General features: G+C 42.9%; 4 protein-coding genes across 4 annotated transcripts in view; 1 reads left to right on the forward strand and 3 right to left on the reverse strand.

The window, feature by feature from the left end:
* Positions 1-4,295: 4,295 nt before the first annotated feature.
* RTCB (RNA 2',3'-cyclic phosphate and 5'-OH ligase) lies at positions 4,296-16,823 on the reverse strand. Its single transcript, XM_010585363.1, has 12 exons — positions 16,634-16,823; positions 16,447-16,525; positions 15,718-15,785; positions 12,789-12,888; positions 11,357-11,513; positions 10,589-10,745; positions 9,804-9,963; positions 8,604-8,779; positions 7,820-8,008; positions 7,228-7,338; positions 6,421-6,540; positions 4,296-5,346 (listed from the first exon to the last, which is right to left on the reverse strand). The coding sequence occupies exons 1-12, from the start codon at positions 16,724-16,726 to the stop codon at positions 5,239-5,241; spliced, it is 1,518 nt and encodes a 505-aa protein (XP_010583665.1). The 5' UTR covers positions 16,727-16,823; the 3' UTR covers positions 4,296-5,238.
* A 1,786-nt stretch (positions 16,824-18,609) lies between these two features.
* BPIFC (BPI fold containing family C) lies at positions 18,610-33,471 on the reverse strand. Its single transcript, XM_010585365.1, has 15 exons — positions 33,366-33,471; positions 32,867-32,978; positions 32,618-32,746; positions 31,029-31,184; positions 30,165-30,228; positions 29,292-29,352; positions 28,293-28,384; positions 26,207-26,380; positions 25,444-25,497; positions 23,962-24,132; positions 23,345-23,412; positions 21,966-22,008; positions 21,068-21,131; positions 20,247-20,323; positions 18,610-18,651 (listed from the first exon to the last, which is right to left on the reverse strand). Exons 1-15 carry the CDS (start codon positions 33,469-33,471, stop codon positions 18,610-18,612), a joined length of 1,413 nt encoding a protein of 470 aa, XP_010583667.1.
* An 11,795-nt stretch (positions 33,472-45,266) lies between these two features.
* On the reverse strand, positions 45,267-60,516 carry LOC104842835 (BPI fold-containing family C protein-like). The gene is made up of 12 exons (XM_010585456.1): positions 60,507-60,516; positions 60,312-60,437; positions 57,875-57,986; positions 55,621-55,749; positions 52,586-52,741; positions 51,798-51,861; positions 51,336-51,378; positions 49,980-50,071; positions 48,216-48,317; positions 47,163-47,232; positions 46,151-46,216; positions 45,267-45,412 (listed from the first exon to the last, which is right to left on the reverse strand). The coding sequence occupies exons 1-12, from the start codon at positions 60,514-60,516 to the stop codon at positions 45,267-45,269; spliced, it is 1,116 nt and encodes a 371-aa protein (XP_010583758.1).
* Positions 60,517-68,132: 7,616 nt separating this feature from the next.
* FBXO7 (F-box protein 7) overlaps positions 68,133-68,459 on the forward strand; it is an 11,973-nt gene continuing 11,646 nt past the window's right edge. The window contains exon 1 of the mRNA XM_010585366.1: positions 68,133-68,433. Within this exon, the coding sequence (XP_010583668.1) occupies positions 68,312-68,433 (122 nt within the window). The 5' untranslated portion in view covers positions 68,133-68,311. The remainder of the gene's footprint in view (positions 68,434-68,459) is intronic.

Here is a 68,459-nt window from a genome sequence, read left to right on the forward strand (position 1 = left end):
CCAACATAGAAGAGCTAAGGCCAAGCTGTATGCAATCCCTCGTACACGGCAGGCCAGGCAGGGTTCAGAGATCCAGATCCTCCTCCATTATTGCAAGTACTGTATTTGCTTGTTTTGTATTTGCTTGCTTTGCATCTCCCTCCTTTCCCCCTTAAATTTTATCATAAAACCCTAATATTTTGTCCTCAAGTGTGTATATTCACAACCACCGGCTGGCTGCTGTTCTCCCTGGGTGGCTCTTCCCTATGAGGGTGCTCAGGTTTGATAATCTCCTACTGCTTAATTGACTCAGGTAATAATGCTCAAATGCATCAGGGTTTGGACCTTATCGCACACCTCCCCACCGCTGCATCTTCCCCTGGGGGACCTGCACCCCTCCTTCCCCTTGAGTGCCCCCTCCCCATCTATTTCTTCTTCCCCTTCTAACTCACGGCAGGGGAACAGGTTCCCTGGGTTCGCACTTCACAGGGAAGAGCAGAAAGCCCGACCTGCCTGGCTTCCCATCCCATGCTGGCTCGCTGCGGCTGAGAACGGAGAGCAGAAGACCCTGGGCTCCCACCTCACCTCCCCCGTGTGAGGCACAACTTGCACAGGGGGAGAAAAGGGGTCCGTGCCTGAGTTTCTTCAGGCATCAAGGGAGGAGAGAAAGGAGGAAAACATTTTTCTCCCTTCCAACTGCCTGCTGGCAAAGCTGAGCCCAAGCAGAAAGCAGGGTGCTGGCTGTCGCTCAGCTGGGGTGGGGGAATAGCAATATCCAGGCTGCCCCTGGCACCTCTTTTTAGGAACAGGCTCCATCACAAGGCTGACTTCAACACCTCCATCTCTAAGGAAGAGCAGCCCAGCCCCTGCATATCTTTTGCTAAACTAGTAAATGTTAGATTAAGTGCTGGCAGATGACTCCATTTCCCTTTCCTGGTCGTAATCTCTGCAATTAAGACTAGTGATTATTTTGGTTTCTGAACTTTATATACAACGTGACCCAAAGCAGTCTGCTGAGCTCTGGGAACAGGGGCACAAGTAAAATGGGGATGTGCTCAGCACCACGAAAGCCAGCAGCAGCGGCTGAGGCTGGGGATTGCTTGGTCGGTGCCCGAGGAGGCCGAGTTGTACCTGCCTGGGGAGATCGGAGGCTTTTCTGTGCCCCCTGCTCTCCCACCTCACGCACTGCTCGGCAGTCCCCCCGCTGCAGGGAATGACCTCCACCCTCCTGTTACATATTGCAATTAAAAACCAAAACCCCCAAAACCCCACCAGAAACTGCATAATTATTGGTGTTTCGTGGGTGCCAGGAGGTTACCACCTTCCTCTCCCTCCCACGGTGCAGGGGACAAGGCACCTGCTTCGGGGAGCTCCAATGCTCCTTGTTTTTCCGCCGTACGCCTCCCACCGCCACCTCTCCAGGCAGAAAACCAGAGGCACTGGTGATCAAAATCCCTCGCGCTAGGACAGGGCTCAAGAGAGCAAAGCGAATGCCAGGTACAGGCAGGACCCACTGCTTAATTGAAGCCTTCCTTCTGCAAGCAGGGGAGCGTGTTGGCACATGCTGCTGGAGGGATATTGCTTTGTCTGATCGCTTTGAAGACTGGGGGGGCGGAGGGAGAAGAGAAGAGGCCAGTTAAGTGTGTTTATGTTTGAGAGGAACAAAGGAGAGCGGAGGAGAGAGCGCCAGAGATGTGTCAGAGATCACTTGTTCCTCCTGGGCCAGAACACCAGCCTGGGACCACCAGCGGAGGAGGAAGCGGTGGGTGCGGAGCCGTGTTTAAAGCAGGGAGAGGAAAGTTAGAGCAGAGGGAAAAAAAAAAAACTCCCAAGAGACTTAGGATGGTGATAAACGTGACACAGGCTAGACGGTGGGCTCCCAACCAGTGGGGTGTGCGATACAGCGCCAATATACCACAGCAGATAGCACTGCAAACACGTACCTTGCTGAGTCCTGGTTTCCCTCGGGGGAGGCTGAGTTTGGGAGCCCTGGAGTACACAAAGTTTAACCAAGTCACAGAGGACGCCATCAGCTGCACCCCAGCTCTCCCATCCATTATGGCAAATGAAACATGCGTCCCCGTTTGCAGCGCTGCTGGAAGGAACTGCCTTCCCGGGGGCTGAGCGCTGCCCCTTCTGCCTCGCACCCCACCCCAGCAAACGGCACCCCCGGCTGCATTTAGAGGACTTTCTGAAAGAGTCACCCACCAGCAACAAAGACCTGAAGTGCTTTTCTGTTTGCTATTTAATGCTACGCTAACAGAGATGGGAACAGCACCTGCAGAAGCCCCCGAGCGCACCGCAAACAGCCAGCTCCTGGCGAGAGAGGAAGCGCTCACCCGTGCTCGCCGTCACTGCACAGCACCAGTCCCAGCAGCAAGCCCTGCGAGCACAGAGAGAAGGAAGGTGCCATCGAAGCCACCACCAGAGACGATACCTTCCACCTCCCAGAGGCAGTAGCTCTGTTTTGGCAGGTCCAGTCTGTAAGTTAAACCATCTTGTTCTCAAGCAGAGTCTAAGATAAATGCAGTGAGCTATCTGCTCTCACTAAAAAGCAGCCTGCATCCACGGACTGGTTTTATTGCACTGGCTGAAGGCAGACTTAGTGCAGACACCCTGTGCAAGCTCCAAGGCCAGCAAACCTGCTGCAGGTCACCAGACAACTGAATCAACTACACTTCAGCAGGGAATAGACGAGTGCCTGAGGTCGGACAGAGGTGTGCAACAGCTCCAGGGGTGTGGTGTAGATGTGGACCTCCTACTTGCAGTTTCCCACCAAAAAAAGAAGAAAAAAAGACCCTAACAATCATTCACCAAAGCTTTTTCAGTCTTTTGGGGAAGGGAGGGAAGCACATCATACGTTAACAGGTATTTCCGAGTTCTCAGTAACCTTCTGTGGAAAGAGATGGTTCAATAACCACATTGGCTCTTTGGTGTTGCCAAAATGCTTCTGCAGATCCACCTGTATTTCACCACATGAATTTTAATACTGTGTGCCTTCCCTACCTACCAATTTTTTAAATTTATTTTTTAAAATGCAGATTAAAAAAAAGCTAGTGGACAGCCCTATTTGGAGAAAAAAGACAGACGTGAATTAGGAAAACATCCAGGTTTAAACAAAGAACTGGGAGACACCTTACATGTTTACTCTTACTTTTTTAGGTGGTTAGGAAACAAGCACTCTCCTCCATGCAGCACAACATATAACCAAAACTAGTACTGGCTTTGCAACAGGAAACCAAAATTGACAGCACTTCTTGCATTCTTGAATGCTAATGCATAAACGCTGATGATCAGGAGACTTAAGGCATACATATGAGAGCACCTCCATGGTACACATGATTTCTGCTTGTTGTAAAAACCTGAAATTTGTCTCTTAATGGCAATGGCAGGTGAAAGTTGAAAGGAGAACTGTGTTTGAGAAATGCTTCTTTGTTTTTAAATATGAACTTTCTAAGGGTTCCCTTGCATTCCACATCAGAGACTGAAATATTCATAGACGGAAACTTCTGCACAGAACATGCACTTCTGCAGAAGATTTGAGACCAACAATTTGTCTTTCAGTCACTGGAGGCTAATTCACCTTTCTAAGTGAAATTATTTTTTTTTAAATTCAGCAACTGTCTCAGACCTCAGAAATGGCAATCTGGAACAATTCCACCGGAAAAAGCAGGGGAAAACAAGAAACTGTCTGTAAAGTCAGACCCACAAGGACTCATAGCAGTGACTATTACTGCATGTGCCGCTTCTGAACCTGCAGCAAATACAGTATTTGAACTTAAGAAACCAATAAGCACAAAGTGATTAAGTCAGTAAAATGCCATTATGCCTCCTGAGATAACAGGTTTCAGCTAAGATCCTAAACTTAAAGGGATGTTTCATCAAAAGGCACTCGAGTCCATCAATCACTATCTGCTCCTTTTACATGAGTCCCTGGCAGGGCTCCACTCTTGCTTTGAGGTTTTATTTTCCTCCAGCTGCCCCCTTGTGTCTGCATACAAGCAAGCTCCATTCCCTACTCAGGGAGGCAGACCCAGCAGGCCCTGAGAAAGACAAATCGTGGCTATCACACTCTTGTCATAACCAAGTTAAGGAAAGAGCACTGCACTGCCCTTCTCTTGTCTCCTGCAAGAAATTCTGCCATCTGCACATTTCTTTGCAAGATCCATCAGCTGAAGTCACAAAGTGTGATGGGTTTCAAGCTCACCTATGTACTTAAAAGTGGACAACAGACATTTTAGCCACAGAATAAATATGACACAGACACATTGCAGTGCCCATCTTCCCATTTTATTTGTAATCCCCAAAATGATCTAGTGGGGATGGTCAGCTTCCTCTCCAGTCTTGGTTAATGAATGTAGAAGAAACATCAGAAGTCACATCATACTGGGGCTGGCCCTGCAATTGGACTCACTTCAATCAGAGCTGCAGGACACAGTGAGCAATATTATCCAATCCAACTTCTACATGCTTAGGACTTTGCAAAATGTTGGATTAGCACATCTATAAGTTGTTAAGTCACAACTTTTACTGGGCAAACAAATCCCCTCAAAGCAACATACTCAGTCCTACTAGCATTTCCAGAAGACTGTGGAACACCTACTTGTACTGAGCCAAGTACACCAGGTGCTGTGTTAAATGAGAGAGTGCGGGGAAGAGGGGAGGACTGTGCCTCAAGCCTAGCTACTCCCTCTCAACCTAAGCAAGAGACCACTCCCAACTCCAGATTTCTTACCCAATTGCCACAAAACATGCAACAATACAGACTACGCATAAAGGTATCTGCAAACAGAGCAACCTCTCCCTGCCCAGAAGCACTATACCCTATCAGAGTATTTCTATATGCAGAAAGAGTTCCAGGCACTCAGGTGTGGAGCCAGCAGGCCTGGTTCATACGCCATCTTCGCTGATGGAGGTGGTCTTGCAGCACAGCAATTAGTGACAACTCAGGCAAGTCTGAAGTCCTGCCTGTGGAATCATCAGGCAAATAAGGGAGGGACTGCATATAAAACCCAAGACTTACTTATTTCTTTGCCCTTTCCTCACAAGAAAAGAACACCATAGAACAGGGACAGGGGGGGCATTAATTATGCCTAGGAGTGGTTAAAAGTAGGGGTATGCTCAACTGTTGTGTTTCCAGAACAAGGATGTGATATCTGAGCATCCTACAGAGTCCAAGAGGTGTGGGAAGATGATGGTTCTAGTCAGTTTTGTTTAAGGCCTGGAGATGTCGGTGCGTTTCTGCTGCCTCATCAGTTCCTAGCCTTTTATAACAGCAATAGGTCTCAGTTTAATGGCTTTCTTGCTGATGCCAGCTGCATGGCAGGTGTTAACCACATCTGTCACATTCTTATAAGACTCTGGTGCCTGGAGTGGGGAGAGAGAAGAAAAAAAGACAAAACTATAAACAACCTGAAGTCACAGGAAGTTAGATATAGGCTTTTGATACCCCCTTTTCTCTTTGTGAAAATAGAATCATATGAATTGAGGGTGTAGAAGTGGGTGAACATATTGAGAATCTGGCCACCTTACAAATCTAAGAAATGTATAAGACACTTAGCTTTCCAAATAAGCTTTCACCACACTTCAGATAAAATACTAGCTATTTTGGTTCAGTTTTCCCTATATTCTCAAATAACCCAGTCCATGTGAGAATGTCAAGCTTCATTACCTGGCAGGAAGTCACTGTAACTTCCTCCTTACAGATAGCCTTTAAGATTTATCTTTACTGCCCCTTAGTGACAGGAATCAGGGTTGAACTCTAGAGCTTCCCCCTCCAGCATTCTGACAAGGAAGCTGCTCTTAAATAGAGATGTTAATGCGATCAACATGTTTGTACAACACCAACATCCATAACAGCATAGCTCCAAATGATCAACACGCTTCTATGAGTGAGGTTGGGAACAGAAAAGATATTCTATCATGTTAATGCAGAGGAACTGGAAGTCCTAATATTCGAATTTTTCTAGCCAATCAGAGTTCTCTTCTTCTTGAGCAAATAGAGGAATTCAGCTTAAAAGGGGCAAAGCTGTCATACACTGCTAATAATCTACATGACAGCTGCAGTGTAAAGTAAGTTTAAAGCTGGGAGAACATCATTCAAGAAGAGAATCCATAAATTGTAACAACTTTTGTGATGCTCACACAAAGACTTCTCAAGGTTAATAGAAATTATCCCTATCGCTAGGCAGAAGAGGAAAAAAAACCACACCCCTCAAAACCTGTCAAAACAGGCATCTCCCCTTTCAGCAGGATTTTAGGGACAGGGAAGACTTCACATTATTTTCCAAAAAACTGGATAGCTCTATCAGGAATCACGCAAGCTGTATATTTAGAGTACTAGTGATCACTTAGCACTGCAAAGAATCAATTCAGGGAGGGTCATTCAGCCAAGAAGCAAGACTCCCTTTTCCCTCTCAGATAACAAAGTATTAAACTCACTTCTTCCATGACCAGTTTGGGAGAAGCAACACGGATGGCAATGCCCATGTCAGCCAGCTTGTCCAATACATCCTGGAAGTCCAAGTTACGTCGAGATTTGGCTCGAGACAGTGCACGACCCTAGACAGCAGTTTTGTTAGTTCTATTTTTTGTAGCGGTTTGGAAAAACAGAACTCTTTCTTATTAATGAAAAATATTATTACATTATAAGTAAACACCGAATGGCTGTGAGCACAGACCACAACAAGCCACAAAATGGGTAATGAATTTAGACTTAGGTGATGGGCTCCTGCAAAATTCCACATCTTGTACAACGGTTAGGCAAGTTCCATGTGTGCAATAACACGCTAGTCTGCAAGCGTCTTTTTACGCAAACCACTGTCAGACAGTGTTCAGGATGCTGGAAGCTATTTATCTTCCTCAATCATCCTGTCTCACACCGTAAATAACAGGGGAGGAAATACCTTCTAACTACTGAGGAGTTTTATATGGACTGCCTCAGCACAGTTAATCCTTCTTGTTAACTCAGAGATACCAGAATTTGGTAAAAGGAGCTCATTCTCCACATCTTCATCCTAACATTTGCCCTGTATAAAGCAGCACCCTCTAAATTTTCTGCAGCAGTAGTCAAAACTACTCAGCAAGGGGCAAAGAGGACTTTTAGCCTGCAGTCCTTCTGGGCTGGGATTACTGTGGCAAGGCTACTCTCTACTTGTATGACCAACAAATGAATCACACCTTGAACAACCCTGTTCTCTGGATGAAAGTCCCATTCCAATCCCTTCTTGAAATAACTTTTTGACTTACAGCTCCATGGCAAGTAGTTCCAAAGGTCTCGGTCATGCCTTGCTCTGTGCCAGTAAGAACATAGCTACAGGTGCCCATAGTCCCGCCGATCAAAACAGGCTGTCCAGTCAGCTGTGGGTGCAAAGTATTAATTCACAAGAAAAAGCCTAAAAACCTCACTCTTAATAAAAGTCTGAGAGGAACCTTATCTCCAGAAAAGGAAGGCAGGTTCACATTCCCTCAGAGCATCCCTGCTTGCCTTGGGTGCCTGGTATCAAGGATTCTGGAGAACTAACTGCACTGAAAGATGCAGAGCAGCAGATCAAGACACTTGTGTCCAACAGAGAGATAAGGCATATCACTGAAGCCTGCCCTAGGTATGAAGCGCTTCTTTCCCTTCATGATCTTCCAACCATTGCGGGTGTGGAGCAGAAGAGGGAGCTCAGTGTCCCAAAGATCTAACACACAGACAAGCAGAACAACCCCACTAGGGTTCTAGCGCTGTTAGCTCAAAAAGGGAGCTCACAGCATTTGGATCTCTGTTAAGGACCCTAAAACTGTCTCACTAATCCAGAATTCTCTTCTGATTTCCTTCTCCCACAACTAAACTTACTTGATAATCGACAGCAATAAGAGGATGGTGAGGAGGGAAGGCCCTGGTTGATCCTTTTCTGTGCACCAGCAGAGTCCGCTCCTTTCCATCCACTACATGTTGCTCCACTTTGGCAATGTTGTGAGACACATCATAGATAACATGCATATCGAGGTCATCCGGGGTTGTGTTGAAGACTTTGGCAAAGGCCTAAAAAGAAAGCAAACCAGGACTTGAAATACAAGAAGAAAATTGCTGTGTACATGTGGAAGATTTACAGTCTTTTTAGGAATCAAAAGCAACAAATCTGCTTGAAAGTATTTCTCACTGATAAGTCAATGACCACTTGGCAAGGCAGGTAAGAAACTTCAGTCAAATTCAGCCACAACAGAATTGAATATAACAGTGCTAAGCGTGACAGAACTGGACTGTCTAGATTGTTTATCTGCCCACTGGCAGTTTTAATACTGGAATTCAACCAGATATCAGCTAGACAAATTCTTGCAACTCTGAAAAGATGGCTTCAGCAGCGTAAAAACAATTTTCTTGTATCCTCTTCCAGTTTGAGGCACTTTCAAAAATATTGCCTAAGTGGCTTCTGCAAATACAATCCAGTGATGCTGACAGGTTTTGGATGGATTGCCATGACTGCAGCTTTGTGTAAGTCTCTCCAGAAAACACAGTTAAAAAAAGCACAAAAAAGAAAATTACTTTAAATACTGCAGCTACTGCGTTTTCCACATGTCTGGGATAAAGCTGGAGATTTGTACCACAACATTTGCATCAGAGACAACTCTGCCCCTACCTGTCTTGTTAGAAAAGTCATAGAAGAGCGGTTGACCCATGCATAGTTTCCAGCAGCTGCCATTCCCTTCAAGTAATCCTGTCCCTCTGTGGAGGCAATCCTGGCACACGCCAGCTGGCGATCATTCACTATGATTTTGTCCCGCTTCATAGCTTTTTCCATAGCCACCAACGCATCTGGGAAATAAACACAGTAAGACTAAGTGACTTCTTAATTTTGTTTCAATGTGTGAGATTAACATGGCTGTCTATAATTTATATTCTAAAACTGAACACATCTGCCCAATGGTCAAAACTATGGCTTCTCAAATGCAAAAGCAAATCTGTGGCAGAACATCATCAATTGTTTGTGAACAGCATTCCCCAAGACTGTATTTAGAAAGAAAAGTTAAGAGGCTCAGGTGTACCAGAAAGAATTCTCCACTTTGAAAAAAGCGGTTCAATCTAGTGATAAATTCTAATAATGCGAGCACTTCATTTGGGTTCAAAACAATAAACGCATATGTAACACTTTTTTGTGATCCAAGAATTTAGTCTTTCTTTTTCTGCTGCAGAAATGCCTGCCTCTGTTACACCAGAGATTATGGACTCACTGTCCTAAGCAAATACGTATCAAGACAGCCCCTCAACCAGACACAGGATTCAGTGAAAATCTCCATACTCTCTTGATCATAGAACAATTTAGTTTGGAAGGGACTTCTGGAAGTTGTGTAGTCCTATCACTTGCTCAAAGCAGCTCCAGCTAGATCAGGTTGCTCAGGGTCTTATTCAGTCAAGTTTTCAGTATCTCCAAGGATGCTGGTTCTACAAGCTCTCTAAGCAACCTGTTCCAGCATTTGACCACTTTAATGGTTAAAAAAATAAATAAAAAATCTAGTAGCTAATTGGAATTTCCCATGTTCCAGCATGAGTTTGCCATCTCTTATCCTATCATCGCATGGACACAAAATAGCAAGATCAATACTCTGCATGACCAAAGACAATTAACACATTGGTTTTAAACTTATAATTGCTAAAAGGCTTGAAAACACATGCAAGATCAAGCAGACAAAATTCAAGGCAAGCCCTGTCAAGGCAACTCAGAATAGACTCAACAATTACACTGTAAGAAATGCTATTTGGTGCTGCAATATACTGTCGATGACAAGACCATACTGAGGAGTTTGCTTCACTCCAGGTACCTACAACAGTCAGGTCGTACCTGTGGCAACCTGGTGGCCCAGACCTCTGCTGCCACTGTGGATCATCACGCACACCTGCCCTTTGTGGTCGATGCCCATCTTCCTGGCAGCATATTCGTTGTAAATGTCATCCACAACCTGGATCTCGGCGTAATGATTTCCTGCTCCCAGGGTCCCCAGCTGCCAATCACAACACGCTGATCAGACAGTGCTAGTAAAGCAGCCTCTGGGAGCACAGGGGAGAGCTATGGGAATATGGGCAATAGGGCAAAATGCTACAGCAAGGTTTTGGTTTTAGAAAAGTTTTTCCACGAAAAAAAGAATCCCCATATAAACTGAAAGGAAGTAGAACATAGTAGCATCATCATTGTCCCCTTTGTTCAGATTTGTAACCGTTTTTACTGTTGGAACAAGACTGTGATTAAACAAAAGGACTAGGATCTACAGACTGTGCTGCTATTAACTTACTGAGCAAACAAGGAGAAAAGTTGCAGGATAACCTGCCTGTCTCTTAAAAACAAAACTACATCTGGATGGGAAAATGCCACCAGACATGATTTCCAGTACCAGGTGTTAACTGAGGAAAAACTGATGGCCCCGGGGACCTTGGGTAGGCCCAGTATTGTTTCGCTCCGCTACAGGTCTGTCAAGAATTATTCAGAAACAGCCCCACCATCTCACCTTTCTCCCTGCCCAGAAATGCTAGGCAGAGTTTCAAGAAAAGACACAAAATTAGAGAACGACTTGCTAACCTTTATATTTGAACCCTGGGAGCACTCACAGCCCTCCTGAAACATAACGTTACCTGAGGCAGGCCCCTCTTCTTTGCTCTTGAGGAAACCTTGTTGGGGTCAGCCTGAAGCATTCTTCCATATTCCTCACAGTGCTCCTTGTCCTCTGCCCAGGCATAGCCTTCCCGGAGAGACCAGTCCACACCCATCTCTAGTGCCTCTTCCAAATCCCTGCAATTATCAAACACCTACATAAGGTTGTTATCCTTGGATATGCTCAAAACTCCACTGGATATGGCCCTCACCAACCTGATGTAACTTTGGTGTTGGACCTACCTTCAGAGTTAGCCCTCCTTTGTGCAAGGAGTTGGATGAGATGACTTCAAGAGATCCCATCCAACCTGAATTATTCTATGGTTCAGCCCCCAACTCCCCTAACAAGAATTCCAACTTCTTAATACTTCCTGAAAATCAAGCACTACAAATATATTAACTTTAGATAGGTCATTACTTTTTCCTCTTTGTTGTGTGTGGAATATCCTATTTTCTCTCACATCCCTTTAAAAAAAATACCTTTACATTCATGGAGGTTTTCTGTCAGAAGAAATGAGAACCTTTCAAGAACTTTCAGTTATTTCAGCATTTTAAATGGGGGAAGAAACAGCTGACTTTGTGTACTGATGATTATGCCAGACCTCCTGGTGAAGCACATATGCAGAAAGAATGGAAAGAGGTTTAGAATTACTTTTTCTTTCTTAAGTTCTCCCACTGATGAATCTTTCATCAAAATAAACAGGAGAGATGTCCCCTCTAGTGATGTGTGCACAAAGTCATTCTCTTACTTGGCATTCATGGGGATGACACCTTTGGAGCCAACACCAACTGGAATGTGGTCAAACATAGCCTGGGCGAGCTGCTCCTTCACAGGCTGCACATCACTTTCATCCAAATTTGTACGTAGTAAGCGGACACCACAGTTGATGTCAAATCCGACACCACCTACAAGTGTAGAAAAAGCCATGGAGTTACTAAAGAAAGCGTGTTGATGGTGAGCACTTGCTGAATATTCATCTTAAATCAGTGTCCCTGCTGACAGGGACTACATACTGACTCCTGTGATCTTACACCTTCTTTCTGACACAATACTGGGGAAAAAGCAGAACTGCATTAAGCTTCATTTTAATAGATTTACATGAACCCTCAGATTTCAAGACAGCCAAAAATGTAGTCTTGCAGAGAAAAACCTGAAAACTCTAAAAAATAAAAACCCCAAACAGTTTTTCAGTCTCAAGCACACGCTCTACAGACACAGATGTACGATTGCCTACAGAGGTCTCTGTTTACAAAGTTGCTCCAGCAAGCAGACAAAGAGAAGGAGACACAACTATAAAATATACTGTCCACAGAAAGTAGAGAGGATGTTCCTGTTCTTCTGCCTACAGTCAGAAGAAAAGTGACAGATCTTAGCATGGCTCCCTGATGTAAGATGTTCTCGAAAGGAAGTCCCTGAAAGCAAGTCATTTTTGAAACTTCACGGGAATAAATAATAACTAGTTATAATAAGTGATAAATACTTACAAGGAACATTAAACTTCAGTTCTTAGTGTTTTGCTTAACTCTTACTATTCAATAAGAATAAATACTGCAAGGCAAAGCCAAATGTGAAAGATCAATCATGCCATCTTTACTATGAAGGTTCTGGTATTAACTAGTGTCAGAGGGGGGATACCAGACTAAGAGATCTTGGGTTCGAGTCAATCAGGAACACCGGAACTGCCTCAAGCAAACCTGAAACATGAACATCATGTTTCATGATAACCACAAAAGCATCTCCAGACCATCAGTAATTAAAGACTCAGGTGCTTTTTAATAAAGACAGACATATTTTAAGGTCACATTTTTAATAAAGTGTAGAAATATTCTCAAAAGATGTTCTCAAACATTGTTCAAAGAAAAGCGTCAGTTCTTTACCAACCTGGCAAAACCCAAGTTCAAAGTCTAGTGCTCTCCCTTCAAAACTAGGAGGTATCACAAGCCCAAGCCAAAAACACAAGGGCAGTTGTCTCTGGACTGTTTAGATGTTTTCAGTGTAACCACCTGCTCCATAAAGAATAACAGTTCTGAGTGCATGAATTAAGCACCTTTTAACTCCCTATAATTCAAGTATTTTTTGCTTTGGTTCTGCATATAAAGTACTGTAATGACCTGCCATTTCAAAATGTATTTTGAAATCCCAGATACTTCTTGGTGCAGGTTCAGTCAGTGTATCCTTACCTGGTGAAACCACTGCTTCAGGATCATTCATATCAAAGGCGGCCATGTTGCCAATGGCAAACCCATAGCCAGAATGGACATCTGGAAGGCCTATTGATCTCTGAAAGAGAATGAAGGAAATTTTAAAGCTTTATGAAACTCCATGCTGCACAGAGTCACCTTGGTTATGCTTTGCCTTGTGGCAGTGGTTGTCACATTTGCAAACAAATATACCAAAAAGAGACTGGATGGATGTTCAGATGAAGATGAAGTAAACACATCAATTCAGGTAAGTATCTAAACTCCTGCAGTTATGGCAGAGAGAGTCAAAGAAAGCAGAGAGCAGATCTCACCCTGAAGCAAACACCTAGTGGCTAGTCAGCTGAGAAGCCCCCTTGGCTCCATCGACCAGATCTCAAGAAAACTTAAGAGAAGCTGAAACATGTAACTGTAGGGATTGTGATCTCAAACTGAATTCTAACCTAGCTTTTTCTTGGACTCAAGAGTCCTTGCATTCAAAACGTAGGTAGGCAATAGCTTATGAGTAGCATAAAGCAGAAACACAAGAGTGAAGATCAGTTTGTCTTTACCAAGTTCCATCTAGGGACATCTGCAATATTTAAATACTGTAAATGTAACAAGGGAAGAGTTCAGTGCTATGGAGTAGAATCACAAAACAGTCAGCAATTTCTCTTCTTAGCTGTGTCATTGAACACTGACCAAATACTGCACCCTGTAGGCAGGAAAAAGTCATCCTTTTAGGATGATATCCAGATAAGATAGTGTACTGGGTTTGTGTGGCAAGGTTTTGGTAGCGGGGAGGGTGGGGGTTACAGGGGTGGCTTCTGTAAGAAGTTGCTAGAAGCTTCCCCTATGTCCGATAGAGCCAATGCCGGCTGGCTGCAAGACAGCCCCGCTGATGGCCAAGGGCGAGCCTATCAGTGATGGTGGTAGCGCCTCTGGGAGAACAGATTTAAGAAGGGAAAAAAAAGTTGCGGCAGGCACAGAAACTGCAGCCGGAGAGAGGAGTGAGAACATGTAAGAGAAACAACCCTGTGGACACCAAGGTCAGTGAAGAAGGAGGGGGAGGAGGTGCTCCAGGCGCCGGAGCAGAGACTTCCTTGCAGCCCGTGGGGAAGACCATGGTGAGGCAGGCTGTCCCCCTGCCGCCCAGGGAGGTCCATGCCAGAGCAAGTATCCCCCTGCAGCCCGTGGAGGACCCCATGCCAGAGTAGGGGGATTCCTGAAGGAGGCTGTGACCACGTGAGAAGCCCGCGCTGGAGCAGGGGAAGAGTGTGAGGAGTCCTACCCCTGAAAAGGATGAAGCGGCAGAGACAACGTGTGATGAACTGATCGTAACCCCCATTCCCTGTCCCCCTGCGCCGCTGGGGGGGTTAGGTAGAGAATTTGGGAGTGAAGCTATGCCTGGGAAGAAGGGAGGGGTGGGGGGGAAGGTGTTTTAAGATTTGATTTTATTTCTCATTACCCTACTCTGGTTGATTGGCAATATATTAAGTTACTTTCCCCTAAGTCGAGTCTGTTTTACCCGTGATGGTAATTGGTTGAGTGATCTCTCCCTGTCCTTATCTTGACACATAAGCCCTTTGTTATATTTTCTCACCCCTGTCCTGCTGGGGGAGGGGGTGGGGGTGGAGTGTGGGGGGGGAATAGAGCAGCTTTGGTGGGCACCTGGTGTCCAGCCAGGGTCAACCTATCACAGTCTTTTTGGTGCCGAAACCCAGGAACACGAGGAATTCCAGACAAGGATAGTAATTGAGAGAGTTAACGGGAAACATGGACTGAATACAGCTAGAGATAGGAGCTGTCTCATTTTAATTTATGAAAGAATTCTTTTTATTGAACCTTTTCATATTACTACTAATTAAAGAAAGAGCATGCTTCTACAGAGCTCCACAAGTCCAAAGTGTGTCCAGGCAAGTTTAGATTAGGACACCACAAACAGCACTCCACATCTATTTAAGCAAACAAACAAACGCCTCAAACACCCAGAAAACTATGAGAAATTGGAACTTTTCAATGTGTGTTGAACTGTTACCATACATTAAAAAAGACCAGTACTTTTCAGTGGGATTATGTGCTTCTTCTGCCTCCCCTTGCCATCACCACGAACTCTCTTGGTTTGGAAATAAAAAGTGAAGATTTGAATAGCCAGGTGATCGTAACATGTCCCCTACGAACTACCTGCCAAAATTCCCATTTTAACAGGCTGTTACTATTCTACCTTACTCCCTTTTTGGTTGACCACTAAGGCATTTTAACAGCATGATGGGCTGCCTTTTCTTACAGCCAGCAATTCAGAACTTTTGCCAAGTCACCAAGAGAAACAATTAAAAAAAGAAAATTCTGTTATTTGTTACTTACTAACATATGCAATATTGAACATGAAAAAGATAATTTTCACATCGTACTTAGCACTTCTTGAAAAGTGACCCAGCCTACTATTTTCCTCCTGCATCATCATATCTCATGCTTTGCTTCCAAAAATGCATGGGGCGAGGGAAAGGAGTGTTGAGTGCATGGGAAAGCTCACTACCAACATTAGGGCAGCAGCAATAATACAGACAACAATATCGCCTCTCCTCACTTCTCCATGCATTCCAGGTCAGCAGAGACAACTCAAAAACAACTGACAATATGAGCAGTGGGGGAAAGGTGGCTCAGGCAAATTGAAACAGGATAAAGCAAAGCTAAAAAACTTCATGTCAAAAGGCAGTCAATGAAGTAAGTGGATACTTCCCTTTCTGACAACTTAGTTTTATACCCTGTCCTTGCAAGCACTCCTTACTCAGAAAAAGGTTCCTAACACACAGACTGTCCTGAAAAGAGCTTTGGTCCACACCCCTTCTCACAACAGAGTTTCCATTTGGAAGGCAATAATCACTGGCAAATAGGAAGAAAAAAAGAGCAATACTTTACAGGAGTTACTCACATGAACAATGCCAGGTAATGCAGCCACATTCCCAATCTGTTTCATTGCAGGCAAAAAACCACCTGCACCTGAAAAACCGAAAAAGATAATGTAAAGAATCTAATAATTTACTTTGGTAATTGTGATGAAGCGTTTTCTAAAGAGCTTGCTCAAAACACTGGCAAGTCAGAAGTCGGCCACCACCAAGTATTCTAATCTGGCGAGAAGCACCTAGCGTTATGCACGATCTGCAGTTTCATTAAATGAGGCATTATTCTAAAATCCTCCCTCTGCTGTGTTAGTACCAACGCAGAGCGATCTGCGCTAACAACAGAAGTGTGCTACCACCAGCCCAGCTGTCAGGCCTGGCTCCAGCCCTGTGCTCCAGCCTCACACAATAAAAACAGGCCTGGCCTATAACCCCCACCAAAGCAAACTCTGACAGGAGGCATTCAGGGAATGTTCTAGAGCACAGAGGGCAGCCGATCTGGGCACAGGACGTGCTCACCGGGCTGCAGTGGCTGGCAAGGCGAGAGAACTCGTTCCTGTTTACTGCCTTTCCAGACCCGCCAGCCAGGACACGCACCAGGCCTGTCCCCGCTGTCTCTGCTACAGCCTGGTCCCTTCAGAGCCCAAAGAACAGCGTGGTTTGAACCCAGGCGCTCAGTGAGGCCTTCGAGGCCACGGCAAGGAGCGTCTGAGGACAGACCCCCCCCGCCGTGTCAGAGGACCCCCCACCGCCGGACGCACCTCCGCCGCGGCAGGCATTGCGCAGCTCCTCGAACATCAGCTTCTCCAGGGGGTCGTTCACGTAGAAAACGCCCTCCACCTGCGGGGAGAGCTGTCAGGGCGGCCGGCACCGGGCCGAGCCCCCTCCCCCCCCGTTCCCCGCCCCCTTTCCCGCGGGTGGGCCGCCCCCCAACCCCCTCTCACGCACATGCATGTTCGGCACGAAGCCCTTCTTGATCCGCCAGCAGTTCTTATCGATCTTGTCCAGGTACTGCAGCTCATCGTTGTAGCTGCGGCTCATGGCGGCGGCGCTCCCGGTCAGCACCTCACCCGGCCAACGGCAGGAACCGACGGCGGCCGCCGAGGGTCACACCGCCTCGACGGCGGCGGGTGGCGGACAGGAGCCGCCGAGGGTCAAACTTCCTCCGCGGGAGGGCGGCGAGCTGGCGGCTGCTAGCGCCCCCTGGCGTCCCGCCCAGGAGAGCGCTGCCGCCGCCCCGCGCCCTCGCCTGAGGGGAGGCCGGTCGCTTCCTTCACCTCCGAGGCTGGTCGGAGGCTCTCTCTGGTCAGCCGGCTTGCTTACGGCCTGTCGCTCCCTCACCCCTACCTCAGGACGGGCAGGGAGCAACGCCGTGAGGGCTGGAGATGCTCCAGCCTGGCGGAGATGAGGGGTCGAGTCCCCGTGTGCCACAGCCGTCTGCCTCAGGGCTGGAGCGGCTGGGGCAGCCGGTCCCCTTGGGGCGAGGGCATATGAAGGCGAGCGCAGGCCTGGGCCGTGCTGGGGCGAAGGAAATTGGGTTTGTGCCTGGCAGCCTCCTCCCTCACACGACATACAACTTCTGGTCTGGCTTTGTGGAAGAAAGAAGTGGTATTTCTCGTGCCTGTGGCTAACAAAAGCCGTGTGTCTGTGCGTGCCATCCCCCTGGGGCAGGGCGGTTTCGGCCCGCAGGGTGTTTAGGTACCACTCCACTGCGGGTGGACGGGGGAGTTTGCTGAGTTACAACAGTCAGGCAAGAGCTGCTTGCACCCCATCGTCAACTGCGTTTCTCAGCATGAGGAAAAGAGCTTTTTGCTGTACAGTCTTGGCTTGAAAAGGGCTCCTGGCGAGGAGTAAGAGGTGTGGGGATGGCTAGGGTTTGCATCACACTAGGCTGATGGGGCTCTGCATAGGGGTGGTTTGGGGCTCACAAAAGCAGCAAAACAGAGTGGGACTTGGCATTACAGCCTTTGTTTCTCTGCTGGTGCTAGTTTGGGAGGTCTGAGCCTGCTTTCCATTCAGGCTTGGCCCAAATAGAAGCACCTAAGCATTGCTGGGCCAGCACAGCCCTCTGCAGAACTGTGTTCAGATTTGCATGCTAATAAAGTATTGAAGGGGGAGAAAGAAAGAAGGTAAGACAACATACCAAAAATGAAGTAAGAAGTAAAGTATTTGTAACTATTTCAATCTAGAGAAATGCTGACAAAGATGTTGGAGGATTAGACTTGCACAGAAACATTCAAGGAGTTAAGTGTATCTAACCTGGCTAAGCAATGCTAAACACGGGACATGACAGACACAAGGATTTGAAGTGTCACAGGGGCAGAGGGACCATCAAAGGCAGTAGTAGTGCCACTTTGTCTCACTTCCTGGACTGCTTCTGTGTCTTTGTTAAGATTTATGTTAACATTTTAGTTAAGACACTGCTAAGAATTTGTTCCCATTGTAATTGGGACACTTCCCAGTCTGTTGTAGTTGTGGAGAGGGCTCACTTCATGCTTAGTGCATTGTGTTCAGAAGAAAGTTATTTAAGATCATTACAGTAGAAACAGATTAGCAGGCATGCTTGCCCTAGCAGCATTTTGACAACGTACTTTTCCTTCCTTTGAGAGACTGCAGCACCTTTCTGGAAGTGTATAGACAAGACTGTATTTCAAGAGAGGCATTAATCTTAAAAACATTTTTGCAGCGGTTAAACTCCAGAATAAATAATGTCAAGCATGTGTCATATGTTCTCCTCCACTGTACAGCCTAACCATTCCATCAGCTTTCTTTGCCTCCCCACATCCCCCCTTATCCCCAACCCGGATAACATCGCCCTTGTCAGAGCTCAATTTACACATTTCAGTGGAACTGGACAGTTTTTAGCCTTCAAAGTCACACTATTGTTTTGAAGTTCATGCTTAACAAATGGTCTCTCTTCTCCTTTAGTGTTTGTAGTGGACATCAGTAGAAATCAACACGTATCCCTGTGGGGAGAAGAACAGCCACTGAAGTGCTATGAATTACAAAGTGAAGGTGTTTCTTTGGTTGGTTTTGTTGTGGGCTTTTTTGGTTGTTTTTTGGTTTTGTTTTTGTTTTTAAATTTCAACTTGATCCTGGTGTTAAAGGTCAGAAAACCTACTGAAAACAGCTCAGCCTTGGAAGTAACAAGTTTTGTTAAACTCTGCCCTTTGAACTTTGCAAAAGATTCCCATCTTTCCGTGGGTGCTATCCCTTTGTACCATGCTAGCAACAGAAGGGACATCTAAAGATCATACAGCCTACACAGGAAAGTTCATCTGAGCCTTGAGGCAACTAGGCAATCATCACAAGGTGGGATTATTTTTTACCTAATTTGAGCCACCTAGGAATTAGCCATCTAACCTAAACTTGTCCTTAAAGTTTCCTCCATTGTCAGTGCATAGAGAGCAATGAACCTGCAGAGAGCAGCCCATCACAGTCTAATATGGTTATCTATGAAAAGTGGGAAGAATTGTCTTTCTTCCTATTGACCATAGCCAACAGACTGGGACTGGAAGTGGAGACTAGAATTAGCTTTTCAATAGGAATCCCATTCACGTTGATAGAGTACAGCAATTCTCCTGTGCCCTCTCTCATTCCTAGTTGCTGATGAGGAGACTGATTAAAGTGAGGTGAGGAATGGGCCCCACAGAACCACTAATATCTTTTGCTCATAATTAGCGTACAAGGTTGTTGGCAACTAGTGCCACTGCAAGTATTCTCCAAGCAATTATATTTTGTAGGGACTGCAAAGCTGGTTGCTGCCACGTATGTGGAATGCAAAGAAAGATTAAAAAACCCCTTTGTGTTTCTTTCCTGAGTTGTGCTTTGTGCTTAACCACAAACAAGGATTTGAGACTGTCTCTGCAAGAGCTGAAAATCACTGAGAAGTGGGTAAACAAGTGGAGAAATGTAAGTGGCTTACCCATTTTCTGGGCGTTCATTTGTCAGCAATGCCCTTGTACCGATTGATTGCCTAGCAACATTCTGTATGTTCAAACTAAGGGCTAGAGAGTGTTGCGAGAGGCACAGAATATGGCATGATTTGGAGAAGAATAACCAGAAGGCAAAGAATATTTTCTGAGAGCTCACTAACTACTACTGACCAATAGCCTCAGCTGTTATCACCAATTATTACCAAAATCCAGTCATTCTAGGTACATAAAATTGAATTCACCTCCCTCTTATATTTCAACTATTCCTGTTAAATTCATCAGGACAGCATGGATAGTGATAATTAATTTAATTTGATTGGCCAAACTTGAATGAAATGTTAAAGGTAAACCTGTTTTCACACCCAATTGCAACTTGAAAGGCTGAGCAAGCTGTGCATTTGATCACTCCATGGTTATGTATTTAATGCAGTTCTAGCTTTTCCTCTCAAAGAAAGATAAATTTGCTTCTAATAGAATTTCACCACTATTACAGATCTCGTTTTAAACCCATGGCTTTTTACTGCTTAACTAGCTCAAATCCAGCAATTTTCTTGTACAGACAGAAGGCAAATAAATGCCTAGACAAAAAAAAAAATATCCTTTTCATGAGAGTGTCAAAATCTCACCTGTACAATTGTAATGTGAGGTCTCGTCAAGGTAACATTGGCCAGATTGGGAAGAGGGAATCCTTTTGACAGTTTAGCTTAAAAAAATAGACAAACACAATGATTTAGGTATGCACTGGAAAGATATAAATACCTGCCCTTCAACAACCCTGTTTGTCCAGAGATTTCTAGGTCATTTACAACAATTAACCTCAGTCTCACAAGCAGCCCTGGGAGGTAGACACGATGCTCATTTACCAATGGGAAAACAGAATTACAGATGCTTTTCTCTTGGCAGAGTGTTGCAGCCAAACCAAGGCATTCCATGTTGATTTGTCCCTAGTGACCTGGGGGATTGTTAATACAGCTCTAGTGTCATTAGGACCTGTTCTCATTTGTCTCTATTAATTAAGGAAGGCAAAGTTCATCCCAGTACAGAGGGCTGGCACAAAGCTGTGTCTCCCTCCAGGGCCCTAAATAAGATTTATGAGAGGCAAAAGCCCTGTGCTGGTCTAATAAAGAGGAACACATTTCACACACTGTGGCCTCAGGCAGGTGTGCAGACTAGAGACATGCTTCTCACTGATGCATCAAGGCCGCCTTGAGTGAGGCAAAGGCCAATGAATTATGAATTTCCAAGCCCTTTTTGCAGAACAGTGCCAGTGAGAGGGCATACTTACACCCCTACAAATCAATCTTCCCCTTCCACTGCTTACTGGCTGATGGTCATTTTCCACTCAAGTTAATGGGAACTGGAAACTTAAGCAGAAAGTCAGTAGAAGTTCCTAGAATCATCCACTCTGCTGGATGCTTTTAAGTGATGCTTTGAAATAGAGCCTTACCATTAGCTGATGGAATGACTTCAGTCTGTAAAATGTAAGACAGGATGTTCTCCAGAAGCGAGATCTGCCACAGACAAGAAAACTGAGTTAGCCATCACTTTTTGATAGCGGTAGAACTGTCATGCCCTAATCCTGGATGGAATTAGTAGGCTCACGTTTGACTTTTAGTTCTCATTTGGCCCAAAAGAGTCATAATCTAAAGTGACTGTTGGATCTTAAGTCTTTGGAATGATGCAAAGGAAGTGAGATGCAAAATGCAAATGGCTCTGGTCATGCTTGGACAACATTTTCATTTAAAACAGCTTATTTCCTTTATTTGTGAGATAATTTATCACCAATAACAAAGCAGGACCAGAACAGTTTTAATTCTTTCTCCTCAGCTACTCAGAACTTGGTGATTATACTCAGAATTACATGACTCTCTGAGGAGGCAGGGTGTTCCCCTGCAAGGCTACAACTGCACTATTCCTGGCATCTGAGACCAGTATTTTGGCTCCCATTCCCTGCTGTAATTCCAAGCATCTGTGATGAGCACCACTGCCTCAGTAGTGCATGTGATCGCTTAGACAGCACACTGCTCAATCCGCTGCTACAGTTCAGATTACCACTGTGCATTTCACTGTTATGATTCGAGAGATCTCCCTGCTTACTGATGAAATATGATACACCAGTCAGGGAAACTACAGAATATCTCATCTTCAGAGCTCTAACTTGCCCCAAAGAATACACTTTTAAGTCAACAGCAGAGAGGTGGCTGCCAGAAGATGGGAAAAGAGCTACCCAGGAATGAAGCCAAATGATTTAGAAATACAAATAAAATTTAGCTGCTTACTCTTTAGCCTTGATATCACTGATATTCCTGGTTTGCATTTCCTATGTGCTTAAACTATCCGCTTACCTCGAAAAAGCCAACATTGGAGTGGGCTAGCGAGAACTGGAGCCTGAGAGAAAGAAGCGAAACAAGATGAATCACTAGAAAGGATAAACACACGTTATCCTAGTCATGTGCAGTGACTGCTGTAGAGCTCCAGGCCTTAAGAAACATCTGTGAAGAGACTTTGGAAGCAATATATTTTACACAATGCATACTGCCTCATAGAGAAAGAGGTGGTTTTCTTAGGGCATTGCTAAGCATGCATGCAAAAGAATATGCTAGAAGGGCTGTAGCCAGCAATGTTAGTGCGCTTCTCCCTCTGTGCTCTTTTTGGAAATCCTACTGACAATTGACTTTACCAGGGCTAGCATCAAGGATATGCAGGCTCTCAGATATTTTGCAAGGTTTTTTGTATATATCTACATAATGCTTTGATGTGAGCCTTACCGGGGTGGGAAGAGAAATTCTGTTCATCGTATGGTAATGCTGCTGATGGCTGTGTTGGTAATGTCTTTGTTTCCAAATTAAAATACTTATTCAGTACATATTCAAGTATCCAAACATGTGTTCAAAACATGATTTGTGAGTTTCCACAGAACCAGAGTCCCAGCTCTTAGCACACTCTAGATTTTTCCCTCTGAATGTTCCTGCAAAAAAATGCTAACAACATTATCCTCCTTAAATTCCTAAGATCTCTGTGCCCTGATGAACTCTGCATATTCTTAACCCTCTAACTGTCTTCCCAAGGGACTTTTGTGAAATCAAGGTCCCAATTCCCAGCTGCGGGGTCCTGGTATACAGAGCTTCTCTCTATAAAATGTGACATTTTAGATGTCTAAATGCCCAAGCCTCTGGTCTCCAGCTTTCTGACCCTTGGGAGTTGCAGTGCCTTAGCTGGAGAATCTTTGCTATAAGAATATCAGCATAGGGGAACTGTGGGGTCCAGATTCTTTACCGCGTCCTGGACTCCTCTGCACTTTCCTAGTGACACAGGTAGGCTAGAAAGCAGTTGCATCTTGCCAGCTGGAAAGGGATGAGGGAAGCTGTCAAATGATTCATGGTCATCACAACTGCCCTGCACACTTCATGTAGCTAGCCCAGAGGGGAGAGTAGATGTCAGGAACAGAAAAGTCCAATGAGACCACTGCCCTGCAGCAATCCACAGCTGGTGGGCAATCCCTCGGGGACTGTGGCAGTTGTCACAGAGAAGCTTCCTGACTCCTCTAAACTAACTGTACAGGTACAGCCACATAAAGAATTAGAGAATCTAATGCAGATGAACTCACCAGGGAAACACATTCATTAAATTATGGTTATCTTATCATGTGTGCCTAAACTGCTAATGTTGGGATTGCTAACACTTCCAAATGGCTGGAAATCCTTTCCATCCCAGCTTGAATTACCTGTTCAAACATAGTGAGCCCATCAATTTCTGGTCAAATATATTCAGAGCAATGCTGGTGTTGGCTGCCTGCAGAAGAAAGAAACCATGGATTACCAGACACAAAAACCAAGGACCCTTGCTGTGAATTAGTCACAAATACAGAAATACCATGTTCCAGTTATGTATAGAAGCTGTTTTATGTAGATGCAACTTTCTCCCTAGCCCATGGCCCACGCAAGGCTGCACACAGTAAATGTTTGCTTATCTGAATGGCACTGACAAGAGCTGCAATGTGCGTAATGAGATTTCACTGATCAAAGGCATTTTCAGTTAAATGAACAAGTTGCCAAGAGGCATGACTCATGCCTGCAGAACTGTCATTCCAGAGAACAAAACTTTGGTTAATCAGAGTTGCTATATGTTTGGATTTTTGTCCATCTATAGGAAAATATTCTTCACCATAGAAATATCCTATAGGTTAAGTGAGGCCACACAGGCACCACTTGTGACTAAAGGGCATTTGCACGTTTAAGGACTAGAAATCTGGCACTTTGTTTCTTGTACAGAGTTTTAACAGAAGGAAGGAACAAACATATTTAACCCTGAGTTAAACGTCACCTTTTTCACTGTACTTACTACATTCACTGTGAACAATGACTGGGTGGATGAGTCTGGCAGAACAGCAAACACCTCCATGGAGCCCCGAATCTCTACCGTGAAGGAATCCTGCTCTAAGCTGATGATAGGTATTTCAGTAGCCGTTAGCTTCAACATCACTGGGTAGCGTGTAACTGAATATTTCGCTACCTGTAAGGTTCCAAGACAAAAAAAAAGACAGAAAAAAGCTTTTCTTGGAGAACAGATGATAATACTGCATTTTCTCATTCTTGAAGCAATCATTTTGAAGTAGTTCCTTAAGATAAGGTTGAGGACAGCTGCTAACGTAAGAGTCTTTCAAGCAAGCAGAAAGTAGAAGTTTTCTGTGGTGATAAATTAACAGTCTTGGCCATATCAGGAATGCAGTGGAATGTTCCTTCCACTCTAGGAATACGATTTCTTCTGTATCACTTTGAGAGAAATTAAATACTTGTTTGTGAACATAGGAAAGGAATGGAACATGAATGTGACGTTTAAGTCACACAATAAAAGAGCTCACGAGTCATTCTGTTTGAGATTCACCCATTTCATGAGACAGGTTCCTGTTCTGGACTGTCCTCAGAGGAACCTTACTCTGTCCATTGCCTGGAGAGCAAGTAGGCTCACCAAGTTCATTACTTAGAATAGAGGGGGTGGAATATTAGCATCATGGCATTTTACAGAGAAGACCATATGATGACTGCCCTTGGAGCATTCTTAGATTTCTGAGGGAGGAACTTAATATCAACCGGGAAGCAAACAAGGATGTGAAGTTCTTTGAACCACGAGTCTAATTTCATTCAACCTTGGCATTCATGGCCTAGGGTCTCTTACAGTCATTTTTGGTTTCTCCATCTGTCTGAGAAGGCTGGTGGAAGCCTTGCATGCTCATATTCTCTGTCCTGTTATATTCATCTCCTCCACCTAAAATAAATGGAAATCCCGTGCATCTGCCTTGTCTGTTCTATAGATGTAATGTTTCCTGCCCATCTGTTAGCTTGGTTTCCTGCACATGGCCACTACAGTCCCTTCCCAGTTCTTTACTGGATTCCTTTCTGCTAGTCAGTCACAGGCTAGCAGTGAAGCAAAGACAATTATGCAGATCCAGGCAGGAGAAAGGTGTTATTTCTGAGCTGAGGCCCCCTCAGAAGTCTCTCAAAGCAGGACTCATGACTGAAAGCTTTTTCCTGCCTAGAGCTGGTTTTAGGTGGGAACAGCTGTGGCTTGGGCGCAGCGCCCAGAGTAAAGATTGATGTGCAAGGTTATGGGCCAAGTTCGGTAAGAGTACAAGTCATTCAACTCATTGTGGGGTTGGGAGGTGACAAGTCCCATCTCCTCTGCTGTTATGAGGCATACATGGGCCCACTTCTCCAGCACAAGAGCCCCACTGGCCCTGCAAGTCTTTAGGATACCCCAGCAGTGAGGTGTCTGACACCCACACTGGGTGGTTCCCTAAGAGTTTGTGGAAGTAATGATACTCACCTCAGGGATGATACTGCCAAATATCTCGGTGCTTATATTAAAATAGCTGCAAGTCTGGAGAAAAAAAAAATTATAAGAAAACAAATGAGTTTACCAGATTTGACCTTTGTGGTCAGCTTTTCTCTAAATGGATTATTACTGTCATTTCAATGAATCTTTGATTTTGTACCTCTCAGAAATATTCTTAAGGGATTCAGTATACTTGAAGCTGATTCCCAATAATATATGCCAAAATACTTCCTGGGAGAGCAAATGCTTAATATCATTATAGTTTGGGCTGCAATCTATAGGTTTTGGGACTTACTGAACCTCCTGGAGACAGGCTAGCCAAGTCTGCTACCCTCCAAGCCACAGCTATTGTGCTTTGACATATGCTTTGCTTTCATGGCCCCTGTAGTACTTTCAGTCTGTAAGGACCCCTCAGAAAACAGCCACTGAGGCTGCTAAATTCCCCAGAGTAAATCCTTTGTCCATCTCAGAAAAGTCTATGCCTCAGGTCTACAGAACCCTTCTTTTTTGTACTAAAACTGCCAGTATTTGGTACCTTGCTCAGTGGAACTAGGCACCCTGGCTATGGCCTGAGGCATCTGTATAGAGCATAATAAAAGAGCGTAACAGTACCCCAGTGATTCTGATCTACTGTCTCAGGACTTCACAGGCCAATTAGCAGCTTTATACTACCACGTACTGACAACTGGCAGGCCAAAGCCCCATCTTGGATGACCCGAGCCACTCTGACCCTATTCCTCTGCATCCTACTCACCTCCTCTGCAATGGTGATGCTGAAGGCCCCTGCAGTGTAGTAAGCAAATGAGGAGGTCTGAAAGAAATACTCAGAGAAGGCAAGGTGGAGCATGGAGTCGCTTTGGTCTGGGATGGTGAAGGGAGCTGCCACATAGGGAGGGCCAGTGTAGTTTCCAGCTGGGTAGACTATCCCCTGAAAGGTATTGGCAGAGATAAAAAAATCAGAGTGAAAATACACCTTTAAAGTGACTGCAAACAATTAATGCCACTTTCCTTTCCCTTGCTCAAGCTATTAATTTGGTGTATAAGTGGGTACATAGCCTTTGTAGTACATCCTGAAGCCTTGGTGCTTTCAAGCAGATGGTGAAGACGAATTCCAGAGATTTGACACCTTCACAGATGACACCTGAGATCTATTTTTTGAGATGCTGATCAGCTACTGAAGACAGTCTACCACCTCAGAAAACAAAGCCTCTAAATTAAGGGTCTACATATTGCATGAAGAGCATGACTAAGGCTCCTCCTTATTGAAAAGCTTTACTTTATCCTTTCCGCATCTGTAGGAATTTAAATCTGAGAACTGCCACCTAGAGCTATCCAATGGCCTCAGTTACAAGATGGATCTCTAAAACCATAGGTCTTTCTAGGTCAGAATCAGCACCTTATTCTACCCAGAAGCAAGTTGGTAACTTGTGCAGACAAAAGAATGCCTATGAGAGAGAAAGGAAAGTTAAGTCAGACAATCCTAAAAACACCTATGTTGTCTTTTGCACTGCCCATGGTATGAGCCAAGGCTTGCAGATCTAATACTTCCAAACGCACCCCAGATGAAACAAAAAGAAAAAACTGATTTGAAGTGAGGAAGGCACTCGGAGATTAAGATTTTTTTATATCCCTTTTATTAGTTCCCCTTTTCTGTTTCATCTCAAATGTATTCTGTGTGTCTTTATTTTCTTAGCTCCTCCCCATCTACATCTAAATTTTGTGTTGCCTTTTAAGGACTACCAAAACGCTTACAAAGTGCTGAGTTGCTTTGCCCATGACTTCCCCATTCAATCCTCACTTGCTGGATTTAACAGTCACTCGCTTTGTATTTTTCCCCCATGTTGCATCTTATGGGGGAGAGTAGCCTTGTAAACAGCCATGACAATTACCTCTCTAGTCTACCTCAAATCCCTGCTTAAAATCTAGTTGCTACAATACCCAGAAGAGCTTGACAGCAGCCGCAGATGTGGTGTGCCGAGACCAGTGTCTACCATACTGACTGATGCTGGCTTATTGTTCCTTTGTGTTCCTGCCTCTATTGTTTCCCTGTTGTCTCTTGTTTATACTTAATTTATAAGATTTTTGTGACAAGACTGTCTTTTTGTTCTCCCTTTGTAGAGCACCTAGTGCAAGGCATCTTAAAGTTAATTAAGGAACTTAGATACTATGATGAGGATAACTACCATCAACCAAATCACCTTACACAGAATGACAATCAAGCCATTCTAGAATTAGGAACTAGTCTGATTTTAGTTTTAATACATAAGGAGATTTTTTGCTTTATTTGAAAGAAACTTTGAGGCCTTTGAACTCAGCAGCACTCCTTGGGCTCCCATGCTTTTTCAAGGGTCTTCTGTCTTCCTATTCAAGATGCCAGAGGCTTAATTCTTGCTCCTATAGTCTTGCTCTTTCTTTTCCTCTCTCATCTGACAGCAGAGACATCTAGTTAGTGCAAGGTGTAGAGATCTTCCCCTGACTGACTGAACAAAGAAGTCCCAGATATTAATGAACAGCGAGAGAAGGATGAAATTGAATACCTTTTTTCTCTCCTTTCCTTTTCTCTTTTTCTTCTAACTTGCTTAGTCAACTTTTACTGCTCTCTATGCGCTATAACCAATCCAACAGCAATTAAAAAAAAGGATGTGGCTTTTAAATAATTAATTTTACAACAGGATTGTTAAAAATTATTACAATACCAAAAGCAATAGTGCTTTGAAATGTCTGTCTTCTCAGATACTAAGTCTTAATGTTCAGAACAGCAGTCATGTTCATCTTAGAAAGTGGATCATACAATAACAAAAACCATAGCAATCTTGGCAAATAGCACTACAGGCAATTACCTTTAAGTCCAGGTCAATGAATGGTTGGAATACTGCTGGCAAGCTATTTAAGGAGTAGTCTACTTCAGCCAAATCATCAATCGGCATTAGGACTGTAAGGGTGGTAGATAAGACAAAATACCCAATATTATAAAAAGCACAGATACAATTTTACAATTGTAAAGTACACAGTTTTATGTATACTTAAAACTAGCCAGTTCCTGAAGGAGAATGACACAAGTTCTTCCAAAGAGTAGGGAGAAATACAACCAGGGACCTCCTAACATGCATTCTGACCTAAGGCTTGATGTTTCTAGTGGCACCTTCTTTAAAGCACCTTCTTTAGTTTGTCTAATGTTTTCTCATTGAAGAAAAGTAAATTTGGTCTAACCAAAAAAAGGAAATGGCCATACCAGTGCTTCAGGGCATAAGGAGGTGTTGGAATTTCTTGTCAAGCAGTTCTGAGAGCATCCAGAGTGCCTCTAACTTGCAAATACTTTCCCAGAAAGGTGGGTGCCTGATCTGCTTAGGTACTTGTGTTTTGTACATGGTATCTTCCCAACACTTTGGGTGTCTTAAACGCCTACAAATCTAACCCAAAACAGTTAAAGTGAGAAGCTTTTTTACAAAGGAGCTTTTTCATTTTGCTTTTGGCAAATCTGATAAATAGGCAAGTAAAACTTAAAAGTTCCAGGCAGGCTAGGAAAGCAGGCTTCAGCTTGTGAAGTGCTATACGTGCAGGAGGACGCAGAGCATGGGAAGGAAGGGAAAACTGCCTTAGCATCAGTGCTGTGTGGCCTTTAAGTGGCATTTCTGACAACAGAAATGCACACTGCCACATTTGCAAGTTGAGAATCGCTCCCAAGTCCTTGGCTTCTCAGAAATATCCTTTTCTTGCCCAAGTACCACTCCCTTTATTTAACTGTGGTCTTGTAAGCAAGGGAGCAGACAGATCGGAGCGTCTGGTACCACTGAACTGGAGAGAGAAAGCAGAAGGAAAAGATGTCACTAGTGACTCACCATTCAGTGATCGGAGGTCTTCATCTATCAACTGGATCCCAGATCTGATGTTGGGACATGACTGTATAAAATCATACTCAAGTTATGGCCTGATTAGCATGGACCTGTAAGCGCCTCTTACCTGTGTGCCAGCAAATCTTTCTGCTTATGTTACACACACTGCAGCATTTGTTTGTCAGAACGCCTAAACTAGCTTTTCTACAGCTAACTGGGTCCCCAAGTTTTCTACCTGATGCAATGTAAACACGTCCTATGTCAGAGCTGCCTTTAGGCAGCAAAGTGAAGAGTTGTCAAAGGCAGCCTGATGGGGGTGACAAAACCACAGCCTTAATAGCACAAGAAGGAGACAGAGATCTCACATTGGTCTCACAGGAGAAGGGATCCCTGTCCTGGGGCAGAATCACAGCCATCTCAAGCTCTGGCTCCTCTTAGAGGCCCTGGGCAGGTTGTCATCAGAACTATGCACCTCTTTGATAGATGAAGTTTAAATGTTGGACTATCAGGTCAGGTACTACAACATCTCTATGCATCATCCAATACATGTTTCGTCTGCTGAGTATAAAAATTACCCCAAACCCAGGATACCTGTAGGTACACAAGCAGAGATTTATTCTGTACTGGAATGGGGAAATAACTAACTTTTCCAGCCCTACTGCTGCCTTGGTTGAACCTAGCTGTGGACTAGTCAATATTTTGGCCATGAACTTGGCACTTTATCTGGAAGCATTTCTGGTTGGCAAAATGGTGACTCTGCTGATCAGACCAGAATAGAACTTTATTATTTTTCTAGTTTGTCCTTTGCCAAGTTCACAGCACTGACTTGTGAAAGTCATATTCCTTAAACCACTCCCCTACACAATTTGAAAGGCTTACATTAGTGACCAGGCTCCTGTGAATAGGTTTCTTCAGATACTTGATAAAGAAGTTATGCAGGAAGCTAGAGGAGAGGAAGAAAGCAATTCATGGGTCAAGTACGACAGCCATTAACAGGAAATCTGGTATCTCTTCAGAACATGAATTTAATGGCCTCTGAGTGTGATATTCTAGAACACAAGGGAGCTTTCTGAAATGTAACAACTCTCAGAGAGCCACTGTCTCAAAGGAGATAATTTCACCAGTAGGCATCTCAGCAATTAGCCTGGGTAGATTCATTTTTATGAATAAGGAATTCTTCATATTACCACCATCATGTATGTACAAACAGAAAAAATAAGTAGCCTCTGCACTAGCAACTTCCAATACAAGTAAAAACAAACAAACAAACACACAAAAAAACCCCCAAACCAGGTGACGAGAGTTGTATTCAGACAGTGAGAGAAGTACAAGAAAACAATGAAATAATGTTACACAAGGCTGTAAACAGAGGCCCAACAGAGAGCAGTCTGGTTCTGTTCTGTTTTATAGAACTGTGACTAAGAACATTAAAGCATAGTACAAGCCTGTAGCTTCTACCTAGGGTTAAAGATTAGAGCAGTAATTGGCAAGAACTGAGTGCTCAAGAAGTACAAGGGATTGTTTGATGCTGTCTTTATCCTCTACTCAAGTTACAGTGTGCACAAATACAAGGACAAAGGTCAAATTTGGCCATTTGAACACTGGATTAGGGCCCTGATTCTCATCTGTGGAGCCCATAGACTCCTAAAAGCAATTCTGGGTGCCCTATTTTGTGAAGTTATCTTTGTGCCATTCATTGACAGTTATTTTCTCCCACAGCATATACAGATCTCTTCCACTTACCCACTTTTTCCACTCAGCTTAATGTCTATATCACCAGAAGTTGTCCGGCAGCTGGTAAGTGCTATTGATGTATGACCTGTATTATCCAGGGGTGTTGAAAAGATTGCAGTAACAAACACCTTTGAAATGTAGACTGTGCTTCTTCCACTGTCTTTGCTGCATGAAGTAAAAATATATAAACAACCTATTTTTAATGAATGTTCAAGAGTGACTCTCAAACAGACTCTTTTCTGTTCACTGAAGATGAAGTTACCTGAATACTTTTTATTGCATTGTTTATAATGAAAATAGATTTTAATGGGATCTGCGAAGAATCAAGTATTCTACACAGATTTCCAGCTAGAAGTTTTGGAAAATGGTGGATTTGGGAAAGTAAATAATTCACTTTTTTAAAAGTATTTTGTACGATTTACAAGACCTGTGCCCACAGCAGAGGGAACTGGGATAAGCCTGATACAAGATAGGGCAAGAGAGCTGTACTGGGATCTAATCTATTGGTGTTTGAAGAGGGTCCATACAAACCCATGTCAGAGCCTGGAGTGCCCCAATGGGCTCTGTGCCCCCTTCCCCACCCCTCCAAAGGGTTTGGCAGCCCATGCTCAAGACCAGCTCCAGTATGGCGAAGCTGTGTTATTTTGGATCAAGTTGTTCATACCTTGGTTGTGAGAAACAGCTGTGAAAAGCCTCATTGGCAGTCTCTACCCTTGGTTTGTGAGCTGCATTGGAGCTCAGGTCTTTGCTCGAGCTGTGTTGTAGGTACACCCATGTGTGACCACGTACTTAGTCAATTTGGACGGTGCTTTGCTGGCTTGACTTCCTGGCTTTGCCTCATTCTGCCCCTCCATTATGGACTTGCCTGGCAATCTGGACTGGTGGCAGTTCCTAGTCACTGCCACTAACCTGCTCTTTTTGCCAGTCTTGGGTCCTTGCCTCCTGCCATGCCATCCCCCTCAGCTCCAGGGTCCCCTCCCCTTGCAAGCAGCCAGTCCTCACTGTTCCTGACAGCAGCAGCCCAGAAGTGCAGATCAGAGACTGCTGTAATTCAGTCAGTTTAGCAATATAGGTAATGGGAGTCGGGGGGAAGAGGAAGAGGGGTTTCTTTCCTCTGAAACAGCCTGGGACTAGGAAGGTGTGGAGCCTGCTCTAAGGATATTGCCACTTCGTTGTCCATTTTCCATCAGCTTTTGAACTGTATCTCTTGGAGGCATAGCACAGGGTTTCTAACAGTGTAGCTGCACTGGGAGGGTTTATTATACCAGACTGTGATCCACCATACTACAATTTTTCTAAATGTGTCATTAGCTGGCAGGCTGGACAACGACAGCATTCAGCTAAAGCGTCAATCCTTTACTATTCACAGAGGGGCTTCTCAGCCATGGGTTTTTATCAGCGCTCATGGCTGAGGGGGCAGGGGCTGTCTCCCACCAGCAGACCTGTGGAGAAAGACTAGTCTGTACTCCTGGGTTACTGATACTAGCTGTTAAAGAGCACCTTTGCCATGAAGAGGTCACAATAAAAACTAAACTTTGCATTTTTAACTTTGTATTCTCCATCAAGAAAAATCCCAGCACACATGAAGCTGTACGTACAACATCCAGGTCCTTATGTTCCAGTTCATATCGATGGTTAGAGAAGCATTTCCAATCACCAGTTTTATCCCAGTCCCAGGTATGAGGGAGATGGAAGCACTGGGGAATTCAACAGCAGTGATGTGTATTCTAGAGAATGAGGGAGATAAGGGGTAGAAAAGAAAAGTTTATATTTCACGAGTCAGGGTGAATGCAAAACAAGATTCAAATTTCAGTCAAACACAAATTGCCCCCGGAGAGAATACTTACCTTGAGATGTTGTATTTGACATTACCAAGCCCAAATTTCTCATAGCCAGTCAAATCAGGGAAATGGTCCTTCTCCATATTCTGCTTCAGGATTTCCAGCCCAACCTCCTTGGCTACAGGAAAACAGCAATCAGTTCAGTTGCCTTTGATACTGCCTGGGAGTTTATAGTTTTTATGCCTCTGGCTTAGATGGGATGGACACAGAGTCAGAAAGAAGAGGGTATCTCATTTGAGACCCAGCAGTGGTATTTCAGATCTCACTTCTAGTCATGGCAAGAGTTGGACTTACTGATTCATTATCTGAGATCAAATGAACCTCGATATGATGTACAATGCTGTCAAGCAGCTTACTGTATGGGCTATATTGTGCTTTTAAACTTTCCTTTTCTTTATAGCCTGTGATCAGGTCATTTCTCTCCACTGCCGTTGCTTCCCAAGATGCCTGTCATACCAGGATTCAATGCAATACCACCACCAGACCATGAAAACATCACACATACCATATTCCAACCCCTTCTGGGTGATCCTCACTTTGAGTCCGGGGTTGGCGTTGAGTTGCCCACCGAGCAAACTTAAGAAGAGGAGAGAACAGCAAATCTTCACCATCTTCCTTGTTTTTTACAGGACCTGTTAATAAATACTTATAATGATAGCAGAAGTTGTTCATGCTGTCACATGGTGGCTGTACTCCCTTTTCCCTCCCTGGAGCGAGCTGTTCTGACACCAGCTTTCCCTCCAGAATGGATAAAGTAGAAAGCCCAGCAACAGTGGAAGAGAGGACCTGTTCTGCACAGACTGTTAGCAAAATGGAACTCCTTGGGGTAGAGGAGAAAAGTCAGCCTATTCACTGTCAGAGGGAGTGGAGAAAGCACTTGGGATACATCCTCCTGGACAAACCCTGTTGAAAGGGAAGTGGCACTGAATTTTTAAGCTGTAATTTTTTTTCCCTCTAGTTAGTGAAATAAGTAGCTTATTTTCCCCCAAATGTCTGGAGCTCTCAGTGACTCCTGGTGATTCAACGGTCACTGGGACTTAGCATTTTGGAAAACCTGGTCAGGTCATTTAGTTATAAACATAGATAAGCACACCTTAGGAACCACATATTAAGATCTTAGCCACAACTTTGAGAAGCCCTTTATGTTCCCTCCCAAAAGTCAACAAAAGAAAATAATTTTGTGCCAGCAGACAATGTTTTCATATCCCCTAGTCTGCATTTTAATAAATATATTAAGTTTTATCCAAAAACTCTCCTTGCAAACTTCATGGTCAAATGGACATTTATTTTTGCTTTTTTCATTCCCATTAAACCACTTTTTTGCCCATGGAGAACCACAGCCTTGTTCTCCATTCACAGATAGGGACTTCAGTGTTCAAAATATTCTATAAGAACAAATAAATAAAGGCAACACAAGTGCCTTTACTAATAATTTACATATTATTACTTGTCTCTTGTTTCCCTTAACTTGTTTGGGCTCATCAGCAACAGACTCTGCTCTTTTATCATTTCCTTTCAAAAATTTTAAGGCGATACTTATAGCCTGGGACAGTGACTTAATGTCCAGGACAAAAAAAAAAAAGAAATCATTTATTATTCAGAGAAGCTTGCCCTTCCCCAATATACTTGTGTGGGACTGTTTTTATTTAATTAGAGCCATTCAAAAGTTAGGTCTCTCATCTAAGACAGTCATCTTTACAGTGGGGAGGGATACATCCCACCTATCTTAAAACAAATTGCCCTATGGGGACTGCTGCTCATCTTCCTCCTGTAACTACAGGATTCAATGTCTACCTCTGAGATGGGTCCAGGTAGGTAAGCTGAACCTATACCAGATAGATAGATAGATAGATAGATAGATATTATGTGCCAGTGGTGACCAATCAGTGTATGGTTGTGGGGTGATTCTTCAATTAACGGGGAGCCCCCCCAGTGCCTGGTCATTCTTCACTAGAGAACATGCTCCCAAAGACACAGATACCTTCTGAAAGACACCCATCTTCTGGACGATGACAACAAGTAACTTGTCAATAACTAGAGACAATTTACTTTCTGACAGTAAGTTTTGCTAATGGCAGCTTTTCTATAATACCGCGAGCGAGACCTGTCACTCCCTTTGATGGCATGAAAAAAACCAACAGCACGCACACCCCCTGCCTCCCCCCCAAAACCCCACCCCCCCAAAAACCAAGCAGAAACAAGCAGAAACCCACAATAAAGAAAAGGTAGGGGTGGCACCACTGACTGGCTATGCAGTGGATGATCACTTGGCTCTCCCTACCTTCTCATGCATGTCACACAGCAGTCCTCGGTGGCTCTACAGGATTTACCATAGGGGTAGTGAATAGGTGAAGCAAATTCCCATCCCAGGGACTTCTGTGACTGGATTTAAATTGAGATGGAGCTATGCTGTATGAACCACGGGCTGCATACAGTGTGAAAGTCAGAGGCCGTTGCTGCCAGCAAGGTCTCCTGGGGAGAGTGGGAGAAGCCAGCTTGATGGAGAAGTTTAAAACCAAACTGGACAAAATCAGAGAACAGTTTTGAGTTTTTTTTCCCCCCCCCAGAGTTGGGAGCAGTTCTCTGTGGAGTTATCTGTCATTTGAGGTTGATAGCGTGAATGGCAAACAGGTCACATTATTACCGTTTTCCTTATTCCCAGCTACTACACTGCATTATGGACAGCTGAAAATACATGACAGTGTCTTTTCTAGCTTTATGTTTACGTAAAAAATTTCTTTAGTTACCACAGGGCTGTTGGACAGCTGGGATGAAACCATCTAGAAACACACAATTGCCTCTCTCCTAATACCTGGAAAGTTGTTTTGATGTTGCTACATCTTTTGCTAGCTGTTTCATTATCAGAGGTAATAACATACCACGAACCTCTAAAATATTTTCAGTCATGATCACAACTTAAGCAAACTGTAAAATTATGAGATAACATTGACTTCATTTTTGTGTAACAGTTCCAAGTAAGCCCACAGAACACCTTTGCCTTTTAGTAAGACTAATTTCTTTTTAATTTTAATGGACAGAAATTGAGACGTGAAAGAAACACACTTCATGCGTAGAACAAAAACAAAGTACTGGAAGGAAATGCGTCTTTGGCATAGGCATAGTTCTCATAACTTAAATTCTCAAAATTTAGCCAGATTTAGCTACATCTATCTCTTCCTAACAAAGCCACTCCACAACAAAGAGTAATCACAATGTATTTGTTACCATACCTCTCCTCCCAAGGCCGAAGAGAAGACCCTTGCTGTGCCAGACCACGGGGCTGAGGATTCTGCAGGGAAACCCCTCTGCAGCCACGACCCCGTCTTTTAAAGGAAAGAGCTGTGAGCTTGAAGAGAGCCAATTACTGCCATCTTCAGCAGTATCACGCAGGGAGTGGCCTCTCCGGTAATCAAGTCCCAAATTATTTTGGGTGTCCTGGGTTAAATCTATCACTCTAATTTCATTTAGGCACTAAGCAGAGGGCAATATAAACTGTTGGGTGGGGGAGCTCAGGCGATGGGATGCTGAGCTCAGGGTGACGTGCTGCCTTTGTGGCACACCGTTTCGGCACTGATTTTTCGGATGGACCTGAGAGGAAACCCCAGTGGAGGACCTCTTCCAGTAGTTCCACAGGACTGATACTCATAGTCAGGTCTATATTGTGAAAGAAATAAATGAATATGCCATTGCTAGGAAGAACAGATGGAAAACAACTGTCTAGGCCCATCTGTTCCGAAATTGCTCAGGATACAGAAAACCATAAAACATATAGTATCTGTATTATAGCATATATATACACTATAGTGTATATATGTGGTGCAAATATATAGTATCAAGTCCTTGCAGTCAATATTTTCTATTTCTTCTGCTTGCTTATGCAATTAACTTTAGCTAACCAGTACTACTTGGCTTGTCAAAGAGGTGATTTAATCAATTAGCTTGCATGTAAACCAAGGAAATTCCCTCAGGCATGGAGCACTTTGCTGGACAATCTGAGTCACTTCATTGTGCAATCCATGAATAGAAAAGGGTAGAGACATTTGTCAGTCAGTCAACAAATACTCATACTTTACACAGATTTAACATTCACCACAGGGAGTCACATGCATAATAATTTCATTATTTATATCTCTGGCAACTGAGGATGAATAAAAAATCACACCCTCAGTTACATAAACCTCTCCTTTAAATTTTTTTGCACAAGCTCTGCAGTTCCTTCAAAGCAAGGGAAAAGCACCACTGTTTCCATCCATATAGATCTCCAAGATTTACAAACAACTGAATTGTCTGAAAAGTATCTCAGCTTAACCTCATCATATCCTTTTAACATTTTATGGTTCTTCTAATGGAGTACCACCCAGCTTAGATAAAACTTTCAGCAAAAGTTAACAAAGATAGACCAAGGCTTTCAGAACAGTTTCATCATTTCTTTCCACAAGTACAGCAGTAAAAGCTAAATATCTGCTTGCAGACACATTCAGATAACACATTCAAATATGCTAGAAATAGTTTCTACACCCAAACTTTTCACCTTTCAAGGTGTTACAAAGAACCTCTAAAAGGAATGATTTTTTTTTCATTTTCTCTGTTGAGCCACCAAGAATTTGCTTCAATTTATATGCTGAAGGGGATATAGATTGCAATCCTTTTTACCCAATATACAAGAAACCAAATGAGCTTATCAGTATGGCAATCAATGGAGACTTGGTACTGCATCTCTGCAGATCACTTTGGCTTTGCATGATTCCAGTTGTTGCCTCTGGCTCAGTGCTCCAGCGGTCCCCTTTCCGCACATCCCCAATTCTCTGCCTCCCCAATTGTCCCTTTCTCCATGCGCTCTAGTCTGCGGCACACTGAGGGACATGCATCGCTTCCATGGTTCTGTCAATCGGGAAACAATACCAGATGCAAAATGGTATACTGACCAGTAGGTTAAGTATAGGATGATACAGGGGAACTGTTTGCGTATACAGCATCCTCTTTAGTCCTAGGAGAAACAATTTCTTTGTGAAGAACAGCCAGAGGACTAGAGCTTAAGGGGCAGTGTTGTGCTAAGCCTCGGCTCTGGTCTGAAAAGGCCCACCTGGCCATGACACTCGTCCGTCGGTCCTGGAGCATGTGTCCCATTGGAAGAGAGAAGAGATGGGCACCAGGGCTTTAGTTCTCTTTTTCCCCATCTCATGAATTTTTCCTCAAATAGGCAGAAGAAAGTGCCTGAAGTGTTATCAATGAGGGACACCAAACTACTTAAAAATCTCAATTTCTTTTGAGTTCTTTTTCTGTTCTTTTTCTAGTCACTCTTCACCTACCACAGAACACAATGAACTGGAAGCCCTGTTGTGATTTACTGCTGTTGGGTTTCAGGATGCTTTTTTTAGTAAAAAACTGTAGCAGCCAGCTAGATAAATAAACTGATTCAGCTAAAAATCAAATGCAAGCCACATTTCTGTCCCACGTTGGAACTGAACTTTCTGTAGTGTGACATTTATAGACTAGTTTTCCTTTCCATACACTTTTACTATCTCCTGGTTGAATGTCTCTGGTGACACTGACATAAGACAAAAGAAATCTTCCAGCTCCATTTTACAAATACAAGCGGTACAGAATTATTTGGAGATTGATACCCTTGAAATGCTGCAGCTACTCGCAAACAAGGAAGAACTGCTGGATGATGTAAAGGCCAAGGGCAGCCTTGGCTGCAGTGAGCGTGAGACTGTGGAGTTTCAGATCCTGGGAGGAGCGAGCAAGACAAAGAACAGAATTACAACCACAGACTTGAGATGAGCAGATTTCAAGGACCTGCTTGGCAGGATCTGTGGGAAATTGCCCTGGAGAGCAGAGGCCCAGAAAAGCTGGCTAATCTTCAAGGGCAGCTGCCTCAGAGCATAAGAACGGTCCATTACAATGTTCAGACAGTTGAGCAACTGTGGCAGAAGGCCAGCATGGATGAACATGGAGCTCCTGAGTGAACTCAAACACAAAAAGGAAGCATACAGAAGATGGAAACTGAGACCAGCTACTTGGAAGGAACACAAAGATATTGCTTGCACATGTAGGAATGAAGTCAGGAAAGCCAAAGTTCAGTTGGAGCTGAAATTAGTTTGGGAGGTGAAGGGCAACAGGAAAGGTTTCTGTAAGTACGTCGATAGTAGAAGGAACGCTAAGGAGAATGTGGGCTTATTGCTCAGTGGGCCGGGGCACGAGTGACAAGAGACACAGAAAAGGCCGTTTTCACTAGCAAGACTTGTTCTCTGGCCTCCCAGGTCGCTGAGCTCCTAGAAGAGTCTGTGGGCAGCACCCACAGTGGAGGAAGACAGACTTCAGGATCACTTAACCCAGCTGGACATACACAAATCCATGGGACCAAGCAGGATGCATCTGGAGGTGCTGAAGGTTCTGCCCGGCTGATCTCATTGTGAAGCTGCTGTCTATCTGTCACCTTCAAAAAGTCGTGGCACTTGAGAGAGGTTCCTCATGACTGGAAGAAGGCAGATATCACACCTGTCTTCAAGAAGGTCAAGGAGGAGGATCCAGAGAAGTCAGTCTCACCTCAGTCCCTGGGAAGGTTATGGAGCAAAATGTCTTAGAAGCCATTTCTAAAGCACATGAAGAATAAGAAGGTGACTGGGAGCAGCCAGCATGGGTTTTCCAAGGGCAGACCATTCCAGACCAACCTCATTGCTTTCAGTGATGAGCTGACTGGGACTGTGGACAAGGGGAGGGCAGTGGATGTTCTATACCTTGATTTCGGCAAGGCCTTTGACACAGTCTCCCTTAGTCTCATCACCAAGTTGGTGACATGGGCTGGAGAAGGTAGGAGGAAAATTGGCTGGACTGCCAGAATCAAAGAGCTGTGACCAGCAAAATCCAGCTGTTGACCAGTAACTAGTTGAGGTCCCACAGGAAACAGTACTGTGACCAATACTGTCTAATGTCAGCTGGATGATGGGACAGGGTGCACTCTCGGCAAGTTTGTGAATTACACCAAATTGGGGGGAGCAGTCAACATGCTGGAGGGCAGGGCTTCTATTCAGAGAACCCTGGACAAGCCAGAGAAGTGAGCTGACAGGAACCACATAAAGTTAACAAAAGCAAGTGTGAAGTCTTGCATCTGGGAAGAAATAACTCCCTGCAGCAGTACAAGCTGGTGGCTGTTTAGAAAGCAGCTCTGCAGAAAAGGATCTGGGAGTCCTGGTGGACAAGTCGTCGAACATAAGTCTGCAGGTCCAGGTAAGTGATCCTTCCCCTCTATTTGACACTTGCATTTGGAGTACTGTGTCCAGTTTGGGCTCCCCAGTACAAGAAGGATGTCGACATCTTGGATCAAGTCCAGCAGGTGCCACCAAGGTGGCTGGAGAACATGACCTACAAGGAGAGTCTGAGAGATCAGGCCTCTTCAGCCTGGAGAAGAGAGGGCTTGAAAGAGCTTTTTGTTGTCTACAACTTTTTGATCAGAGAATACAGAGAAAATGGAGCCAGACTCTTCTTGGAAGTGTGCGGTGATAGGACAAAAGGCAACAGAACAGGTTGGAACATAGGAAATACTGATTAGATATTAGGAAAAAAAAATTATTCTGAAGGTAGTTAAATAGTGGAACAGGTTGCCCAAAGAGGTTGGTGGAATGTCCATCCTTGGAGGGGTTCAAGACTCGACTGGACACAGCCCTCAGCTACCTGATCTAATTAGTCCTGTTTTGAGCCAGTGTCTGGACTAGATGATATGTTTCTATAATTCTATGGTAATTCATTGGATTTTATAAACTTGTTCCCACTCTTGGTATCCAGTTACAAAGGGACAAATTGTGAAATTCTTGCGAAGAATAAGGTCTCACTCCACACACAAAGTTTTGCTAACACTAATAGAGATAAATTGAATAATGCAAGAACTGGTTCCTAAAATTAATGAAATGTGGTGTCTATAAGTAGTGAAAAGAACCAGTCACCTCTTCTCATCAGGCTGCAACAAGTTTTCTAAAGCATCAGTAACACTCAGCTACACTCACTGTACTAAAAACCAACAGATTTAGTTTGTGAAAAGTGATTAAGAAGTTTTACTAGAACATTCAAAACAGTGAAGAAGAGCCATGCTTCTAGTGTTACAGCATCTACTCCCTACAAGCCAGCAGAAGGGAGACTACATTTTTCTCTTATTGTTGTTTGAAAGTAAAGGGACATTAGGAGTGACTGTCAAGGTCCTCATCTCCCCCTTCCTCACGTTTGTAGTGAACATTAGTGGAAATCACCAGATGACCCTGAGGAAAGAAGAACATATAAAATTACCTTAAATTTCAGACGGACATATTCAGGATCAGTATTTTGGGACAAGATCCCATGGTAAGCCCCTCAGTAGGGCAGGAGACAAGAGTGGCTTTATGCCTCCTGAACTTTTGTTAGCTTTAGGGGAGGAATGGGCTCTGATGTAAGTTAATAAAACCCTCCAGAAGGCTGAGTTACACCACTGAGACACTCAGGTTGCCTATGAGCCTTAGTAGAGAACGGTCATAGTAGTGAGGACTCACGCACTCAATGCTCCTAAGCCCTGCTGGCATACCCCATGCTGGCATACCCCGAAGGGCTGGTGGACCCTTTATAACCCACAACTGCTAGGGGTGGAGGGGTAGAGGGCTCATTTTTGATCCAGAGTGTGGATTTTGTATCTAGTGTACAGTTAAAGCTTTACTATTAGCAACATTTAGATCTACCCAACATAGGAACACACACAAATGTGTCAGGCCTGAAAAAGAAGCAATATTCTTTAACAAGAAATCAGACTTCTTACCTGATTCATTCTTATTACAGGTCTAGTCAGGGTAGTATGGGCCAAGTTAAGAAGAGGAAATCCTTTTCCTAGTTTATCTTTGGAAAGGACAAATATAAATACATTTGAATGTAATAATAAAATGCACTTCAGAAGTATCTTTCTCAAGGAACTTGATTTGTTTTGCAATTTCCCTTTAATCAGCTGTCCTTGTGCCTCTCAAGGGAGCTATTAATCATATGTGCTAAAAAGCAAAAAATCCTGTGAAAAAGTTGCATACAAACCTCTTAACAGTCTCTCAGCTCTCTGACACTGGGATTTGACTGCCTTTGCTCCTCTCCAGATATCTGCCCCACAAGATCCGAGTTCTGCTGTTTCCCACTATGACTTATTCTCCGTCTTCCTTTCATTTTCTTCTCTACCTGATCCTCTAATCCTGTCTGTCCCTCTTATTCTCATCTATGACTACCTTCCTGGATCAAGCCTCAGCTCTATTCCTATTTGCTTTTCCAGATATCTGACTTTTGCATCCCTCCTTTTCATTCTCTTTCCTTTCTCCTCATCAATAGCTCACTTCCTTCCTCAGCAGTCTCCTCACCTCCGTTTACCTCACAGGCACCTTCTGTCCTCTTCCACTTGCTTCTTTCCACCTTCACCTCTTTCTTCATCATCCCTCACTCTCTGCATCCCACTGAACCGATTTTCTACTTTGTCCTGCCTGTGGCAGCAGGTGAAGCACAAAGGCAGAGGGAGGTGATAAAGTTAGAGATGTCACCCCGAAGCCCCAAGAAGTAAGTGTGCTACTGCACTTCCCCAGTCTGGGCCATTCTCCGGTCATGGCTTGACTCTGCGTCAGGACAAGACTCAAGCTTATGCGTCAGTTCTGCTGCCACGCTGCAGCCAGTGAAAAGGAAACCCAAGCCCGCTGTTTGGAAGGGAGCCAAGACTTGCTCTGTCCCAGCCCCTGATCCAGGTGACTGAGGGACCAGCACTGAAGTCCAGCACAGAGCAGACCTGTCCAGGTGTAGCCAAACAGTCAGAGAACCTCCCATAACCCAGTCTTTAAAGGTGGGCACTCCCTTTTATGGTTTCAGTCTTGCTTTCCCACCAACTGTGCTCAGGAACTGGCCACAATCCTTACCATTGATTACTGGGATCACTGCACTCCGTAAAGCATAAGACAGAAAATTCTCCACCAGTGAAATCTGCTGTGAGGGGGCAAACACATTTGGTGATTATTGCCTGATGCCTATGGGATTGCAGCTTGACAGGGGAGATGGAGGGTTAGAACCGGAGTGACATGCAAAAAGATTGGAACAGAGCTTAGCAGAGAAAATCTCAGGTAAAAAAGATCTTTTTTTGGTTTAAGATGCAGCTGAACAATGTAAAATATACTGGCAAAGAGGTGTCGCATTTTTCTTGCAGTAAGTTAAATTGAAGGGTTTTTTTTTCTGTATGTTAAGTGTCTGGGTTGAACCTTAACTTTAGGAATGAAATCTGTTCAAGCCCATTTCAGCTGCCAGGACTTACTTCTCAGAAGTGAACTGTTCTCTGGGTGGCAAGAACTGCCCTGTCCTCATGCTCTGTCTTATGCCAATGCAGTTAGTGTCCTCCTCCCTTCACTTAAAGATGTAGGTTGGGCTAAGCTGTGGCAGAGTCACACTGACCATTTCTTAGTCTACAGTGAATGATCAAAGCAGTGGCATGGTGTTCCTTTTATCCCCTATTTTGACTCCCATTTTTATGGTATTTGGTTTAAGTGATTCAAGATAATTCCTGAAACTAAGCTTAAGCCTGACTTTGTATTCACTCCAACTGGTGCACCTACTCAATCCAGCTGTGAATTCAGGCTGGCTGTCAGGAACAGCTAGAAGAGGTGCTAGCCCCATGCCTGCCTTTGTGCTGCTGGATACAGAAGTGAGCAGAATCAACTATGATGGCTTGCTAGGTCATGCAGACCCAGGCAAACATTTCTCTTTGTTTCAATTAATGTTACACAGTAATAACTCCATAACATTTGGAGCCTCTAATGAGAAAAATAAAAAAACCCAAACCAAACAACACTCCAAGAGGTATTTCCTCTTACTGGAAAGAAAAAGAAAAGCAGAGAATATACTCTTTCAAAACAGAAAGAGCAGTGGCAGATGATATCCCCAGGACAGACTAAGAATTGTCCAGCAACAAGTTCAGATGAATTTCTTTTCTCTCTGAAGGGCTCAGCTACCTTTCCCAGGCACTGAAACGGTCAGCTTACCTCAGAGAAGCCAAGAATGGAGTGCAGCAGGGAGAACTGGAACCTGAGGAAAAGATGTAAAAGAAGAGGATTCACTAGAAAGGATGAAGGCACAAGCTATGCACACTGCGTGAAGATTCATTTGTGGAATTTCATACCGATTTCATGCTGATTCGCACATTTAATTTTGCCAAAGACTCCTTGATTCCCAATGGCTTTTAATTAAAACTGGCACAACTACAAATAAGTTCTAGAATCACTGGGATCTTTCTGATACCAATCTCCTCCTACAGTCAAGTGTAGTCCTGGGCTTTGACTATAAGACTTGGGAAATCAAATTTTTCTGGAACTGCCATTTCCTGCAATGGCTGAACTACACATTCCTCAAATGTTCATTATGACTTGAATAAACTCATATCCATTCTTAACCATTATTATTTTCTAACTTTTCCCACTGATGCCTGTAATGCATTCTCAGATCACTGTAAACATAATCTTGGGGAAAAACAACATTTTTAAGAACAGAAGAACACATTCTTGTGTCAAAAGCTCTAAGTGAGTGGCACCATTACTTCTTAAACTTATACTGACAGGCTCTGACCACTCCAAGTCCTCTTTTCCTGTTAAAAAGGTCCAGTGACCAAAACTAAGAAAAGGCTGCTTACATTTTCCTTTAACAAAAATGTAATAGGTTAAAAAATATGATATATTCTGGAATTCTGCCCCAACTTGGAGTACAGAACCAACAAGAAGAAACACCAATGTGGGCTACTTGCCTGAAAGTCTGTGCTTCAACCCAGCTGGTGCATTTAGGGAGAAGGGGGCTGTAAACAAAGCCCAGCTTGAAGTGTGAATAAAATTTGTTGTAAGGCAGCTGAGAACACCCATAACTGTAGGTAACCACAAAACCAGCAAGGTCTAAGCAAAATCTAAAAAGCTCTGAGCTTTGCTTCGAACTACAGACAACTTTCTAGTCTCATTTGTTTGATGGCATGGTGTCTGCTGCAGTCTGTATTATGTAGTCTCACTTTTCCCTTCCCCTCATGGGAAGGCATACAGAGAGCTAGTTACAGTGGTCCAGTGCAGTGTTTGCACTCTGGTAGTTCTGTTTATGATGCTCAGACATGGCATGGCAGTGATATTTAGAGGGTTTCAAATAAAGTACTGAACTTCATTCTCCAACATCAGCACAGACTGAAACAGAGGCCTTTAAAATAACCAATAAATTGAACATTGTCATCTGGAAAGGTATTTAACCTACAGAAAGGGATAATACCACGTTGCACAAGAGACATGGTTGTTCCACAATATTATTATATTTCATCTGCAAGATTTAGATCAACCAGTCAAAAGTATCTTAGAGCCCCTGTGAGAAAGAAGGTAATTAATTTTTTCTCATGGTGAAACAAGCACTATCAGGCGGACACAATGAAGTTCTGCTGTGTCCTAATGTTGGGATCGTTAATGTTGCTTTCTAAATTTCCTCTGGTTACCTCTTCAGAAGTAATGAGATAATCAACTTCCGTTTGGTTATTGTCAAATTGCCTCTGGTACTGGCTGTCTGCAGGGAAAAAACCAGAACAGTCTTCTGTGACCGTATACACAGATAGATACTGTCTTAGATACAGGCACAAATGCAATTGCTTTTGTGTTTGGAAACACAATGTCTAAACTTTTTATTTGGTCAATACATGTAGATAGTGAAATAATTTGTGAATTTGCTGCTTTCTGCCAGCAACCGAGATTGTGTGAGCAAAGTGATAATACTGGCTTGATTGCCTCCTTATCATTAGGATCATTTAAGTCCTTGCATGGCTGACATAATGAACTCACTTTCAATTTAATGAAAAGATGTCTGGGGACACACTGAACTATTTTATAACAAACAAGTTAGGAAGAGTGGGCATCAGATAATCATGTATTTATATATTACAATTTATTCTTGAATAATCAGTCAACTCCCACAAGGAAAAAAGGGCTTTCATAAGTAGCTCTCTGCACCTGCTTATTAAATTGTACAGTATGTGATGCATGTTTCCTCCCTGTGAAATGCATCAAACATTACGCATATTTGTGGCAGACCAGTATATGCTATTTTATGCTGATCTCTATGATTTTCAAAGGATCTGGAAGATTACTGTGTGATTTGTTCAGCCCTAGCACTGAATGTTATCTTCTACCTCATGTTACTTACTAGATTCCCTCTAAAGATGTACTGGGTGGTTGAATTTGGCAGAACAGCAAACACTTCTACACAGCCAGTGATCTGTAAGATGCATCTGTCTGCGTTTAAACTGACCGCAGGTGGTGATGTAGCCATCAGCTTCAGCAGCACTGGGCATGCTGTTACATAACTTAGAGCAATCTGTGGAATTTCAGAGGAAAAAAAGTTGACTGCACAGTTTAGTTTTTCTTAAGCTATAGTTTCTGTGGCTGCATCATAATTAGGTGCTATATACCAATCCTGTTGTTAATTAACCTATATTAAAAATACTTCACTTTAATTACACCAACTGAAATGACAAAATTAGCATTGCATATACTCTTCAGTTTCAGAGACAAATGATGAAGCTTTAGACGCACTGATATGGAACATATATGGAGAAATATTTAAGGGTTGTTCCTGAAAACTGTATTTCAAGAAGAGAGAATTGGCACCGCATGTTAAAGAAATGAGGGACATAAGTGATTAATGCCAAAAAAAATAATAAGCCTGACAATATAAAAAATATGGAAAAGAGGCAGCCTTCCAAAAAGCCAATCTTCTGAAAAATAGAGAAACTCCTAGAGGACAAAACTTTAGTTTGCAATGCCATAGATGCTAAATCTCATAATTTTATAGTAAATGTTGCCATATCAGAGATTTTTAAAACATCTCATAGTATCTTAATTTCTTGCATCACATTTATAAATTTAGCTCCTCATGACTATTACTTCTTATTGTATATAATCTCCAGCAGCCATAAATCAGGTATATTTTCATAGAGAAGTCAGGCTACCAGTAGCAAAGATGCCATCACCTCAAATAGAAATAAAATGAAACTGATGTCACCAACGCTGTCTGCCACTTAGTCTTTATAACTGTTTCAGAGACTGAGAGCAAATCTAGCACTTAGCAGGGAAACGAATGACTAACGAGTAATTTGATACAGTTAGGAAGAACATGGAGTTATGATGGGTGGACATATATGCCCACTAATCATAAACCAGCTCAGTTTCCTTGTCTCCTCCAAAGTTTTGCAAATGAGCTAGTACACAGATAGTACCTGTAAGAAACATTTAGCTACTGCTCACTCTTAAAAAGCCCATACAAGTAAAAGTACCCACCTCAGGAACAAAATCTTTGAATAAGGCGGTATTTAGGTTAAAAGTAGTAGCAAGCTGTAAACAAATGAAATAAATTAGATATTATATCAGTTTGAAAATGGGAATTTTTTTTTCCCTTGGTGAAAAAAACCATATTCTGTTTACTTTAGTTCTAGATAATCTCTGTTTTGATTTATTATTCCCTTGCCCCAGAATGATTCCTAGGGAAGCCACAGTGCTCTGTGGAACAGAAGAGAGACAGATTTCTCATGGACATGTTTCAGAAGCACGTACCAGCGAACAAGCATTATTCTTTGAAAGAACAGACCTGGCATCCTGCTTACTTCCTGCCTTTGGGACTTTCTTAGATGAAATATACTGAATCTGTCGGAGGCAGGACTCAAAAATCTCATTTGCCCTTTTGCTGCTGACCACTGTGATGATGTTTGTCGGCACCATTTGTGTCACCAATTTTTATAAAGATGCTCTTAGCACTCTTTCAGTTAGCAAAACTTCTTGGAAACTCTGACTACTAATGTCAGTGTGGAAACCACTTCTGAGAGAAGTCTTGTATGTTCTTCACCCACAGCTGAAAGCTTCGTGTCCTTGTACCTGCTTCTTTCCTTGTTCTGCTGCTCTGTTAAGTCTGAGGGTTTACTCCAGCTCTCAATACAGCCGATAGATACATTTGTTGTGGGCCTCTCTGCAGCAGACTGTGGCTTCACTATACTTTTTCCTGTCTTGTCCATTCCTCTCCTATGTGGAATCCATGCAGAAAAAAGCTTTCTTTGGTTCTTTCTGCAACCCCTTGCACACTGACTCTGTGACTTTCGTACCTGTCATTCCTTGCCTAGAGCTTCCAAGAAGTTCAGACTTGGGTCTGAGGGAGACTTGGACTATTTTAAATGATGACATATAGAATGAATGTCATGGATCCCTCCTACAAGTGGTGGAAGTGTGACCCAAATCTGTGTGAAATGACAAACATAATGTGTCTCCTTTGCTGACCATCCATACTGCTGATATTTGTAAATCTATTACATGCAAATTATACTTACCTCTTTGGAGATGGTGATGTTAAAGACCCCTGCTCTGTAGTAAGCCAGTGAAGCAGACTTAATAAAATAACTTGAGACTCCCAGGTAGAGCATGGAATCACCCTGGTTTGGGAAATCAAATGGAGCTGGCACAAAGGGAGGTTCTGTGTGACTTCCTACTGGATAGACTGTGCCCTGCAAAGAGTCATTATCAAGTATTTCTAGATGTAAATATTTGTATCTGTCAGAATGCATTAGTAGTGGTTGAACAGAAAGAATTCTTCCTAACATGAAGAAAAGCTTGACATTAAAGAAAACCTGAAGTAAGCAAATAAGTCTGTGATATGCCCTGAAAATCAACAAATTCAGGCTCTTCTGGAAAAATACAGGAATCACAGAGAAAATCTGGCCTCCATCCTTTCAAAGTTTGAATTTGAGCATTCAAGCGAGTAATCTGAACTGCAGCTATGAGACACAAAAAAATCCTCTGGACCACAGCTTGCTTTCTCTTGTGGCAAAGACACATTTGTTAATTTAATTCTAAGGGTGACATGTCAAGAAAACCTTCAGGCAAACCCCAAAAGCATTGGAAGTTGCTTAGGACAGGGACACAAAGGAGCCTTTTATACTACCTAACTCTTAGCCCTAGTCCAGCTGCCAGTCCTCCAAGACCTAGTTTGAGTGCTGCACAGGTGTGGGACCTTGGTTCAGTTATACTAAGAAATTAGTTCTTAAAATGTGAGAAGGTATGTGAGCCAAGGCCATGTAAGACAAGAAAAGTAAGAACAGAGAGTAAGTAGTGTAATTACTGACACTGTAATGGTTAGTAGCTGAAAGATTCAACAGGAAAAATACTGACATGGAAAGGTATAAAAGCCTAAGAAAAAAAGTTGAGAGTTGGAAGATGGCAACTCATAACCATCCAGAATCAGCCTGTTCCAAGGAGCACTGAAGACCAGTAACTTCCTTAACTGATTAATAACTGACTTACAAAGATTCATCCAGTATACCATTGCGGCGTCAGCATGTCAAAGCTTAGCCTGTAAGTTCTAGTTAGCTATAGTAGCTGACAAATAATTGCTTAGTACTTTTAAGCTATGTATATCCTGCTTGCGGAGCGTTTTTTTGTGGATGGTAGAAGTTGCTTGAACAAAATAACCAAGAGGGAGAGTTTCAACCATAGCTCTAGCACACTTTTCTTAACTGAAGTCAGTTCTGAGAGCCATGAGGATGCTCTGAATTGCAAGGACTGTTGAAGCTGCTGGAAAAGCTGGGCGTTGCTGAGATATCTCTTGCTGACAAAGGTGAAAAATAGATAAGAAAGGAACTGCTGCGTGCTGCTCAAGGACTGTCTGTAAGAAGTCTTTTGTTGGGGTGTGACCTGTACATATACAAGATGCTGAGTCATCTCAAAACAAATGCTGTGGATTGCAATCACATTGGTACATATCAACGGTAACAGGCGAAGACCAAGCAGCAGTGGAAGAGCTGTGTACCTAAAGAATACTTTTATGCTGTTTATAAAGCACCTCTGAAGGGTTTCAACTCTGAAATAATTTAATTCTAAACAATAGCTTTGGTTAATTAACGAATGCAGTTAATTTATTAAATAAACAGTCATATCTGGTTTCCAAAATAGCTCTTGACCAAAATGTCCAAATGTCTTAGTGCTTTTATAATTAAATATTGGAGAGGCTGAGTAAGACTGTAGTGAAAGAAAATGAATCAACACAAAAGGGAATCAGAAAAGTCTTAGAACGCACACTAATATTAAAGACAAATTACCTTCAAATCCAAGTTAATGTGTGATTTGAAGACTGCTGGAGAACTAACTAGGGAATAGTCTATTTGTGCAAAGGCATCAATCTGGCTTAAGACTAGAAGAATGATGGACAAAAACAAAACAGCCGTTATTACAAAAACACATCACAAACGGTTATTGTTTAGTTAAAGGCAAAGGCATTATAGAAATGATGAATCTGAAGAAGAAGAATGATGGGAGATGGAAGAAGAAAATTAAAAAAACTTGTTATAAGGGAAAAAGTGAGAGTATTCCCTCTGGGGAATAGGGAAAGTCATCAATTCCTCCTGGTTGAGGCCTTGTTCTCCTGTTGTTCACAACTGAATACACTCCTCAGAAATCTCTCCCATGCAGTGAAAGAAGGAGTATCTGGGGCAAAGTCCCCTTTTTTGTTATGTGTTTGCACAAGAGAACTAAATTCTCCTATATGATTAGTGAAATCCTGGTAAATACTAATAAATACTTTGGAAGATGACATTAGCACATTTTTATGCATATCAGCGTTGAAGACAAGGGATGTTTGTTCACAACAATAGAGGGCACTTTATCAGACAGTATGATTGAAGAATTTTTCTGACAGGTGCTCACATGCAACTTCAGTCTGATTGTTATTTTTGATTGGACTGTAAGGTCTGTTCATACTGTACAAAAATAAGAGGGGTTTAAAGAGAATTGGTGAATTCACACAGAGATTATGAGCTCCTCAATATGACAGCACAGCTTGGAGTGCCCTTGTGCCTGAAGTGTTTAGGTATGTGCTGCATAAGAAAATGTTCCTGATGACCATGATTTTTAGTAATATTTGCCACTGCTTGGCACATGGCAGGTCTAGGCCACTTTAGGAAAACTACAAGTCTACTTACTCTGCTTCTGAATAGCAGAGCAGATAGTAGAAATATCCACAATGCAAAGTGCAGAGTGGGAACAAACTCTCTGACCTGAATTATATGACTTGAGTGAATTAAACGAATTTGACTTGGTGTAAACTACAAATATTATTAGTCTTGGAAAAAAACAACAACAAAAAAAAAGAAAAAAAAAGAAAAGCTGTAGGATTTATTATAGAAATGAAAATCTTATGTGTGTATATATATATATATGCTTTTTGGACACAGATATCTATTGTCTTCATGTCTCTGCAAGAGTGACACAGGAATTGTTATCGGTGTGAAGAGAAGCATGCTTAGTGTGTAGTGTGACATTGCTTTCCTGCAGTATCTTGTTATCTCACTGAACTCAAGTTCAGAACAAGATGTGCTAAGTTTACGAGACCTTACAGGTATGTTTGCTAGCTCTTTAGTGGATTACTGGTAACTCAGGTTTTCTCATGTCCGCAGTACCAAGAGCATAAAGGATCAGCATGAAAACGTTCATGTCAAAAATCTAAGGAAATAACACAGGTCAGCTACAACAGACTGAAAGATTACAGGTGACCTGCTATGGACACCAAAGAAATCTGAATGTATATAAGGTGCATGCAAGAGATTTCTAGGGTAGACTCTGTAATAGGTAAATGCATAGAACAATGGCTGTATTTTTCTTCCTTGTACTTCCTTGTACTGTGAACACAGGAAAGGTTTGGCATCTAATAAAAAAGGCTACAATTTGAGCACTATGAAAATTACTTAACAAAAAGCTGTTATCAACAACTCACCCTTATGCTTTTTTAGCTGTGCATCCATCAGTTGGACTTTGTATTTGATGTTTAGGCATAGCTATATGAAAAGAGAGACAAGTCAGTAATGTAAGGGCTGTATTTGAACTCCTCCCTTCACTAGCTGAAACTGGATTTGCAAACTTACATTTTTATCCAATTTGGTGTGAATGGGCTTCTCCAGATAACCAGACAGAAAGCTGTAGATCCAGCTAAAGGAAAAGAAATGAACACAATGACTTTTTACCATGGATTGAAATCCTTGAAATATAAAACCTGGCAGCCTGGGATGTCAATGTCATTTATATTAATGAGATGCGATCACAGTGATATTGGTAGACTGCAGTTGACTTTTTTGTTAATTTGTGAGTCTCAGACAAATGCTAGGGGTTCTCAGTCTCATAAGAGCTATTTAGAAGGCAATCTGCAAAGTAGTCAAAGTTCATATTAATGTGTTGATAAACAATACTCAATTAGCCACATTTTGTCTTCCAGTAAGACAAAAAAATTTTCTAGGAAATCAGAATGAGGAGAACTACAAGCATTGTTTCATATTCTCTTTTGACAGTTTTATTCTGAAATTGTAAGTCAGCTTGTCAAAAGGCATAATCAGTCTGGACCACCTTCATATCTGCAAACCTCCATTTGCAGTCTTGTCATATTTAATATGCCCAAATGGCATTTTTTTCATACGCAGTATGTGTGGTCAGCTCATTTGTTGGCACATGCACAAAGAAGTGTAGATTAACTGTACTTCACACACTCAGCAAAGGAGCCTGGTTTTGAAAACAGACCTTTAAAAATCTATTTTCATAGCCTTCAATAGTTAGTTATATACTGTAACTGGATCCCTAAAAGTCAAAATTTGAAAAGTGGCCCTTATGCTACAAACCCTGCTACCTCCCACAGAGTAATTAGAAAATCTACTGTACATACCTAGATCCTCCATTTAACTTGACTTTTAAACTATTAATGCTCAGCTGGCAATTGTGTAGCAATATGGACAAGCGGCCTGTGCTATCCCTTGACACTTTGAAGATAACTGCAATGAACAGTCCTGAGATGGACACAGTAATTCCTCCTTGGTCTTTGCTGCTTGGAGAAAAAAAACCAACTCGGTCAAGGAAACATCTGCTTTAAGGGAACAATTTAAGAAACTACATGTAAATCAAGTTTGAAAGGACTTTTTCCTTTTATCATCTAGAATGAAGAATGGGTTTTCTAGGGATTAAAGTAGATTAGGGACATGCATGGTATTCAAAAAAAGATTATATGCATGAGTTTCCAGGACATGAATTTTCCAGTGTTGTGCAGGATTTGACAAGTTTGCAAAAACGTGACAATTTCACAGCAACACAAGACATTCCAGTCCTTCATGACAGATACCCTGAAGGCTTCTGGGACTGCAGCAGCAGAAGCCAGTTAGCTAATAAATATATAACCCAGTGGTTCTCAACTTTGCAATTGTTCTACTTTCCTCTTTCCTGTAACAATTTTCAATAATCCTTTAAAATGTATGCATTCCTCCATTCTTTGTCCTGCCCCAAACCCATTCATTCTGTCTCCTTTCTGTAAAAATCCCTTCTAAGACCCCAACAAAAATATCCTTATACCTAAATTCCAGCAAATGTAGGTATTAGGACTATGGTTAGGAGTTGTAGAAGCTGTAGACCAACCAAGCAGCATGCAGAGAGCTGAATGGATGTTAGAACAGCCTTATAAAAACCTCATTTACCATAACAGAATTTGCACCGAAAGCATCAGTTTTCACCCCTTCATCCTGATTAACCAGGTTTTCTTTTCCCAGGCATTACTACAGTGGCTGCACCACACCACAGAGAAGGAGCCCAGCCCAATAGGAAGCTCAAACCATGACTGTCTCAGCTTTCCTCTTTATTTTTCAGGCTAAGCAAAAATCGTGGGGAAGGAGGTTGTAATCCTGAAAGATTAATCATAATCCAGCCCCAAACTATAGACTATACCTGGCCAAACCAGTGAACAGTATTGCCAGTCACAACATCCCTCCTACCACCACTGCCATTTTCAACCCCACCTTTCAGTCCGTATATGTGCATTAAGTGGCTATCTGGACGAAGCACCACTCTTCAGACCCTCATTTTCTAGACCCTAACCAAACCCCCATCCCATAAGCCATTAGGAAAAACACTTCCCCAAGGAGGATTGTGCAGCACTGTGACAGATTACTTGGCGAGGTTGTGGCATCACCATCCTTGGCCGAACACCACCAACAGACAGCTGACCTGATCTAGTCCAGTGACTGCTCTGTTTTGAGCAGGAGGCTGGACAAAATGACTTAAAGAGATCCTTCCAACCTAGCCTTACCCAGACTTCAGTGACAGGGACCATCGCAAAAGGATCTCAGCCCTCCTCCTCCTTTTTTAGGGCTGCTTGGGAGATGGGGAGAATCCCAGCTACTTAGGTCCTCTGTTCCTGCACCCTTATATCTGCTCTTCTTCAGGAGGAATCCTGATTCTCTGAGCAGGGTCTCAGCTACAGGCTTCCAGGAACAAAGGGCCTGCCAGGAGATTTTGTGACTGGCAGAGTGCTCTGGGACATGGTGGAGAGGAGGGCTGAAAATGCAGGGATAACACTATTACAACTAAAAAGTTGTGACAAGACCCTGGGAACAGCCCAGGAGGGGTGGGGTTGCCAATGGTCTCCCTTGGAAAGCTCATTTTCAGCTGCCCCTCTTAGTCTGCTATGCTGAAAGCAACATGTAGGACTAGGGAACAGAGGGGATGAAGAATAGGGCATATTCTGGATATGTCTAAACCTACAGCCATTCACAAAACATCATACTGAACAGAGCAGCAGAGATTGTTCCTTCTGGCCCTCAAAAAGGCATGAAAAACCCTTCACCCCCTAAACTCAACCAAAGCTGGCTTTCACCACCTCCACCACGATCTGCTCCGCCAAATCCTGCATACCAGCTCCCTGCCTCTCTTGCCATCTGTGAAGTCTTTGGGGTTTTATACATCCGGGGTCTCTCCAGATTTTGCCCAGGTCCTTATCCTTCAGCAAGAGGGAGAGGAGGCTTCGTGTTTGGGAAGAGCTGTTTTGCCCTGCTGAACACAGTATCCTTTTCCTCACAATACTGGTATGGCAGAGGGGACAACAGACAGGTTGGGGGCACAGTGACAGCAGTTTCCAGCCACCAGTACTGAGACTGAATGGGAAACTTGCAGCCTGGTGATCCATTTTGCTGTACTATCTGGGTTGCAAACAGAGCAACGCCTGCTGCTGTTACCAGTTACTCCATTAACCCCAATTGTAGAGATTAGCACCTTGCAAACTTTTCTGATATCCCAGAAGTTTTAGCCCTACCCCTGCCCCCAAGAAAATCTAGACTATTATATTAAAATTCTATAGCAAAAATGCTGAGGAAAAACCAGTATGCAATCATGCCGTTAAAGACAATCTCATAATGCACAGGCTCATGAAGCTAAGTCAGTTTTCCACAGCGACCCAAATTCTGGAATTTCCAAAGTTCTGAATGTTTGGCATTGTAACAGTGCCCTTCCTTTAATAGAAGCACTTTGGAAGACAATATACACTGTACCAGCAAAGAGATAATTAGGTATAGAGTCAACCTTCCAGTTATACTGCACAAAGAAAGTAACGAATGTGGCCATTGCAAACTCTGTGGTCTTGAATATTCATGTAATACCATGTAATATACAGTCTGGACAAACTGAGCATGCTAACAAATGTCTGACCTCATACTCCCCAAAGAGACAATCTGTGGGGTAGAATAATTAAAAAAAAAAGAAAAAAAAATTAGTTGGCAGGGGGTGTTGCCTTCTTAGGAAGTTTATTCAAATAGATTGTTGTTAAATGATAAGTGTATCTGACCTGAAAAATAATAATTACCAACTAGATTTCTGAATTTCATTTGCAACCCTTCTCCCAGAACTGTCCCGCGCACCTGCATCACACTGTACAATACTTACAGCAGCCACGTGTTCATTCTCCAGTCTGCACTGATCGTAGCAGAAGCATGTGCCACTGACAGACTAACGCCAGTGCCAGGAATAAAGGAAGCAGAAGTTTCTGGGAAATCTACAGCGTTAATTCTGAGCCTACAGAATACAGAAAGGGGGATATTAGACTGCACGTCAGAAGGGTTAGATGGACTCCCGGTCACTGAAAACCCTTCTGCTATAAAAAGCAAAGACTATGCTTCGGTAAAAGAATTTTTCAGAAATGACTGACCCTTGTATATTTTAGGAAAGAAAGACACTTGTACCATTACACTTAGTAGCATCCTTGGAAAAAGAAACCTTGATATCTGGCCAGGGAAAAAAGGATGCCTGGCCAAAAGAAAAACCTCCCCTTGGGAGAAAAACAAACTTCTTAAAGTGAAATGTCCTTGCTGGGGGAAAGTAAGTCTGTATATTATCCCAGTGGCTACATCTATAAATAAATCCAGGTTGTCTGAATGCTAGCATTTGCTGAAGAACATCGAAGTTTCTCTTTCCCCGTTCTGTATCCTCTCCCTTGCCTCAGCAAAGGGCTCTGGAGAGGATGCATTTTTCTAACCAAAATCTTACTTGAAGATTTCCCTGCCAAAACAAATGTTTCTGATACTCAAGGATATTGTCTTGTAAATGGGTGTGTTGAATTGAGCTGAACATTGTAAAGATATCAGCTGTAATCTTATCATGTAGTATACATTCCTCATTGTTTCCTGATATCTGGCAGAGATCTCTGAAACAACTGCCTTTAATCTACTTTCCCCAGGGCAGAAGGCACCAGCTACTTTTAGTTAAAATTACCATAATTCTCCAACATCTTGGGCAGCAGTAAGGCTGCCTCAAGTAATCTTGTTTGCAGTGAGCTAAAATCAGACTATCCACTGGGAAGATGGCCAATTTCAAGAACTATGGTTAGGAGAATGAATCGGGGCTTTGAAGATCATATAATAATTTAGGTTGGAATGAGACCCCAGTAGATTTTCTGGTTCAATCCGCTACTCAAAGCTGGGCCAACTCAGGGGCCCTGCCCACTTGCATCTTGCACACCTCCAAGGACGGTGATTCCCCAACCTCTTTGGGCTGTTGTTCTGGTGTTCCCTAGCATTTTTTCCTAACTTCTAATCAGAACTTTTCTTGATGTAACTTATGTCTGTTGCCCATCATCATTTCACTGTGTACCTCCAGGAAGAACCTGGTTGCATATTCTCTATAATCACCACTCAGCAGCCAGTGGAAGACGTGCAATAAGACACACATGCCTCTCCACCCCCATAGTCTGTTCTTCTCCAGCCTGTCCAAACACAGCTCTCTCAGATGAGCAGGGATTAAGGTCACAAGGATCGTATAATACAATGAAGCCTGATGGAAAGCAGGCTATTAGGAAAATATTAGGTATAGATAAAGGATGCAGGCCCTATCCAGCAGAAAGTACATGAAGTCTCCCAGATTGGTATTTCTTGCCCTGGGTAATTTGTTAAGAAAAGGAAGTAAAATGCTACCGAGCAGCAGAGTTTGGCTTGATAGTAATATTAAAAGACCAGAAGTTTCTGTTTTTCTGTTTATAGCCTATTGGAAGATGGGATTGAAGGCTGTAGAAAAACCTGCTTTAATATTAGTCTCCTTATTTGGAGAAATTGTAGGAAACCCTAGAAGACTGTTTTTTTCTACTGGCTGCTCTTGGTACAATGATTTTCCTCAGCAGGAAATAGGTGTCAAGCCCTATCCAATCAAAATGCTGATTTACCACTGTAAATCCATCCAAAAAGATTCTGTAAAAGTCATCTTCCTGCCATGTTAGTCCAGATACGCCATTCCTCTGCACACATTTTCATTTTATCCCTTTGTCGGCTTTTTCTCATCAAACACAAGTTATTTTCACTGCTACAGGTCCTTCATAGTAGCAGACTGTTAATAACACCAATTCTGCCCTCTTTCCCACCCATTTCCCCTGCTGTATCATAGCCATGCTTACACCTGTCTTGCCCCAAACTCTGATTCAAACCAACTAAAAAACCAGCCAACATGGTCCTTCAGAAGCTTTCTAAAGCTCATCTCTGAGTGTGGTAGAAGGAAGTACTTATAAAACCTATCAGTGTTTGGGCCGTGGGAACAGAGTTAGATGAACCATTAACATTTTACACTGAAAAAACCAATGACTCCATTACTATTGCTATGCGGTAATAAATTGCTGTTTCATCCTCAAACTTTAAAATGTATTTCCTTTACTTACCTTGAAATGACATAGTTGACCTTAACAACCGAGAAACTCTCCTGCCCACTCCAGCTTGGGAAGGTCTCTTTCAATAGTGCTTGCTTCAGGAGCTCCATCCCAATCCTGCTGCCTACAAGGGGACAGAGGAAAGCACATGCCTTGCAGATCGGATTCAGGCACCCAAAGGTCCTGATATACTGCTAAATAATTTAATCATCACTTTTAACATAGTTCTTGAAACACTGATTCTATGATCCTTACCTAGACCTCCTTCCAACTACTTATATGCCCATTTGTAACTTCTATTAGCCTCACGAACAAATTATTTAACCCAAGATCAAGATCACCTATTAGGATCATTTCGTCCGTGAGTTGTATTTTATATTCTAGAACTCTTGTCAGGTTTCTGAAACTGTTATACTTTCTTCACTTCACTCACAATGTGCACAGCCTTGGGAAACACTTGGTCATCACCTTTACCTCAGATTGTCTCATACTTGTTGGATGAAAAAGCCAGTTAAGAAGTAGCAAGATGACTTCTGTATGTAGTGTTTACTTATGGAAGAAGTGTGATATATGCACCTGAAGTGCTGGTATGTCACATGCAGAACTATTTGGATTGTTGTTTGTGTACAGGAAGTTGTCTGTGGTTTAAAGACAATCCTTTAAAATGTTTTCTTTCCATTCCTTTCAGAGTACATATGTTTTACCACTGCACCTTATCCATTACAGCACGCTGCAGACCTCTGATGTATTTCCTTAGCTTCTCTCCTTGCTTTAAGGAATCCCTACTTTCTTGAATGCTTCAACTGATAATACACACAGACCCTATCATCAACAAACATAACATCTTTAAACCCCAGATTCCTTGTGTCTTCCTTCTGTTTGCTTATCTTTGATGAAGACACTGCTAAAACTTTACTACTGAATGATGTCCCACTTTCAGATATTTTTAGCATAAGTTTCTTTAGCTTTCGGCCTCGCAGTTACCGAATACAAAACATCTATTTTTTTCTCCCCCAGACTTCAGTGTATTAAAAAAGTAAAGCATTGAAATCAACGATAACTCAACACTGGAATACCTTTTAATAAAATGCATCTTTTATGAAGGAGAGGTAAATTATGATTCCCTGGGAATTCCTGCCTCCAAAGCAAAATATGGGCTCTGACTGTAATAACTTAAAGCTCTCTTACAACTGTCAGTAAAGGCAGCCAGTGATCCGCGGTGGAATTTCTCTCAAGGTTCTTGCAGAAGGGAAGGAACATGCAGGCAGGATCTATTGCCTCAGCCTTCATATCTTATATTAAGGGAAAAGACATGACAGGCACCGTGCTCTTCAAATACGAGAAATACCTTTGGGAGGCACACTGTTAAATGTCTGTTCTTACTACTAATGCAGGGGTGTGCAAACTTAGCCTGTTCATTCAGCACTTGAAGGCCATGCTGAATGTCACAAAAAGAAATCACTGAGAAATAGCAGGCTGAATTCTCATTTCTAAAGGCATGAGAGACCCCTAGGGAGCAATTTCTCCTGTGTGTCACAAAAAGATATGGAGATCAGTTCTGTTTTGGGTGACTGATGTTTGCCCTGCACTTCTCAACTCCTCAAAAGCCTTTAAAACAATGCTCATACAGAGAAGTAAGTGGACCTGATCCTTGCTTTCATCTCAAAGGCATAAACCCTGAGCCTCTACTTTTCATCTCACAAGTCCATTGTTTACCTGTCAGCATGTTCAGTACATAAATGACGATTAATCCTTAGCATGACCCAGCCTTTGCTGAATTTGTGCCTTGTTAACCTTTATTATTATTATTAATTCTGTAAACAATTGAAATCATACTGCGTGCCCTCCACACCCGTGGAGTAAGACTTAGCTAAGAGACAGTGAAAGTTAGCATGAATAGAAAGAGTAAGGAAAATACATTGTGGAAATTGCTGATATTCTGTTAAAGGGCAGAATTATGGCAGACAGTTACTAGATTTTTTTGAAAGAATGGCACATGCAGATGCTATCCCACGTCAAATGGAAGAATAAGAGTAAAGTGTGCAGCTACCAAAATTGTAACCTTTTTTCCAATTATGTCTTACTATCTTCAATTAAATATTGCACTTTCAATCAGGTTTTTGACACTTTTAAAAGAGGACCAATTATATGGCCATCTCATTTTGGTTCTAAGAAAGTAGATCAATACGAGGAATGTAGTAGAAACACTTGTTAGACTGTAGGAGAATGCAGTCACCAAAGCAAGGATAAATTCACACCTGGGGTGCACAGAAAGGAAGGAAATAATTGAGAGAAGAGACAAAGGGTGTTCCTGGTGTGAGATGACAAAAGGAGTTTATTCTATTTCAATATTTAAGGAGCTTGTTTCTACATTGCACCTTTATTAAGGAACTATATTCTGTGCATAGAGTATTTATCATGAATTAACTTCTGGCGACATTAGACATACCATAGTCCAGCCCCTTCTGAGTAATCCTCACTTTAAGACCAGGATTAGCCTCAAGCCGCAAGGACAGACAACACAGCAGGAAAGAATACCATGTCTTTAGCATCTTCTCACCTTTGCCACAGGGACCTGTTAACAACATTTATGATGCAAACATGATCATAAATGATGCATACCATGAGTTGCAAAAAATCTTACCTGTATCCATCGCTTCCCTCAGTGAAACTGGGACAAGGGTAGATAGCCAATAGAGGTTTAGCCAATGATTTTACTGCATGAAGCAGTCAGTGTGGGAGAAGACACAGATTTCTGATTACTTGGATAGCACTTTGGCAGGCATTAGCTGTTGGTGAGACTGAGTGGTTCTGCTCCACTACTTGATGTTTTCCCTACACCCATTTCTTGGCTAGTTTATTTTACCATCTCTCCTACCTCCTGCAGAGTGAACATGACAGAGCAATCCCAGCCAAGGAGGAGCAGGTCTGTCCTCCTATAGAACAACACCCTTTTCATATACACACCTCCTGGGATATACTGGATTTGTGAGTCCAAAAGTTTTTCAACTAAATCAGCTGGTCTAATAAAATACAGTAGGCCTCCCTACAAAACTTGCCTCCCTGTTACACACAAACCTCTGACTTAGTCCAAACACTGATACGTGAGATTGACTAAATCAGGTCACGAGAGAAAGGTAAATTCAAAGCGAATGTGAGAATTACATGGTGATAACACAGGAACAGAGAAAAGTGTCCCAGCATGAGCCTGCAGCACGGTGTCTCTGAGTGCAAAGCGAGACTGTGAGCCACTGTGTGGTGCGACATAACCACATGACACAGCTTCACAAAAGCTGTGACAAATAATTTCTTTGTTACACATTCCTAGTACAGAAGTAAGGTTTCTTTGTTCAAAATTCTTGCATTCATCCTGATTTTCACTACCACTGACAGCCACTGCTCAGTTTTCTAGAAATAACAATACTGTTTCTCAAGACAACTTCAAGTCCTCTCAGTGCTGCGTTAGGAAATTTTTTATTAGGGACCTATGGTAACTTTACTCTGGCCTTACCACTGAGGGGAGTGACACATCCTCTTCTAACATGTCTCATTGTGATCATGGTGCCTGTCTATGTACAAAACCACGCCAATTAATAAGTAGCAAAAAGGTCTTGCTAGTTTCCCAAGTATTCCAGCCTATAAGGTCATTCATGGATTTCTAATAAGTACCATATTGCCTTGGACAATTTATTCCACAGTCTACGAGAAAAAATATAAGTGCATTTAAAAAACCCACAGACCCTCCCCTCCACCAAAAAAACCCCAAACCCCACCACCCTTTGGTAGTCTTACTTCTGTGTTAGAATTAATATTATTAGGTCAGACTCTAAATGGTTGCAAATCCAAGATCCACCCAGTACATTATAAAATACTGCTCTTCAGTGGATTTCTGAATTATAAGACAGACAAAATGCATTATCTGATAGAGTTCTCTAAGGAATCCTTACAAAGTTACTCCAAGTCACTATGGAAGAAAAAGTGGTTTCAGGGAAAAAACATTCTGAAAACATAATCCACATTTTGACAAATTTTGAAAATCCCCCCCTTAATTGGTCATTCTATCTCTAGTTCTTAGGCCTTTTTAGTTTTCTCTATTTTAAGCAACTCAAAATAAATAATTACTTTAAGGTAGCAATGTTATATTATGCAGAACAGCCAGTGGGAGTCACAAATCTTAAACTTTTTCCAAAAAGTGTCCCAGCTTTTCCTGCAAACATGCCACTTTCTATCCTGATTATTAGGGGTCAGTTAAAAATCAATATAAACTCAGAAGGACAGATTTTTCTATCATTAAAGTACATAGATATTTACTAGATATTTATCTAGCAGGATGACTAGAAGCATTAATGCAGGTGAGATACCTCATTCTCATTGAATTTCATTCCCATTGAGGAACATAAAACAGCAATCTTAGTCACTACTGTGCTTTGTAGCTAATACGTTCTTGCTTGGATCTTAAATGTATGCCAGGTGAGAAGCTGAAAGAACAAACAACTGAACTGCCACCGCAATAAAAGACGGTATCATTTCATATTGCTTTCTCAAACCAACAAGCTTTACTTTTGCACTCCAAGGCTGATATTCTTGGTTTCATCAAAGCCCCAAACCTCTGTCAGATGTTAGGATTGATTGTACAAGATTAGTCAGATGACTGAGACAGACAGAGCTAAGGAGAAGGAACCTGTCAGCTGCCTGATAGTCTAAATCAGAGCTGCCAGTTGCATTGTCAATGACAATAGATGGCAGACAAATTGCTCTGATTTTTATCTTCAGTAACTGAGGCCCCATCGACCAATTCCTTTATGTAAATCATTCTCTTAATTCTTTTGTCTTCTCAGAGATAGCATATTCAAGTACTTTAAATAGAGGAAAAGATGAAAAACTCATTTGTTTCAGTCTGTGTACCTGTCTCACCCTAATGAAGTACTCTACTTACCAATCTGTAGATATCACATTTGGTGAACAGTCTGCAAAAACTTTAAATAAAACTTGCAATAAAGATTACAGCTAAAATCTGCCTAAGAACTAAGAAAGCTTCTGATGAAAAAAAAAAAAGTCACTGTCATTGTCTTGTACAGGTTTAACACAGCCATAAAAACACACTGCCTTAAACTGACCAACTTCAGAAATAGAATAGAATATCTCTGAAAAAGAATTTTGTCCTTGACTTGCCTTGGTCCTGCACAAAACTCTCCACTTGCAGCCCACAGAAGACTTTCTTTCACTTCCAAAAATTCAAAAAAGAAACCTCACTAGTTAACAAACACAAGACAAAAAGTTCTCAAACATGATAGCAAATATAGTGTCTACCCAACCTGAAGTCCAGAGAGAGCACTTCAATTTCACAAATATCTCTGCTGTTATCACAGAACTGGGACTGGATTTTTCAGTTGCTCCCTTGCTCCATTGTCTCTAGTTACTCTGCAGCATGCTCAAGAACAGGTAGGCTTTCTGCAGCTTACTCAACAATGTCAAATCAAAAAGGACCCAAGAGCTTCAAGATTTTAACCCTTCCTATACACTGATATTTCATACGGAAAATCACCTCTGAGGAAAAGGAATAAAAAATTTATATGGTTGATAGGAAAGAGATATTGGCAGGAACACTTAAAGAAACCACCAAATGATACAGACAGGAGTTTGCTAAATGACATAAAAGCAGGTGATCTCCACCTTTCCACAACCACTGGAAATACCCACGGGAAAAGAAAAACTCCAGTAAGTTCCTGATCATGTTTCCTCCATTCAATGTGAAAAGTAATGCTATCCACTTCCCAACTTCTGAGGCAGCAGATGATCTAGCTCAATTAAATCTTCAAACAGAATCCATAGGAGGCAACGGCCACCCCAGTCCCCACAGGTTTTATTTGTGAGTAGGTCTGGGACCCCCCCAATCTTTCAGAGGCTTTGCAAAGGCACTGTGTTACCACAGCTTTTCCTGAGCATGGCTTGCCTACTGATGCCCTTCATAAAGGCTTTCAAAGCCCTGGAGAAGAGTTGCCAGAGAACTATTAATCTGTGCCAGGCTGCAAAATAAATAACATAGCTGCAATGCCTACACAGAATCCATTAACAATAGATAACTGTGTTGAGAGGCAGTTGTCTGATGAGGTGATGGAAAAAAACACTTTCCACTGTTTAGATCCATTAAGTTCATGTTGCTGACCTCTATAACTGCCCTATCCTAACACATGAACCAGGACTACTAGGTTCATTTTTACCAAAGTACACCTAGCAAAAAAAAAAAAAAAATCAGCGTTCTTGTTCTAGCTCTGCACTGCACACTGCCCTCACAGCTAAGAATTGCAAGGGTGCTCTTAAGCTGGTCCCCAAAAAGACAGGGGGAAGAGTAAGAAATACTGAGACCGTCAACAGGTATGCAGTGGGCATTATTTGTCTGGGATCTGCCCAGATTCAGATGGGTCCATCATTTGCGTAGGTCTGCTCTAAGCTTTCTTCTCTGCTTTTCTTCCAGTTGTTTGGCACACTCATTAGTCTCTTCTACAACCATTCAGTTACTTTCATGGAGCTGACAGCAGCGTGAGGCACTCTCTCAACCTATGCAGCCCCTACTGTGGTTTTGCATAAATTGCAGTCCTGCAAGAAGTCACCACAGATTCCTAGAAGGCAGGTTCAGTAATCTCACTAAGAAAAACCTGACCCCTTTGGTTCATCACAAGACATAGGAAATCTTCCTCTATGGCTGGAGCCTCTTTTTACTACCCAGAGAAAGGTGATTTTGGTCTGCTAATGCAAAGATATCAAACTCTTGTCTTTGATGTGCCACTTCAAAGACTTTTGCTCCACACACAACTCTCAGCAATTCAATACTGTAAAGAAATATATAAATCCAAGAAAACATGGTGGTAGCTAAAAAGGTATAAAGCAAACTGGCAAACCCCAGAAAACCCACTGAAAGGTTCTTTGCTACATATGCCAAAGATTTTCATCAGAAACAGAGAAGTTAAGAGCCACATGAGCAAGCTTCAGACACTGCTTAAGGGTCATCTGTGGATAGCCAACCTGGGATGGTGTAAAGCAGAGCTCCACTAAATGTATTAGCTATAGAGCACTAGCATAAAGGGCTTTAAAATACCTTTTAGGACTAAAGTTGACCACCATCAAGCTGCAAGAAGTTAGGAGGTTCTTCTACTGGCTTTGATTTGAACCTCCTCCCCCACTGGCACACTTAAAATGGTACTTCAGACTTCCACAGATCTCCTGATGATACTCCAGCCTTCATACCCTTCTCCTGCTCATTCCACCATCTCTCACATCTTTCAGTGTGACCCTGGTCATTCAAAATATCAGTATCATAAGGGTTAACATATACACATATATATTTATTTATACATATTATAAAATACACTCTTTGCGGTGGCTAATACAGAAAGCAAAATAATGGAAGAGGTCCACTGGCTCACAGCTTTATTGCTACACTCAGCTTTCAAGAAAAAAAAAATAGTAATTCCATGAGGTGTGTAACTGAACCAGAGAGACCTTTACTTTTCATATTTCTCCTCTGCCATGGGAAGTTGCAGGACTACAGCTATACTAAGCTTCAAATTTCTCAAGAGAAACCACTAGGGCTATCAATAGGGTTTTACTTCTTTGGTGGAATGGGTTCTATTGCTTGTGTTTTAGGCTGACCATGTGGGGGAGAAAAAACCTCAATGAAGTACTTTGAGTTGAGAAACCACATTGTCTTTAACAACCATTCTGAGCTACTGATAAAGAGCTTTCTTTTGTCACCATACTGTATATTATTTTAATGAATTAGACTTTTAAAAAATTCACCATTTCTGATAAGGGTGAAATATGCTGAAAACCAAAATTATTCTGCATACAACCACTTCTTCAAGTTTGTAAGCACACAGGTTTCCTGTACTATTTTGACAGTGCCCTTCCCAGCCTGAGCTCAACTTCCTATGTGGCCATTGGAAGTCTCCTGCCTGCAGACTGAGACAAAACGAAAATGGTGGAGAAAAAATATTACTCATCAAACAACAGCCCTTTTAGAAAGATGTGTGAGGGGAAAAAAAATGATGGTGTTTTTGGGTCATTTGGAATTTGCACAGGCAAACCTGAAAGCTGTGGAAAATGTTTTAGCCTTTCATCATGATTGGTTCTTAAGAGGTTTTCCTGTTTAATACTTACCTCTGTGTGGAGAACGTGTCTAAACCTTACATTGTGGCATGACTCATAAAATTCAAAAGAAAAATTAGCAGAATGCCAGCAGAAATGCTCACTTGTAACTGGCGTAGCTAGTTACCTAACAATGACTACTATAGCCAGCTCCTGAGAAACTGAACCATTTTATTTCACACAATTATTTTAGCTTGTGCAAGCTAGTGAAATGGTGCTTCTGCTGGAAGCATCACAACTGTGGCCATGAACATTTCTCATACTAGGCAAGCCTCCTCCACCCTTCCTAAAGAGCGCAGACTAAGCTGCCCTGGAGCCAGTGGGAACACAGGAGGTGGCCAGGACAGGGACAACACTGAAGGACAAACCAGAGCAGGATGTCCATGGCCAATGGAAAATGGTCATGACATTGAGGCAGCAACATGACTCACTTTGGATTCAACCCTGTTCAAGAGGAAAGCAGAGCTCCTGACAGGCATGGTGCTCTTGATCCCTCCGCATGTGTTCTCCTCCCTCCTATCATCTTTGTCCCTACCTTTGCCACTTCCACTCTCATCCCCCTCTGCCGCAGAAACCTACTCTTCCGGATTTGTCCGGGAGGTGACCCCATTTGATGATGACTGCATAAGCACTTCTACAACTAGGGCAGTGGCAAAGGGCACAGCATGCTTCTCAGGAAATCACTTGTTTTAACGCTCGCAGTTGAGGGCCCAGTCTGTAACACCAAGCTGATTGTCATGAGCATCAGCTCTTCCATTGTTCAATGAGTAGTACTCCATTTCAGTAGTCTCTTTGCCTTTCATCACCTTCATCAATACAAGTCTCTCCTTTCCACCGAGGAATTTACTGACATGTTGAAAACAGACAATGGCTGCCCTTCAGTTTGAGATGTATTTAACAGCAAACTATGAAGTGAAGTGAAATTTAGCAACCACATTTACCTGGGTTGGATGACCATGTTTGGATGGCATAAAGGAGATTGTGCCCGTAGCCCAGGACAGAAATTTTGAAGTTTCTGTCTCCTTTTTCTGACTGGCCCCCTGAGTGCCAAAAGGACACAGACAGGGCTGCTGCTATGAATGTAGGGTTAAGCAGTCTGAATAGTGCCATAATAAGCAGTTGTACTTGGTGGTACAAGCTAGGCCTTTCAAGTTCACTTTGCCTACTGTTATTTTAGTATTATATTCCTAGTAAGTACTCCAATTTTCCTGCACCTCGTACTTCTCATATTATTCCTTGTGTGGAGAAAGGCTAGGTAATTAAATTGTATCATTAGAAGGAAAAACAAGATAATCTGAGAATAAGCATTGATCCAAGCTACCTCTGAATTCACTTTCTCTGAAATTTAATGTAATTCATTAAACAAAGTAAAAACCTGAATTGTGCCTTTTACATTTTTCCATGAACATTATACTTCTACAATGTGTGTATTTCTAGAAGAAGTTGAGTATACTATTTGATAAGGTCTAAGGTGTGGGGAGGAACCTCTTTCCCAGTACGACAGATGAAGGGGAACTAAAGCCAGTAAAGTCAAGCTTGTGACACTTTGTACTTTTGGTGAGATTATTTGACTGCTGATAAAACATTACCTCCGAGACAACAACTCTGCCTTGTAAAAAAACATGTTCCTTTACAAAACTAAGTACTTTTGGGGACAGTATCCTCCTTCTACCCTTCCCCTAGCACCTGTTTCCATGAACTCCGCCAGCAGAGTTCACGCTCTCCTCGACGTTTTTGGTTTCAGAAGACCATCTAAACCAGTACATACACTGAAAAGGAGGGAGGAGAGAAAAGCGGCCCAACCAAACCCCTCCGCACGGCAGGCAGCCAGCGCGCAGAGATCACTCCCGCCAGGGGCTTACCCCCTTCCAGGCACGGCGGGAATAAACCGCCGAGGCGCACAGGCCCACCGCTGAACAACAACAGCAAAACCACCTCAATGACGGAGGCGAACAAGAACCAGCCCCGCCATGGCCGCCACCCCGGGGTCGGCTAACTCCTTCCGGCGCATGCGCGGACGCAGCCCGAACGCCCCAATCATCGATCGCCGCCGCGCGGCGCGCCGAGCGCACCGATCGGGCGAGCGGCCGGCGGCGCGTTAGGAAACGCCTCAGGCCCCGGGGGCGGGGCCAGACCGGGGAGGGGGCGTGGCCGGGCGGCCTGAGGCGGTGCCGCGCCAACCAAAACAACGACACGCCCCGGCAGCCCTTGCGCCCGCTCCCCTCCCGCCACCATCACCATCGCCGCCACCCGGCGGGGCCCGCTTCGGGGGCGCGAAGGCGGGCGCGGAGACCCGCCGCCGCCATGAAGCTCCGGGTGCGGGTGCAGAAGCGAACGGCGCCGTTGGAGGTGCAGGGGGCGGAGCCAACGCTGGGGGAGCTGCGCGCGCAGCTGCGCCGGGCCCTGCTGCCCGCCTGGGGGTACAGGTAGCGTGCGGAACGAACCATCGCGG

The sequence above is a fragment of the Haliaeetus leucocephalus genome, unplaced genomic scaffold (genome assembly GCF_000737465.1).
Source record: "Haliaeetus leucocephalus isolate CR32 unplaced genomic scaffold, Haliaeetus_leucocephalus-4.0 Scaffold101, whole genome shotgun sequence".
In the NCBI taxonomy this organism is placed as follows: domain Eukaryota; kingdom Metazoa; phylum Chordata; class Aves; order Accipitriformes; family Accipitridae; genus Haliaeetus; species Haliaeetus leucocephalus.

Coding starts and splice junctions, on each gene's coding strand:
- RTCB (XM_010585363.1), bottom strand. CDS start 16,726: ATGAGCCGCAGCTACAACGATGAGCTGCAGTACCTGGACAAGATCGAT. Junction 7,339..7,819: donor TTATTGCTGTCGATTATCAA/GTAAGTTTAGTT, acceptor TTGCACCCACAG/CTGACTGGACAGCCTGTTTT. Junction 6,541..7,227: donor GAACTACTTGCCATGGAGCT/GTAAGTCAAAAA, acceptor ACTGCTGTCTAG/GGTCGTGCACTGTCTCGAGC.
- BPIFC (XM_010585365.1), bottom strand. CDS start 33,471: ATGGTGAAGATTTGCTGTTCTCTCCTCTTCTTAAGTTTGCTCGGTGGG. Junction 29,353..30,164: donor ACAGGAGCCTGGTCACTAAT/GTAAGCCTTTCA, acceptor GATTTTATACAG/TCATGTCCCAACATCAGATC. Junction 23,413..23,961: donor CATTGTTCACAGTGAATGTA/GTAAGTACAGTG, acceptor TTTCTTCTGCAG/GCAGCCAACACCAGCATTGC.
- LOC104842835 (XM_010585456.1), bottom strand. Junction 48,318..49,979: donor ACATTAACTTGGATTTGAAG/GTAATTTGTCTT, acceptor TTCCCAAACCAG/GGTGATTCCATGCTCTACCT. Junction 47,233..48,215: donor ACATCACCATCTCCAAAGAG/GTAAGTATAATT, acceptor ATTTGTTTACAG/CTTGCTACTACTTTTAACCT.